At 37.6% G+C, this 60,948-nt stretch overlaps 1 protein-coding gene across 3 annotated transcripts; it reads left to right on the forward strand.

Annotated features, from left to right (window-relative positions):
- Positions 1-4,324: 4,324 nt before the first annotated feature.
- Positions 4,325-59,185, forward strand: LOC136835336 (uncharacterized). 3 transcript variants are annotated; one of them, XM_067098697.1, is made up of 6 exons: positions 4,326-4,448; positions 13,343-13,468; positions 18,280-18,435; positions 21,192-21,332; positions 30,478-30,618; positions 48,704-59,185. In XM_067098697.1, the coding sequence occupies exons 1-6, from the start codon at positions 4,375-4,377 to the stop codon at positions 48,918-48,920; spliced, it is 855 nt and encodes a 284-aa protein (XP_066954798.1). In that variant the 5' UTR covers positions 4,326-4,374; the 3' UTR covers positions 48,921-59,185. The 3 variants fall into 3 exon arrangements, with proteins under 3 accessions (XP_066954800.1, XP_066954798.1, XP_066954799.1); XM_067098699.1 differs by lacking the exon at positions 18,280-18,435 and having other exon boundaries at positions 4,325-4,448; XM_067098698.1 differs by lacking the exon at positions 13,343-13,468 and having other exon boundaries at positions 4,353-4,448.
- Positions 59,186-60,948: the final 1,763 nt, after the last annotated feature.

The raw sequence follows: 60,948 nt of genomic DNA on the forward strand, positions 1-60,948 counted from the left end.
TAGACTCATCCACTGATGGGCCGAGCAAGACGAAAGGACTAGAGACTTGTGGACCATCTGAAAGCTGGTGATTCTCTTGGCAGACGGAAAAACCCGAAAAGTTCGAGAGTCGAGATTTATCCCCGAATCGAGGAACTTTGTGACAGGGCCAACTGGGACTTCTGAAGGTAGATGATAATTCCCATTTCCTGAGAGAGGGGGGTGCAAAAAACCTTCATGTACTTTTCTTTGAAAGGGATCGAAGGGGCAAGTCGTCCAGATATAGACTGACATTAATGCCTACTAAATGAAGTCATTTGCTAGAGGAGCGAGAACTCAAGAAGACTGTTTCCTCAAAAGGAAGGTAGAAGCTGGAGAAGTTGGAGCAGCAGGAACGAAGAAATCCAGGAAACTATCCAGCAGAAATCTCAAAAGGGACGAGTAAGCTGAAGAGGGTACTGAACCCTGAACACCCTCCTCCTCTGAAGAAGAAACAGGGGGCACGGACTTGTCTTTGGTCTTGGGGACTGCCGAGGTTTTCTTTCAGAAACCCATACGTTCCGTCAACTGGCACTTGAGAAGAGCTAACAATTGATCCTTTTGAGCTGACGACAATGGCTGTGGAGGAGTGGGAGGCGCCGGGCGCTCGGAAGCTGGCGCCACACATTCGGAAGTGGAACCATGTCATAAGAAGGCAGGTGTCGGGGGCTCGGAAGAAGTCGGGCGCTTTTGGCGCTTGTGTGCCAAAACAGGGCGCTCAGGAATGCCTCCCAAAGAACGACGAGGGTGAGCTGAAGAAGTGGGCTGATCAATAAAGCTGCAGGCTAACCTCCCTGTACCTCTTAACTGCTAGAGGAGAGCAGTCCTCAACACCCGCATGCCTCTTAAGCGGCAGCGAGGAAGCATGGTAGTGGTGCGGACGCTCCTTGTCAGGGCTGGAAGCTTCTGACTCTGAAGAAAGCTGATGCACTGAAATGCCTTTCCAACAGCAATTAGTCACAGAGTGAGAACAAACAACAGGCTCGACAGGGGGGCGACTGCCCGTGGGCAAGCCCCACCAGCCTCCCTTGGACCTCTGGTATGTCTTCTCCCTGGTGCGGAGAGCGGGACAGTGACCTCTGTCTAGGAGCACTGGTGAGGTGGCCAGCCACCTCCTGAACATGCACAACACTGTCACTTTTCACTGCACTATCACTTTGTACATTCTTCTTCATCAGTGCTTTAATTGCGGACCCCAATTCCACAATAGTATTGGATAATAACTGAAACTTATGATCAGACCTTGATTCGAGGCTGGCAATGACATTGTGAGCAGAATCACAGGAACCTGGAGGGCTAAGGATGGGAGACACAGGAGGAATTGGAGGAGTAATAGCTCTATCATCCACTAGACTAGGAAAAGGAGTAGATTCTGAACTAGCCCTATTCTCAGCCCTAATGACTGCCTTCCTCTTTCTATCCCTCTCAAGTTTCTCTACATGGGATTTTAAAGTCTTCCACTTCTTATCCTCCCAATCCTGACACTCCAACCAAGCATCACCTTTGCTACATTCCTGCCCCTTCATTTAGTACACTTTGAGTGTGAATTTTATGAAAACTTTGTTAGTCAAATTTTACAACCTGAACAGAAGGAAATGCTAGAAGAGCTGGAAACTGACATGTTAACTAAAGAAAATCTAACTATTGAAGGCCACAACAACAGCAAATTCTGAATACTTCATCAAAAATCGGGCAAAAAAAAAATGACAATGAAGTAGCTGTGGAAAACTTCCAATGTTGGCGGGAGCCAGCAGGAAACAAATTGAGCTCTCTGCGAAATTGTTCCTCTCAGTCCCGGAAAGTGGGCAGGGCATTGTCACCTACACAAACAATAGAAGCACCGCCACAGGAATTCTGAATTTTTAGGCTGCCGTGGTTAGGGAACCAATCGTAATGTAATTACTTGGTAAGTTACTTATGTAAAAAACTGTTTTTTCCAACAGGAAAAATTATCAGAATTGTTCTCAACATCGGAAACCTTTGGACAAATAATTACGTCAAGCTACTTATGTAAAAGTAAAAAACTTTTTCCAACAGGACAAATCATCAGAATTGTCCTCAACATCGACAACATTTGAACACATATTCTGTGTATATCAGTTACTTTACAGATAACTTAGGAAATTTTACATTTTACTGGCAACTGTTATAAAACATATACAGTATCCAATTTTTCGATTCCTTTGGCAACGTATTACAAAATTTGTGTGACTCTCAGCATAATCCATCATAACCATATAATTTTCATGTAGGCACTGGTTGCAAGTGAATAATCTTCATTAAAAACCAGAGTATAACTGAAGAGTTCTACCATGCCAACCCCTGGTTTGGTAACTATCAGTTTATGTGTAAAATGGGGACTGTGTTTTGTACCAGGCCCTTTGGTATAAACGTAAAAAAATGAACAGAAGACTGTAAATATCATAAACACAAAGAAAACACATAAACAAACACACAGGCCTAAGCATAAGGCAGTATTATAGTCGCCAACTGGCAGAAACCAGGTGGCGGTAGTATTCTTCAGTTTATCAAAAACAGCACACATAGCCTAGGCTAAGGCAACACATACTGAATAAGAATCAGTACTAAACATAATACTGATATTTATGTGAATGAATGCCAATTATAACAGGTGTACCAGAGGCTATCTAGGACTAAACTATTTTTTGCTAACAATTCATTCAGCTATGTTGGAACAGGAAATGTACACAAGTTGTCAAATTGAAGAGATTTGAAATAACAACATTCAAATAATGCAAGAAGTCTAGGGTAAATAATTGTGAGAGTACCAATAAAACTTTTAGCTGTTTTTTCACAATCTGAAATCATAAAACTTAAGGATGGAACTGTTCACGAAAAACCGCTTACAATTCACTTCAGTTATAGTTTGCAAAGTGAACATACAGAGATTTTTGTTAAAAATAAAATCATGACTGGTTGAGTTAGCCTGGGGTATGCCTAGCCTAGTGGAGATACGCGCAAGGCGTGAACGTTCTCTGAAATCCTAAGAGCTATAGCCTAGGATAGTACGCCTAGAACTAGCCTACGCATAACCAGAGACCCCCCCTACAAGATTATTAGTTTTGAACAAAGACTATGTTAAAATGTTCTCGGATACTAGTTAACCTTCCCGTTTAGGCATTATGGAACACTGGCGAGCTTCTTGACAAAGTAGGCCACAATGACATCGGTGATCATACCCTCATGCAATTGGGAAAATGTAATTCGCACATAATTTCTCACCCGAGTTCTCACATTTACAGAGGTGCGTCACTACATGCCAAAACCTGCACACTCTAGGTAACTAAAACAATCAACTATCGGCTCAATAAATTCATATTCCCCCCGTCAAGGAAAACGTCGAAAGTCACCGGCAACCCTGTTTGCAACATAACTGACACAAAGACACGTTGAATACCATGTGAAATGAGTGTCAGAGAAAAGAATGAATAACATACCGAGCATGGACAAAAAAATCGTGCGAAACCATTTTTCAGTTCTTAAGCTCTTCTGATGGCGTAGAGTGCCCGTAACTGTGTGTAGTGTCACTACAGTAGTGATCATTTTAAATATTCACGCAGTTCGAAACATTGTGTAAGCAGTCAGGTAAATATGCTTTTATTTGAACACACAGCACCCAGATTATTAAAACAAATCAGAAGGTACCCTAGAAGAAACTAAGGGTATAGTGATTCAACCACACCAGTTGTAGAAGAAAATTGTTATTCAAGACTACTACAACCGATAAATAAAGATTAGGTACCCCTTATATATTAAACGACGTTCGATATGAGGGCCCCTGGAGTAAAAGTGAAACATGTAGATGAAGTAAAAGGGCCAACCCAACAACCCAAAAGAGGGCCTTCAGAATTAGACATTGATGGAAAGGTGGATGAAATATGCAACAATTCACATCGGTGAAATGGCTGCTGTAACAGACCTACTAGTACTAGTGTAATATTATATTTGGCATTGTTTTTAAATTACTTGCGCATTACTGTCGTCTTGCAAAGACTTTTTCTTTGCAATTCTAGCATATATTTCGGCCCGCATTTTTGGGGTCAAGGTTAGTTTACGTAGATTTCACTTTTTCGTTTCTAGTTTGCTCGAGCTCATTTACAAACAGTTTTAACTACTACCAATAAAGATTACTAAGCATCCAACTCTAATCTAGTGAATATTTTCATTCATTTTTTCCGAAGCATGGCAATTTTGCTTTTTATTTAAAAAAAAAAATCCATGAATACTTACTCCATGAGACGTCCTCATAAAGAAACATTACTTACATTATTGTAGAAAGGAGCAATACTAAAAATCTCTTGGACAAGCAACCATTCTTCTTGTCTTGTTTACATTATGGCCGAACTTGAAGGGTCCCGGAATACTGGACCGGGAGGATCTGTCTCTGGGCCAGAAAATGTTTTATGTCGGTAAGTATTTCAGAATTTTGCGTGGAAAGATTGAGAGAAAGGATAGGTGCAGTAGTTCATTGATTTGGAAGGCCTGTGACTTGTTTTCAGAGTAGGGGAAGGGAGATAGGCTGGTCCTTCTTGTGGGAAAGAAAATTTCTGGTTTCAACTAGCCATACAGAGCCCAAAATACCTTCTACGGCTTTTCAGAGGCCTTATTACTTAGTTTAAATGCTGTAGTTATGATGATGTGGGTTTGGCACCTGGACCTTGATAACCAATAGTATGTAGCCTAGCCTAAGCTTATGATATGTAGGCCAAAGAGTTTCTTTGGTACTGCAGAGTTCTGTTCTTCTCAAGAGACCAAATGCCTTTCGTATCAACTGCCAACCTAACCTGTTGTATGTGTTTTGGCTATTTTCTTGCCTATGGTTAGGCTAAGGAACGTGAGCAGTGCTCCTTTTGTGTAGAGTTGAGCAGATTTCTATAAGCTATTGGGCAAAGTTTAATGGTGATACCCTCATATAAAGCAATAGATATTTACCTTCATATAAAGCAATAGATATTGTTATGGTTTTGTATGGCAGTAGCATTAGGCTAAGTTATTAAGAGAGCATTGCTTTGTGTGGCTAGGTCTAGTACTGTAGTAAGTTAACCCTTTTGTTTTAACCCCTTGTGGTTGGGTGACTTATATGTATGTTTACTTATAGCTTTGGGGTGGATTCTGGGTCACATATATGTTCAAGATTTTGCACCATAGAGTTTGAACAAATTTTTTGGGAAAAATGTTCCACATGCTATAAATCACTTGTGTTCGTTGGCAGATGGAAATATACATATAAATCGGTACATGATACAGGGCTGACGTTAATATACATACGGCTGAGAATCTGACAGTGCAATGCATATGATGATGACAATATATTGAATATTACAATAACAATAAAGTAGATATCTGTACAAAAGGTGCGTGACGGGCTGTGTTTCTTTCGTCCATGCGTTGGTGCGCGGGGCGGTTGAGTCAGAGAGTACGCTAGGAGAGATTCAGTCTTTCTTGAGGTGGTATAGGGGAATGTTGTCCCAACTTCCCATCCAAGGATGACTCATAAATATTTTACAATAAGTGTTACTGATTGGACTTGTCTGTTATGGTAATGTGTGAGCTGTAATTATAATTTTACAAATTAAAATAAAAAATATTAGGAAAAAACACTTATAACATGGTAAAATTAGCATACTTTATGACTGTTTTTGGGAAAAGAGACCCTGCACAGGGTTGGAACTAATAACTTTCAGCTTCCCTTGAAGGTAAAGAAAATTTTTTATAGTTTTTTTTTTTTCCTATACCTTGTGCATATGCATATCTTCCTCTTTCCAGTAATTTTTTTTTTTTTATTTGGCCATCCTTCGGTTTAGCCCGGACTATGAGAGTTAAGCTTTCAACTTGTCAAGTTTGGAAACCCATTTTTTCAAGTTGAAAGTGTAGTAATAACATAACCTGTGAGACTGTACTTCTCAAAAGTGTGGCCAGTAGGCTAATGACACCTACCTTGCCCTACAAAAAGTTTTGGAATTCTTATTTGTTCTTGAAGGAATAGGCTATACCCATGCCTACAAAGCAGAGCCTTTTAGCCTGTGTAGGAGCATTTCTCAGCACAAGCGTAAATCAGTTGTTGAAACTTGTTAACAAGGTACAGTATTTTACTGGTGGTAGGTAGATGAGTGGTGGAAACTCCCACTCACTTGGGGTCATTAAGCACTTTTTCTGTGGCTGCTGTCAAGGATGGATATCATGCTACACTACTTCTGAATGCTTGACTGTTGAAACTTTTTTCATATGTCTTATGTGTATAGCACTTTGTTTGTATTGATGTTAAGGAAATGAAGAAAACAGAAAAATAGTATGAAAGATAGGGGCAGCAGATTGCTTTATGTTTTCTGTGTTGGTGGGTCACTACTGATTTGTTCCTACATGGTATACAAACCATCGGTCCTTTACATTAGGAATTATTTACTGCGAAGCTGGAAACGGCCGGTAAACTCTTGAACAAGGTGTTAGGCAGTAAATACCGTCCGGTAGGCATGAATACCTGCCTGCCCAGATGTAAACATTCCAGTTGTTCCGACACGATATACAAACCATACGTCCTTTACATTAGGAATTACAGATCATGTCAAGATTAGCGTACCCACTCGTAGCAGGGTTTGCTATTCTTTACAAGAAGATTATTGGGTTCGTTATTCTTTAAATGGGAATAATAGGGTTCGCCGTTGTAGACATGAACACTTCGGTATCAGACATTTGATCCGCCAGGGGCTAGTAATAAACAAGCGAAATACATTTGACTCACCAGGGGCTTGTACTAAACATGGCAAAACAGTGTAGATGAATCACTGTTTTGCCATTTTTAGTATTAGCCCTCATGTGGAATTGGAGTTCGGACCGGAAAGGGTTGGCCATTCTTTACATGGGGATCATTGGCTTTGCTGTTCTTGACGTGGAGATGTTGGGTTCGCTAATCTCAACATGATCCGGAATTACTTACGGCGCAGTTGGAAATGGCCATTGAACTTTCAAACCTGTATGCAAACATTGCAGTTTGCTTTCAGCCATCGTGCAGTGCAGAGGTGTTTCTTCCCTCTCTGCCCTGACAGTTGTTGAGCTTTTTTTCCCAGTGGGATCTTTCTCTTTTTCCTTGTATGGTTGTTTTTTGTGCTTGGAATGCAAGCTCACGAAGGTAGTAAGTCTCATAAGCTCACTTTCCCCCATCATGTGTGTCGTGGGGTTGGCGGGAAGAAGCGTAGTAGCTTCAGATCTGATGTTGAAATGGACCCACACACCCTTTGCTCCTCTTGCAGGGGACATGTGTGTTTTAGAGATTCTACTTGTGCTGAGTGTTGCTCCTGGTCAGCTGAGCAATGAGAAGTTTGAAGGGAGGAATCAGTACTGGGGGAAGCTTTCCAAGACGTCATCTGAGGGTTATATGCCTTGATGACGCCCTTGGTGGCTAACCCTTGGAGATCGTTTCTCTCTCCTGGCAAGCTTCCCCTTCTGGCTGCCTCTCCTTCGGGAGAAGACTCCCCTTCATCTTCTTTGCTTGCTTCGTTGGGCGTGGAATGACGGGGGGGTGATCAGGACGACATCTCGGGGGCCTTTCCTCGCCCCCAGGGGGGGAAACGTTCTCCCCGGAGTGAGAGGAGACTCTCTCCACTAACCCGACTTTTTCCACTTGAGGTTTGGTGGTAGAATCTTCCCTTGGGAAGCAGGCTAGTGATTTGACAGGAGCCTGGCTCCACCTGGGTCTTTCTGGTATCCCATCCCTGGAGGGCCTCTTGTCCCATGTGACTAATGCTCCAGTGGTAATCTACGCCGTGGCTACCTCTGCCACCAGTACTGTGACCGTGACAGCCTTCACTAAGATGCCTGTAACAGTCCCATCTTACCTGGGGACCCAGGTGACCGCCGTGCCGGCATCCCAGCACACAGTACCTCTGCCTCCTGGCTTCACTGTCCCAGACCGGATCCTCTATGATGGTGACCTCCACTGTGCCTCACATGATGGTTCCCGCTCCTGCTGTTCCTGTCTTCACTGGCTCCCAGGCTATCCTGGCTGCTCCAACTGCCCCGGCTATCCCGGTTGCACCAGACACAGCTCCTGGCACCTCCACCTGCCCAGGCTATTCCGGTCAACCCAGTCACTGCTCCTGGCTTTCCTGGCTCCTGAGCTGTACTGGCTGCCCCAGCCACCGCTCCCGTAGATGACGTAGCGGCTGCGCAGGTAGTTCCTGCTACCCTGGCCACCCTGGCTGCTCCCGTGACATCTGCTGCTCCCTCTTGGATTGAAGAAGATGAAGAAAAAGTTGAAGAAGAGGAGTAGGGAGGTGTCGTCGTCTTCGTTTTCATCATCTTCATCGTTGTTGTCATCTGCTACCACCTCCTCTTCTTCCAAGGTTCGTCGGTCGAAGAAGAAGGCTGTTCCCCCCCCCCGCCCGCCCGCCCCCGCCAAAGAAATTCTATCCCGGGACTTCTAAGGGACTGCCTTCTTCCACAGGGAAAGCAGTGGGATCTCTCGTCGGCTCTTCCCGACCTTTGGGTCAGGGAACAGAATCGCTAACCCCTGGGTCTAGCGTTTCAGGAGCCGCAGGCATGCAAACCTCGGTTTGCACACCCGTTGCCGTGCCGAAGAAGTCCGCTTCGAAGGCTGGCACTGTGTCGGGCACTCGTTGACAAGCCACTCCGAGTACCCAGGTCTCTAAGGAGACTCAGGTATCCCAACTAGTATCAGAAAGTCTACTCACCATACCGATTCAGGCACAGGACGGGAAAACAAGCCAAGACATGCAGGTGTCTCGGCTCTGCCTGTTGGCACTGCTTCTAGTGCTAAGCCAGGTTCTCAGGTTGGCGATTTGGTCTCTCGAGTCCGAGCATCTGGAGAGAGAGAGAGAGGAGGTCCCCTACTATACAGTCTTCTCGTGAGGTTCCTGCCTCGAAGAAAACTTGGGCCCGTCAAGAGGACAACGCAAGTTGTCGCCGGCCAGCTGCACATTTGACTCCGCCCAGTCCCCAGTCCCTGATCGCGATTGGCCTGGCTTGGTCGAGTTGAGCACTCAGCTTGGCTCACTTGAACCACTACACTTTCCTCGGGACAGCTGTCATCACCGTGGGTTGATGACCACTCTCAGCCCGCTCTTCCTGCTGGTTCCTCTTCACCTGTCCCCTCAACCTCCTGGGGTTTCCCCAGAGTTCAGCTACAAAGACATACGTTCTGGCTCGGTCCTCGGATTGACTAGGTCTTACGCCTGCATAGTGCAGGAAGGATCCAAGGGGTCTGCCGCGGTTCTCCCTCCTGCCAGGAGAGTAGATCAGGAGGACAGCACCCTGGAAGGACTCGGGGGTCCTCTTCCCTAGGATGCGAACACCCCCAAAATACAGAGGACTTTTGCAGAGGTCATTGCGCTGATCCATTAGCACAGCAACCTTGGGGAAGGGATCACAGCCTCATCTGTGGATTGTCCTTCGAGCCTTGAATCCTTCTGGGGTCTGAAAAAGGAAGCTAAGGTTTTGGTGGGGCTGCCGTGGCCCACGCTTGCCAAGGGAGACCTAGATCAAGTGAATAATCTTGTTTCTGGGCAAGAGAATTCACTTCGTTAGAACTGCTTGGACAAGCTGCTTCCTCCTCCTCTGCCTCGGCAGAAGTGCCAACCAAGCAGGTTGACCCGGACCTGGTGTGTCTAGGCCCAGGTCTCTTGCTGCAGCAGCTTACTGCAGAAGGAATCTCCCTTTCGCAGCAAGAAGCAGCGACCCAGGAAGCCACTGCTATGGTGGCTCTCCAGGCAGTCTCCTGGCTGGATCTGTGGTCATTCACAGCATCCAAAGTGGCTGCCTCCTCGGGTGCTATCATGCCTGGGGAAGACTCAGCTTTTGGGAGGCTGTGCCAGTCTGGAGGTAGAACCATCTCTTACCTTGCCCACCAGACAGAAAACATGTGGGCAAATCTGTTGTTAAAGAGAAGAGACGCTGTCCTTTCTCATTTCGCCAGGTCTGTAGGTTCCAAGTCGGCAGTGACTCTGCAGAACGGACCATTGCTGGGTTCTGCCTCTCTTTCGTAGAAAGCTGATAGATGCTGCGGTAGACAAGTGTCGGGCCAAAGACAGTGACCTCCTTGTCCACTAGGCATTGCCCAAGACCTCTGAGTCTCAGAGCAGCTGCTGCCAGTGATGGGGGATTGCCCATTGAGCCGTTGGGCAACATGGCAGCGATGTGGACCTGAGACCTGGGTAGTGGATGTCCTTCAGGAGGGATATCTACTCCCCTTTGAGTCTCGGCCACCCCTCACCAACTCTCTGGTCCGTCTCCTTATCTACATTCTTGGTTTGACGAAGGACCTCACACTCAGGCAAGAGGTGCAAGCCATGCTGAGCAAGGGTATTGTGGAAGTCGTGTCGGATCGGTCCCCAGGCTTTTACAGCCTTGTCTTTCTCATGGAGAAAGCTTCGGGGGGCTGGAGACCGGTCATAAACCTCTCTCCCCTGAAATGATTCATTCACCAGACTCGGTTCCGCGATGGAGGCCAGGTGGTTCCGTCTTTCGCTTCATCAGGGAGAACGACTTCATGCTCATGGTGGACCTGAAGGATGCGTATTTCCAAATACCCATCCAGCCTCCTGCAAGTACCTTTACTCTTTGTTTCATGCTCTCCACCGATCCCCAGGTGTTCACACAAGTGTTCACCCTAGTGTCAGCTTGGGCCCATTCACACAGGATACACCTGTTGAGGTATCTTGACAATTGGCTGGTCCTGGCGAGCTCTTGCTTGCAGTTGCTTCAGGTCAGGGATCAGCTCCTCAAGTTTGCCATGATCTAGGTATTGTAATAAATCTCAGGAAGTCAAATGTCACCCCCAAGCAGAGGATAAAGTACTTGGGCATGCTGATAGATACTTTAGCAGCAAGAGTCTTCCCCTCGGACTCTCGTATCAGCAGGTTCAAGAAGGCAGCACAGCTTTTCCTGTCTTGACAGGAGCAGCCAGCTCAGCAATGGCAAGTCATCATCGGTCACCTGTCGTCGTTGGAGAAGCTGGTCCCTCATGGGCGTCTGCACCTTTGGTCCCTGCAGTGATGACCTGAAGGTGGTCACAGTCTCGAGACTCCCAGTCCTTTCTCATGTCTCTTTTGGGGGAGGTGCGAGAGGACCTAGACTGTTGGATGGACGACAGGAACCTCTTAATAGGAGTATGCCTTCATACTCCTCCTCCGGATGTGCTTCTGTTCTCGGACGCATCGACCGAGGGATTGGGCGCACACCTGGAGGAGTTGCTGACTTCGGGAGTGTGGCACTGAGATGACAAACACCTTCACATCAACATCCTGGAACTCAAGACGGCCTTCCTGGCTCTCCAAGAGTTTCAGGATCAAGTGATGGGACACTCCATGGTGTTGATGAGTGACAAAACCACGGTAGTAGCATACGTCAACAAGCAAGGGGGCCTGGTGTCCTGCTTCATCAGTTGATGATGCAGGTGCACGACAGCCAGTTACATTCCAGGCAAGAGGAATGTAGTGGCAGACAAACTCAGCCACCAGAATCAGGTGATACGGACAGAGTGGTCCCTTCATCCAGACATTGTGATGAGGTTGTTTGATCTGTGGGGGCATCCAGTCATAGATCTGTTCACCACCCAGCACAACAGGAAACTTCAGGTCTTCTGTTCGGTCGTGCCAGACCCATGGGTTGATGCTGAGGACGCATTCCAACACCCATGGGACAACCTTGATGTCTTGTCTGATTCGTAGGGTGATCAGCCAAGTGATGATCACCCTGAATCTCAGGATGATTCTGGTGGCTCCCAAATGGCCCCAGGCTGTTTGGTATCCTGATCTACTAGCTCTTCTTTCTGAGGCACTGAGAGAGATTCCTCCCTGGCCCAACCTGCTGTGCCATCCCCACGTAGAGCGGTACCACCAGGCAGTGCAATCCCTGTGTCTTCATGGCTGGTGGTTGTCCAGCATCCCCTGCGAGCAAGAGGCTTTTTGCGTCGCGCAGCAACAGAAATGGCTGGACACCTCAGGCAGTCCTCTGCAGTGGTATACCAGGGAAAATGGGCTGTCTTCTTTGGTTGGTTGTCATGGAGCTACTGTTCAGCAGGTTGTGGACTTCCTCGTCTTTCTTCGCTGAGAGAAGCTTCTCTCCATTTCAGCCGTAAAGGCTACAGAGCTACACTCAGCCTAGTCTTGCGGCTGAAAGGGGTAGATATCTCCTCTTCTTTCGAGATTTCTCTACTGATGAGAAGTGTTGAGAGGTCTTGCCCACCCAGGGACCTCAGGCCCCCTGCATGGGATGTGACTCTCGTTTTAAGGAGCCTGACTCATGCACCATACAAGCTATTACGAGAGTTGTCAGACAGGGATCTGACCCTCAAGACCGTCTTCTTGCTTGCCCTGGTATTGGCGAAGAGAGTAGGAGAACTTCATGGACGTGGATAAGTCACACTCGATTTCGTCCTGGACTTCGTAGCGAAGACTCTGAACCCCATTGGTCACTGATGCTAGGTTCGAGTCCTTTATGATCCCCTCCCTAGAGGACTTCATAGGTAATGACCCAGACGAGATGCTACTGTGTCCTGTTAGAGTGCTGTGGCGCTATCTGAAGAGAACTTGCCACATCCGGCATGAGTGTCGATGACTCTAAGTTAGCACTGGCTCGACCAAGAAAGAGGTGTCCAAGAACATGATTTCTTTCTGGCTTCGTGAGACAATTAGGAGAGCGTTCGCTGCTGCTGGAGAAGACAACACCAGTACCTTCCATCCGAGAACTCACGAAGTCTGGAGCATTGGTCTGATCCTCGCATTCTGGAAGAACCTATTAAAAGCAGGGGTTTAGTCTCAACAGACCACCTTCTTCTTTCTATCTTCGGGATATTGCCCACAAGTCCTTGGACACCTTTTCCTTGGATCCTATGATGGCTACTCAAGTTGTGTAACTTACCCAGCTCCTCTAACAGGACAGGGTTGCATCTCACCTAAGATTTGAGGTTGTGGATGCAAGAATGAGTGTGTGAGTGACTGGCCTCTCCTTCTTCCCTTCATCCTGGCTCTCTTCCTGCGGGCAGAGAATGGATTCGAGCCATTGAGGTTTTGGCTATAGACCTATCTGGGAGTGCTGACCACAAACGTAGCTTCTCGTAAATGGACAGGTTTGTATTGAAAAAATAGATTTTATTGTAATGAAAAAGTAAATTAATATAAAAAACTTCCACACTGATGGAAGTAGCAATACAGTAACAGGTACAGTATTAGTTTCGGATATCTGAAAATGTGGAAAGGAAACCAAGACATAAAAGCATCAGTTGATAGTGTACTGCTATTTTGAACAAAAAGTGTTAATGTTAGTAAACAGATTATATCTTACCCTGCAGGTATTTCAAAAATGGTGTTTGTCGAAAAGGAGATAACTGTCGATTTTCACATGATCCCAATGACAAGCCTTCAATGATTTGTCGTTATTTTTTAAAAGGAGCTTGTAACTATGGTGAGAAATGCAGGTGGGTTATGGATCCATTTGTTTGTAGTCTGTTATAGAAGTAATAATGATAACTCTTTTTATTGAATTGTTTACGAAATTTAGCTTCTTAACAGGTGTGAAAATTAGTACTGTAAGTTTTGTTGTACAGATTTTGTAATTCAGGATAGATTTGTGAAGTACAACATAGTATGCTTGTTCATACATTTTACAATCCTTTTTTGTAATGCTTAAATTCTCAAAATATGAATGCTGAATTACTATAAAATGAGGGAAGCAGTAGGGAGAAGATAGGTTACACATGCAGCAATTACAGAAAAGTCTTTTAATATGCAAGTTAATGGAATGACTCCTCGTGATTTGTAGTTGTTCTTATGAAGAAATAAAACTTTGACTTATGTGTGGATATACAGTCAGTAAAGCTGGTTCATTTGTTGAAGCTTGGTAAAAAGATGGCTAACTAGCATCAAGTTAGTGAGAGGACGGGTTACTACGCATTCTGCTGACGGTCAACCCCATTTTTCTTTCTGCCGTTGTTAGATCAAGACAGCTTTTCATGCTATTTCATGGGCCTCATAATGGTTTGACAGCTAAAAGCTGTGATGGTCTTGAATAATGTATTTGGTGGATTAGCATTTCAATGGTACTTGAACACCGAATAACTTTTACGTTTATATTGCCTCAGCAACCTGTTTTCTATGAGCTTCTTGTATAGCCTTCAGGTTTTGCCACATTTCTAGTATATACAATACTACAATGGTTCACACAGTGTGAAGTTCTTCAGAGGAGCTCTTAGGGTATAGCCTGTTCATCATGCTTGCTCCATCTTCCTTGGTCTTCAGACTAAGGGATATCCTGCAAGTGATCTGTTTTTCTGTAGGTGAGATGCTAGTCTTTAAGCCCTTTCCAGGATGAAAGCATCAGGAGATGCTTTCAAAAAATGACCAGGAGGCCTTGGCAGGCTTCATCATATGACCAACAAGCCTATGCAGGCTTTAGTTCATGACCAAAAAGCCTTGACAGACATCACCACATGAATGTGCCTAGGCAGGCCTCAACAAACCAACAGGCATCACAAGCTTTAAAAAGGGCCAACAGACCTTGGAAGGCTTCACCACATGACCATCAAGCCTTAACAGGCTTCAAAACAAAAAATAAGCTTTGGCAGGCTTCAAACAAGGCAAACATACATTTGGACTTTAACATATAACTAAAAGGTTTTAAGAGGCTTCCACTTATTAACAAAAAGCTTTGCCACAACAAACAGGCTTTGATTGGATTTACCACATGACCTAGACAGACTTTAAAATATATGCAGCAGGCCTTGGATAACTTCAGCTCATGACAACAGGCTTCTTCTTGCTCAAATCCTTCATACTGGTTGTCATTCCCAAAGCTGATTAGCATTGCTATCAGTATTTGTGGCTGGAAAATAACAATGGCCAACTAAATGGAATGGCAATACCTATAGGTACCTTGTTTCTTTATTCCTTTGCCCTATGGTGGTACTGCTGAAGGGAAATACAGTTCCAGTGCAATGATTACCTCATTTATCCTTGCTTCCTATGTCCGCACTACTCCAGTGACTGCACCTTTAAAATGCAAACAGGTATATACACAACAGCACTGAATGGCAAAAGTACAACATATGTGCACATTGTTTGAATGGATGTAAGGAGTTGGAAATGAATGGTTAAGATGGGAGAAAAATTATCTCTGCTCAGCCAGGTGAATGAGCTGGTCACTGTACATAGAAAATGGGACCTGTAGAAAATGTAAATAGTAAGGGGAGTGTTAGTGTGGTCATTGTGTTTTATTCTCTTTTACTTGTACATGCATATTACTGTATTCATTAGGCCTATATGTACATCCATGCTTGCATTACATACCCTGTCCTTAGATTTCTTTAGTTTGATGAACATGTACAGTAGTTTGGATAGGTGTTGTTATTGTGACAAAGTTCGTGAAGTGAGCATCTTGCTGGTTAAAGTGGTGTGTTTTTGGTTGTTCTGTGCATAATATGCATTTATAAAATAACTACAGGAATAATATTGTTTTCTATGGAATCTTTACAGCTTGCTAGTGTTCATACTTCATAGGCTAGCCATGATCAGACTAGGATCTAAGGGTATCCTAGAGGTAGAATAGCCTAGGCTAGCCAAGTTACTACAATTGACCCCAGCCTAGTCACGGTTCAGGATTCGCGGCTTCACTTATTCACAGATTTTTCTGTGGAACTTATCACTGAATTATTCATGAAAAATTTGGTAATTCGTGGATTTTTTCATTGAAATATTCACTATATAATTGCTGCATTTTCATGTTATTTTCATGACTAAATACATTTTTTATAAAAAATTATTTACCAATTAAAACATGAATATTAATGTAAACAGCAAACTATCAATAAAATGTACTCCTTCTTCAATGCATATTAAATGTAAAGATACTGTATACAGTAATTAACTTCCCAGGGTCTCCACATGTACTGTACAAAGAAAACAGGACTGCTTTAATACTGCATGAAAGAAAATGGATGTACTTGAAAATAGGGGTCACTTGAATAGTTTTCACACTTACTGTAAGCCATATATTTTTAAGGGTAATGTTTTAAGATTACTTTGAAATTATATTAAAGTATTTTAGATATTTTAAGGTATATTCTGTGTAGGGTGATAGTTTAAGGTATGAGAGAAATTGGATATACATGAAAGTAGGGGTAACTTGAATAGTTTTCACACTTAGCTGTAAGCCATATATTTTTAAGGGTAATGTTGTAATATGACTTTGAAATTATATTAAAGTGTTTTAGATGATTTCTGTGTAGGATGATAGTTTGAGGTATGCATTTGGTGTTCGAACTATTAAAATAAGTAGTTATGAACATTTTTAGGGATGGTCTGGTTTTTGAACTATTTAAATAGCTAGTTTATTTATAAGCATTTTTAGAGGTGAATGTCAAATATCTTTTAGCTATTCACTGGTGTTTATAGTCCCAATCCCCTCGCCCTGAATACCAAACAACTAATCATTCCCATTGTGCACTTGAGACATACTCACAACCCCCTTGCACCTATTAGTGCAAATAATAGAAGGGTTACCGTGTATTATGTCCATAAAAGGACACTATAGGCATCTGCTAATGTGAGTAAATATATGATCATGAAGTTACATCATCAGATAAATGCATTAACATTCTAGCTAATAAAGTAGTAGAGTGTATTCCTGGAGTAAAATTCCATCGGTGCAGTATTAACAGAGGAAAATATAAATAAAGGTAGGGCAAAAGTTAGTATCATTAATGCAGTTGATCAAAAATGCTAACTAAAAGTCATTTCATTTATGCTACAGTTTGGCCTCACTGTGTCATTCTGTTGCATGGATAAATTAAGGTATTACAGTCACATTGCAGATCCTTGCCAATGGGATGCTGTTACAGTACTTAACAGTAATCCAACTACAGGCAGTCCTCGTTTATCGGCGGCATCGGTAACAGCATTTTGGTTTTACAGCGCCTGGTTAATGGCGTCATTACCAGATTTTCAACGATGGTAAGCCATTTTCGGCGTCGGTAAGCGGTTTATTGGCATCGTAAGCGGTTTATGGCACTGGTAAGTGGTTAACGGCATTATTAAGTGGTTTATTGGTGCTTATGACGGAAATGCCACTTATTACCATAATTATTGTGATGTTTCAGTCATTGACAATTTTCGGTTATCGGCACTAGGCCAGGAACGGAACCCCCGCCGTTAACCGGGGGGACTGCCTGTATCTCTTTCCTCTTCATCCATGCTGCTGTTATTCTTTTTCTAACTGACCTTGCAGTCGAGAGTGTTGCTGGTGATAGAAATGTTCTACCTGCTCTTCTACTATAATACAGTCATCCTTCCGCTCTTCATTGTTACTCTCTACACTGTTAGCTCTTATATCTCATTTCAGTTATTGAAAATGTAGTACTTCATCTACATTTTGCAATCCTGAAGATCCCCGGTGACATCATCTACTATATTTGATTCCTAGAGTTGGATTCATCTTTGCAACTCTCTTGCCGTATCTATGTACAGTAACCACTTTGTTTTTGCCTCCTTTCCAGTTTGTAATTGTACCTTTTTCATTCCACTCTTCCATGTTTTAAAACATTTCTAAATTTTTCATATGATTATGCTGCATTCTGTTTTTGGTTTCCACCAAAACTGTGATCAGGGTTCTTGTATCTGTGCTGTCAATTATCTTGTCTTGTGTGTGCTTTATTATAATTTCCTTGGGATGAGTGGAGGTTATGGTTGTAAACTAGTCAGCGTAATAATGCAAATTGGGATTGTATATGTTTATTAGCTCAAGAGGTTTGTAAATGAATTTTATTTCACAACAAGAAACCAAACCTTTTCTTTTGTGTAGTTTTCATATTCACAACACTCCTCATTGATATTTTAATGTCACAGTAACTTATGCATGGGAGTACCTTGCTTTCATGTACCTCCTGTGGGTGATTGAATTATTCTGTAATCTAACAGGTAAGGAATATCCAAATTTATCTTACGATCTGATTAAAATGTAACATTTATCTTGTGAAATACTTGTCATTTCAAGTTTTAAGAATTGTATCATTATTATCCTTCTGTCATTTATATAGATGTTTCCCGGCAATTTACTTGGGATTCTTAAAAAAGTATTATGAAAGGCAGATTGCCTCTGGTTCCTTAATAAATTGCCATCAATTTTATTGTTCTTAATAAAATAATCAAACCTAAGGAAGGACAGAAAGTTTTTTCATATTAGAAAATCAGAACTTTATCAAAGCAGTATGAAATATTGATATTGTTTGGTATACAGGTATGAGCACCAACAACCATCGTATCTTGTTCCGCAATATTTTGGTTCTGGGCCAGGTTCAGCCACGTCACAGGACGGATTAAATCTTACCACGTCCATTGGTAGCGGTATCGATGCTGTAACTAAATCTAGTCAACCCAGTGTCATTGGTACCAGGTACAGTAATGTGTACATTCTTCAGATATATATAGTTTTTAGGAGAATGATGTGTTGAAATTCTTCCATAGCTTCATGCAGGATATGTATTTTAATTTTATCACATATTGGTTGATTATGTTTGGGGCGAGTTAAACCGTGTTTGCACATGGTTACTTTTTAAGACTTGAATCTTCCTTTTTAAATTCTGGAACTACATAACAGATTTAGTAAAAAGTTCTTGAAGTGAGATAAAAATGATTTTGTCATCCCTCCCATTACAAAATGTTTGTTTAGTTCACTAAAAAAAAATGAATGGACTTCAGTTCTGTTGTGGTTATTGTAGTTGCTTTGTATTTTGTTAGTTAGTGTAAATTGTATGTACCGTAATTTGGACTTGAGGGTTTTGTTTGCTTTTTAGTCATTGTAAACTGTGTCACATTCTCTTGTTGTTGGTTTAACCTGAAAATGAGTTCTCTTCATGCTTGTCTGCCTTGTGCTGTTTCTGCCCTAACTGCTATCAGTTCTAGCAATTTTCTTCTGTATTTATTTTTTTCCATCATTTCCTGGGCCTTTCTACTAGTCTTAACCCTGGTTTTTCTGTTTCTACTGTGTTTTTTACCCAGCTGTTCCTTATCCTTTCTTATTGCATGTCACATCATCTGAAACTTTCAGGTCGTTTTTTGGGGGTGCCGGGGGACATTTTGACCCCACACCTCCACACCAGTTCATCTTTGTAATATGGTCTTCCCATCATACTCTTGCTGTGAATCTTAACCTTTTATTGTCACACTTTCAAAGTCTCTTCCATTTTTCCATGTCAGTTTAACTCTTGTGTGTCCATTGCAAGTGTTTGCTCTAACTACTAATGAGTTATTTTTATTTTAGTAACCTAGCTTTCTCCATTTCATCCATGTTACAGCTATTCTGTATTACAGTGCTGCTCTGTCAACTCTTGCCTCACAGTAGTGTGTCCCCAAGGTTCACTGAAATAATCTCCCTCTTCTGAGACCTAACCATCTGTCACAACAGGGTTCCCATCTCCTGTCTTCCCCATCTCTTGAAATATGCAATATATTTTTGGCATCTAAAGACTTCTTGCTCCTTATATAAGTATTATGTAATCCTGAGCACCTCCTGTGACACATTTGTTATACTTATTACATAGTGCAGAGTTATTCCACACCTTTCCCTTCAAAACCACATGGCTAGTTTCATGATTGTACTTTTTCAGTTGCTTTTTTTCCAGTTACCATAAGTTTGTTATGCTTACTCAGATTTTCACCCCTCTGACCGCCACTTCACTCAACTACCTTTTTCATGATTGTACTTTTTCAGTTGCTTTTTTTCCAGTTACAATGACTTTGTTGTGCTTACTCAGATTTTCACCCCTCTGACCTCCATTTCACTCAACCACCTTTTAAACGTTTCTACCACCTCTTCCTCATGTTATGCTATCAGTGCTAGGTCATTTTGAAAGCAACTCCCAGTGGCCCTTTTTCTGTTTGTTGCTGCTTCCGTCAATATGATAAACAGCAAAGGACTTAGCATTGATCCTAAATGGTCTGTAACATTTGACTTAGATTCTTTTCTTACAAGTGCCAGTACCTTCATTCTAGATATAGTTTTATGGTAGAGTAACATCACTAACTTCATGAGATTTTCTGATACCTTCTGCTTCCATAATGCCCATCTAATTATTTGTTTGATACTCTCTTATATGCATTTTTAAGTTCCACAGATATGTTGTGTAACTCTGTATTAGCATGGTACTTATCTTGTAGTAGCCTCCTTTAAAACTATGGACTTATTGATTTTAAGAGTTTTCTCAGTCCTTTCCTCTAGCACCTTCTCTTATACTATCGTGTCATACCCGTACTACTCTGTAATTTCCATATTGCAGTGCACCTGGGTTTCCTTTGCATACCATCATGTAGGCTCTTTTCCCACTCAATTGGCCTTGTCTCTTCCTTTATCAGGCTTTCATGTATTCTAGTAAGCTTGTGGATAACTGGCTCTCCTGCTGCATGTATTGTCATTTATTTTTCTGGATGTTCCTGACACTTTTTCCATTTTAATTTTTCCATTTTTCAGTATAGATATTTTATTGAAATCAGATTTCTTCTAACTGGATGAAAATCATATTATTTTCTAATCTACTTCCATTATAAATTGTGTTTAGCATAAAGCTTAAGTCTGTGATGTTTATGTGCCTCTGTTCACTACCTGTACATTCAAATTTCTTAAATCTTTGTTGCCTTTCTCCCTCTTTCTAACAACCTTTTTCATGGAATATGTGAGAAAACAGAGTTCTGATAAAGTTAGTTTAAGGAAAAAGCCATAATCTGTATTTAGCTAAGTGAAGTCATCTATTGTGGAATTCACAGCAGGCCAGGGTTATGGCTAGATGGCACCACCTTTAACCAAACCCTGGTCTCATTTTCATTATTACTGTTGTCATCACTTATATGTTCACATGTTTTAGTGTCAGTAATATCAGAAGCAGAATGGCATAAAATATTTGTTCAGACACTGCTCTGTTCCAAAGTATATAATACCTAGAGGAATGAGACCAAAGTCTGATCAAAGGTTTTGCCTTCTGGCTTCTACTCTGGCTGGTTGCCAAACCCATGCCTCCATCCCTCCTCCCCTTGATTCCCTTATGTTATCACAGTTTGTTTGTTAAGGTCTGAATGTTATATATAAATTTATTTGCTCTGTAAAATAATAGAAAGTGATGAGTGATCACTTTCAAAATGCAGTACTTTTTTTTACAGCATGGTAACGGGTAATGAACCCACCACTCAACCAGTACCAATTTTGTCTCCAAGTGCAATACCACATACGTCAAGTGCCAGTGGTGTGGCAAATGCACAAGAAATGATTCGACTTGTCGATCTACATATTACAAATTTCGTGTAAGTATTTGAATTACCATAACATTTGCTGGGACATGTGTATGTAAATTGTGAATGCTTATGAACTGGATGTAAAGTTATGAACTGGATGGAAAGTTTACCAGCAAACAAATGCCCATAAATGGCTCAGAAAATATATGCCATTATCAACAATAAACCAGAGGCATATAATGTGTACATATATCTTTGTTTGCTAAAGCTGGTTATGTCAAGAAATCTAGCTTTCATCTTGCCAAGTAACAAATATTTTCTTGAAAAAAGATGTGAAACTTGATGACATGTAGATAGGCCACTTATTTTGGTTATATATTGTTTGGATTTCCAGATGACTGAAAATACAAGCAGGACTGAGAAAAGATCCACTGCTACACAGTTTATTTGAGGAAGAACTCACCTTTGTTTAATAAAAAAAAAAAAAAAAGAGAGGGCACTACATTTGCCAGTCTGTTTAATAAAAAAAAAGAAAAAAAAAGAGGGCACCACATTTGCCAGTCTGTATGATGTGCTTTAGAAAAATATTAAATGAAACTCATGTTGCACCTTATAAGGTGAACTACAAGCAATTAGTTTTGGTGACATGTGACTAACTCCACCCTCAGACATAAATGCAAATTACTTTGGACTCTTATAACATAAACACTTCAGATATATGAGCCGTGCAACAAATAAATACTTTGTAATTTAGAATGTTCTATTTCCCATTACAAAGATAATACAAGTAATTCAGGATACTCTTTTTTTTCCCTTCAAAGGTAATATAAGGCATAAACAAATACACTCAGATTAGAAATCACATCAAATATGAGTTCCAGTTTGGCTGAAAACGTATCAGTTGTTAGTAACTACTGTGCTTTACATTACCAGTAACCTTACATGTTGTCATCTTTTAATCATATAAATATTTGAATGTAAGGACTTTTTGTGTACAGTTTGACCTACATGATAAACAGCTAGTGGCAACTGTTGTACTGGATAGTAATATGTCAGTTGTAATGTTTTTACTGAATGTTGTGTTGCATTGTGTTAGGTATTGTCAGATTTCCGTAAGTATTATGAATATCTTGTTAATTTCCATATGAATGTTTGAGCAGGAGGGTTTTATCTTATTTAATTGGCAACTACCTTCAGCAGTTGTAAAATGGAATCATAATGATTCAGTAATTATGGCTGCAGAATGTCATGTTTTGTCAGCTAAAATCATTGGTCCACTTTTGTCTCTGCTGACCTCTCAGCCTGCCTCCAACATAATTTCCAACAGTGTTGAAGGGAGCAGTTGTAATTTACAGTAAAGTGCACATACCTTGCTACTATATTTTTTACTTTGTTTTTATTAATGTTGTAAAATACAGTAGTCATAGTAAGCTTGAAATTTTATTTGATATACTTGTACTGTAAACTCAAGTAGCCCAATGCAGTTTGGATGTTGTAATAATATTCTAAGTTTTTGTACGGCATTCCATTGAAATAACAACATGGGTGCAAAATATCTGTAAGACATGTAATTACAGTATCTGTAATATGAGTGTGTGTGTGTGTGTAAGGTAAAAATTGCAAGCAAAAAAATATTTTTATGAATGAAAGTGCATTTTTAGGAATATTTTTATGTGTGCCATATTTTTCTGCTAAAACATAATCATTTTTTTCCTTACAAACTCATTACTTGTGCATAGCCTATTTGTATGTGTGCATGCTTTCTGACACTTCATCCCAAGAGGAGGAAAGCAGATATGCTTGTCTTGGTAAGTTGGCATTTACAAATATGGTTTCTCAGGTCCCTGGTGGCAAATTGGATCATTTATTGTGTCGTCTGAGCTTTAAGCAAAGAACAGAGGAGCCAGGAGATGGGCACTTTTAGTAAAAGCAATGGGTTCGCATAAAAAAAAAATTAATCTTTTAATAAAAAATGTATTACTTTCATGTAACTTACAATGGAGGGAGCTTAGTTGCTGCTAACAAAGTTTGACCACCTTGGGCTCGGCTGAGGAGACAACCTTGCTGGGCTGTCTTTGATTGCTGAAAGCTCTACAGATTCATATCAAGATCTTACTGAATAAGGCCTCATTCTGTTGATCTAGTGGGACCTTGGCACAGTGCATTTATGTTAAAAATGAACAGTTGTTGTTCCTACACGAATACAAACCTTCAGTCTTTACAGATGTATAACTTTCAGCAAAGCTGGAAAGTCCAGTCGTTAAACTTTTGCAAGGCGGGGATGGTAACAGTTACCTATGGTAGGGGCAGGAGTACTGCCCACCCAACCGTTATGCATTCAGTCTCTTCAGTTTACTTTTGGCCGCACTGTTGACAAGACGTGCTTTTCTTCTCTGTCCTGCCATTCGGCCTTTTGCCTCTTGTATATTTTACATTTTCTAATTTGAAATATTGTTTTGGATATATTGAAACATTTGTGTATTTTGATATATTAAGACATGTCAACATGTTCTGTTTCTATGTCTACAATGATATATTTTCTCATACTGCGTAGTGGGATTATGACTTTTTCATACTGCATAATAATATTAAGTTTGGAGTTTTTCTCCCTCTATATCATTATTGTTATTTTATTTTTAGATACATAGATTTTGATTCAAACTACACAATTTCTGGGAATGTGGTAATGTTTTAGTTTTCAGTCGTGTAGAACGAGACGGTCAAGACGTTACAGGTTTGTGTTGCAGCCGAGGGATTTGTGTAAGGACTCCACGGCCGCGCCAGTCATGTCCACGCCCGTCGGTGACAACCAGCCACCGTTTGAAGGCTGAGACACATCCTTTTGCCCTCGTACGTGCTCGTGACTTTATCAAGTCCGTCTGTGGACGTGATTTCGCGTCCGTGATTACAACTTAATGATTCGAGGATGACACACACACACACACACACACACACACACACACACACACACACACACGCACTGAATCTCCGTAGAGTGAAATGGAGGATTTGATGAATAAGTTTTTTTCCTCTTAGTAGGAAGTGGTTATTGATCTCATTCATGAGTTCAGTAATATTCATTTATAATTCTGAAGTTTAAATCTGCACCTGTGATGGCTCCTACTGCTCTTGAAGCTCTTCTAACCTTAAGAAAGGATTCAAAACACCTCTGGATTATCTTGGCTAAGGAGAGATGAGGAAATATCTCTTGTTCCTCAAGAACTTGGTGGGATTAGTAGCCCAGCCTACATGACATCAGAGGGATAAGTTCCTCTCTGGCATTTAAGAAGAACTTGTCTTTTCATAGGCTTTTGAATGCTGGTTCTTGTCTTTGTCAGACTGCTTTCACTTTCTTCTACCAGAAGGACTTTGCCCACAGGTCCTTGGACACTTTTTCCTCGGATCCGGTGATGGCTGCTCAACAGATGGTGTATCTCATCCTACAGATGGGGTATCTCATCCAGTGTCCCAGGCGGGACAGTTGGTATCTTGCCTAAGATGATAGTGTGGAAGAGGGAATGAGTGAGATGTCTGGTCTCTTTTTTTTTTCTTTCCCTTTTTCCTTTCTTCTCGACCTATGGATGGTTTTGAAGAGTGACACATCATACGCTGGAACTGGTTTGATGCTGGTGAGTTGCAGTCATGCTGTTATGGCATTTTTATGTTCCATACAACATACAAATATGCTTCTCAATAGCTTTTTCTTCTCTCTCCAGCAAGGGGAGTAAGGAGTGGTAATCCCATTGCATGTGGCTAACATGGTTTGTTCCTTGAACAGATATAGTTCTCTTTGATTCCATGTATAGCCTTTACTTCTCTCTCCAGCAAGGGGAGCGAGGAGTGGTGACAAACCCGTTGCATGGGTCTGACTTCAATATATGCAATGAATAAAGGGGTGAGTGTCCTATCATCACAGGACAACTCTATTGAGTAGCTTACTGTTGTCATCATAGGAGATCTCCTCGTAGGATGTCTCCTCTGTTGCTGATGCACATTCCATTGACATTGCTAGGACATCTCCTCTGTCGACAGGGTGTCCTATCATTGTAGGATAATTCTTGAGTAGTTTCTGATGTCATCATAGGGGCTCTTCCCCTCTGTTGTCGATGCACATCCCATTGACAGTACTGTATTAGGACATCTCTGACGACGGGGTGTCCTGTCAGTACAGGAGTTTCATGTTTTTGGCAATGTGAAGTGATTGAGCATGCCTACTTTCCCTTGTCAGTTTCTTCTATCAGATTGGTTTTCATACCAACAACGTTTATACAAGAACTTTTGTGTCCGTGGAATTTTGATCAGTGGTTCTTAGCTATGCTAAACCACTTAAGCTTCCGGTATCAGTGAGATCTGACATGTCAGGTCGGCAACAGTGGTAGTACTTGGACAGACAGAAGTACCTTCGGTACAATGACCAGCTAGGAATCTAAAGCGGGATGGCACTGTTTCGATGAAATCAGGGGATAGGACGGTTGATCTCGTCTTCCAGTTCTCGCTCAACCTCGAAAGGAGATTGATCATACTCTTTCTTCTCTCAATTTCCTATTGTTGGCTCTGCTCTGATCTGCTTATTCTACATATTCGAAGGTTACCAATTTGATTGATCATTTTCCCTTCGATGGTCCTGTGGCACCAAAGACAGCATGACTTCTGTGTTACCCACATAGTCTAGCCTTCAGCTCAAGGTTTGTTGGCTACGAGCTGCCCAAGAAACGATGGCAAAGGGATCCTTTCTCTAGCTAGTGATCTGATCATCCGAGCTTACTGTGAAACTTCCCACTGATCATCAGTACGTCTCGGGTAAGATCTCTGGAAGGCAAAGTCATCCGTAAGTCTGTCACATTCAGAAAGGACATGTTGTTCGAGCACCAGGATAGAGTGTATTTGTGAAATTCACATGCGTATCCTCTTACCATGGGGTGTTGACCATAGGCAAGAGATCATTTCTCTGCCTAGGGAAATGACCTTCCGAACATACCCTGCAATTTCATGGTGGTCATCAGTACGTGTGAAGCAACATCCCTAGGGCCCATAGTCATCCATCAATCTATGGCATTCAGGAAGAACCCGTCGATCTGGTACTTAGACACAGAATGTACTGTGCAGTTCACATTTTATCCTTACCTTGGGTTATTGCCTCTTGGGTCCTTTGGACTCCTTTTCCTTGATCCTTGGTGGGTGCCAGTAAGTCATGTAGTTTAATTCTGCTCCTTTAGGACAGGTTGCATCTCGCTAAGGTGTCCATCTACAAGTAGAAGGTATGGGCGGGACTGGCTTCCTACCTTCCTCCTGTTTTCCTTCTTCTTTCAGTGGACAGAGGAAGAGTGAACAAGCCATCATGAGCTGGACTGGCGTGCATGCAGGTGATCTGCATGACTGAGTATCCTGTCTATAATCCATTTTTTGGGGGGGCGGGATTAATAGATGCATTTCCTTCTTTCTCTCTAGCAAGGAGAGAGAAGGACTGACTATGGGCAAGCCAGTTGGTTTTTTAGCTGCATAGCCTTCAGCTTTGTGGGTTCGTCCGCACCTTTCGATTAAAGGGTTTTCATACTTCCCTTTGATTCAAAGTGCCCAGAAGTCTGGCAGTTGAACATCCCAAATGTCCAACAGATCAGAGGTGTGGTATTCTTCCTTTGCTTTTTCATGACCAGGAAGAGAATACTAGGTGAGCTGAACTACCGGTCAGAGAATACCAGGTGAGCCAAACTACCAGTTAGTTCAGAGAATTATTTGGAATCCTCCCTCCAGTAGTAAGTCTCCATATGTAAAGACCGAGGGTTTATATTTGTGTAGAAACAAATGACAAATTTTTAATTAATTTTTATTTTTCCTAACATACAAACCTGAGGTCTTTACATAAAAGGCCCACCTCTTACCACCCCTCATTCTTTAACCTGGGCCAAAAGGTAAACAGAAGAGGTTGAATGCATACTGGTTGGGTGGGCAGTACTTCCTCCCCTACCATAGGTAACTGTTACCATAACCGCCATGCAAAAGTTTAATGGCCAGACTCTCCAGCTTCGCCAAAAGTTATCCATGTGTTAAGACCTCAGGTTTGTATGTTAGGAAAAATAGAAATTAATTAAAAATTTGTCATTTATGGATACTGTGCTCACCAAAAATCCTAGTGGATATAAGCACAAAAGGACAGATGAACAGCTGTAGATAGCATCTGAGTGCACATCATATGCTCAGCTGATGAAGGGATGGGGGGGGGGGTGATGAACATTTCTAAGTTCTAAACTTGAAAAATAAATTGTTTTGACCAAGTAGTAACTACATTTTTTCTCATTATAAATTACTATATTTTTTGTAGAATATTCAACACCTATTTTCCAAAATAATAAAGAACTTGCCATTTAATTGCAAAGTTTGAGTCCAGATTTCTGAGCGCTCCAAAGTTAGGCTATGCTATATTATATATCTGAAGGTTGTGCTTTGCTTGTAAGTATTAACATAGAGAATACTATGTTAGGGCAAAGAGTGAAACATATATGCACATGAAAATTAATAACAAAAAGAGAAATATGTGTACTATAATGGTGAATAATAAACACAGAAGAAATGAGCATTTTATTATAGACAAATGAACATCATAACATTGGTCTGTGTTTCACACACTTAAAATTTAAAGATGCACTGTAATGATAATTTGTTTAACATGCAAGAAACAGGCATTCATTACCAACACACAAAACACATCAAAATTTTGGGTTTAAATTCATGCGCTTAAAGTGATAGTTAACATATACTTTTAACATGTAAGATTTATGATATATGCAATGTAAAGTCAGTAACATAAGAAATAAAGGACTAATTCATGAAAAAATAAAAGAATTAAGGGTACTTAAAGAAGTAGGAGTACATAATACCCCGAACTTGTGCGATTCGAGTTGCGCGAATTCACAGACACACAAACTTTTCATTGGCACCTAACTAATTGTCATACACAAGTTTTTCACAGACACGTAAACATTTGCGAATACTGAGAAACCCTGCAAAAGTGTTTGTTTAATTTTTTATGTAATATATAAGTTTTCAAGCTTAAATAATAAAAGTAATAATCTCTCTCTCTCTCTCTCTCTCTCTCTCTCTCTCTCTTTTTTACTGAGATGAGAGAATTTTTATGGTACATGTGTATGTTTATTTGTTTTGTATGATAAATATTTTACCTAATAATAAGTACTAATTTTCAAATATTAATAATAATAATAGTAATAATAATAATTTGGGTGCAGACCTCTTTAAACAGGTTCTATTGAATATTATTGCTGGGCTTAAGTTGCATTTAGTTTGTAGAAGACTTTTCTATTTTCCCATTATGACTTTCTTCATTGAGGCATGCTAAACAGCTTGCCTATATTTGTCATTGGCATAGCGGGGAAAAGTAAAAATCTGGATTCTACTTTTTTTTATATATTCTATACAATTAGAATATTATGACATATAGCTGTTAAACACTTGTTGCCGTGAGTTTTGACAGACCTTCGCCCAGCGGAGCTAGTAGAGGACTGGCAGATTGCATAGGTCCTTCTGAATTTATACACGGCTTCAGCGGGGTCATGACAGCAAATTTGATACGCTGCAGTCATAACTTCTGCCAAATTTCTAGGGCCGGGTTCGATCCTGACAGATCTTCGCAACCTGGGAATATCACTCATTCCAGCGTTCCCATTGGCCTGCTGTTGCATGATGTCATGCCGACTGACATCATCGGTAGTTTGGCTGCTATTGGGTGGAGGATGAATGATGTCATTATTTACTCTTGGGATATTTTTTGGGGGGGGATCAATAAAAAAGATATTAATACTCAAAATATTTTATTCCTGTAAACTTCTACAGAAAGTACACCCCTTCCCCTCCCTTTTGACCATAAAAAATCCTAAAATAAAATATTTCCTCTTACTGTAAAAATTAATTAAAGAAAAAAATTTCACCCATGTGTAATAATACAAACCTGGGGTGTTCTGGCCCCAAAACTAGAATAACAAAAAAACACAAAGAGTACCAAGCATGCACATGTACTATGAGTTTCAGCAACCTTCAGACTGAGCACACATGGAGGTGCTATTTGCTATTAGCACCTATAGCAGAGTTGCCACATTTTCTTTTTTTGCGGGGGTGGCCAGCACCCCACGTTTGTGTTCTCGGGTTAATGATCACACCTTACCTCTGCTCATTTCTCTTTCTTTCCGCTGCTAAGTGGCTTCTCTGTTCTGCAAAGTTGGGTATAGAGTCTCTCTTCCTTACTGCTGGCTATGTAATGGAAAACTTAGTAATTCTTGGTTTGCCTGGTTCATGACTGTGTCTTCCTCTATGGCAAAGCTTTAGAACTTGATTATGTCCTTGTTATCCTTGACTTACTCTGTCTGTTATATGAGGCCCACACATCACTTCTTTGATGTTAAGCCAATTGAATATTCATATTTCTCTCATTTTCTTATCTTCTTTAAGCCCTTGGACTAGGTAAAGCCATTATGTCACCCATCCTACTTGGCCTTATGTTTCAACAAATTAATAATCATTACCAAAGTGTTTGCAAGCTTACATAGCCCTCTGATTTGTTGTAAATGAGAATTGAAAATGAAACAAAGTAGAGAAATTAGATAACCAAGTGAGGAGAAACCAAAGAGAATGAATGAGAAGTAAAAGGCAGAAAGTGGTGCAATGGAGGGAGGAAGGGCACTGCTGAAAATACCTAGTAGAGTCTACATTGTGTTCAGGTGGTAACCCCCCTCCCCCCACTGGTTATCATAAATCAATTGATTTGTAATTTTAAGTGCATGAACTTCAATGGTATATGGTAATTAAATCTAAAGTGAACAAAGTCTTGAGATCAGCCGAGGTGTTGTATGCTGTTAAAGATAAATTGTTCTCCTAATGTCTACATTTGTTGATTTTCACCAAATGTAGACTCTTAGTAACAGTTACAGATAGGTTATTGAAATAAAGGATGAAACTTACAACTTTATGTTGGGTCATATTGATGATAAATTATATTACAGTAAAGTAATAGGTGTCATACTAGTCTGATTAATTTTTAATAATAATTATGATAACAATAGGGGAATTTGGGTTGTATTTGGGAAAAGTTTTTTTTATTTATTTACAGGTTATGATTTATAATAAAAGCTACTGATGCTATATGAATATCTTTGTTTTGCTTATTTTTACATCTTAATTGTGGTAACAGAAAATTCTTACTTTTCAGTGGAATGATTTTAGATGCCAATAATGTACCTCATGACCTACCTGTTGTTGCCAATGGAAAACGTTTAAGTATAGAAGACGCTAGAATGAGTGGTTTGAATCTTTATAAGGTCATTATGAATATCGGGAGCGCCATTTTCAGGTAAGGCTGATGTAAAATGTAAAAATTTACAATTTGAAGGTTATGTATTATTAAAACCTTTTAAATAAGGCATGGTCATTTGAATCTGTGGTTACTTAACGTGTATAGTCTTATGGATGTAAGAGCTTGAAAACCTGAAAATGGTCCAGTGTTATGAATTATGTAAGGTTAAACCCACAGATAATACGGTGCATATGATCATCACTAAATTTGTGTTTGTGTCCTTGAAAGTCTAATATATCTCTAAAATACTAGAAGAAATTTTACTGTTTGACAAAGTTTGGGTTGTTGTTGTAGACGACCTTAATTCTGTTGTGCTACAGATGATTGTTCATGCATACATATATTTTGCAAAAACTCACTCTTCCAGTGAGCAGAAAATGTCTATACAGTAACAGGAAGTTTATCACTGTTCTAGCATCACTAGGGCCAGTAGGGTGTCAGATTAGTGATTTTGCTGGATAACAGAGTGGTTAGGTTAGCATACACTTACTTGCCACTAAAGTGGCAATGAGTTAGATGAACTGAAGTTTATGTGGTTTTACATAAAAAAAATTATTAAAATTCTACATTTATATTAAATTGTATAAAGTATTCAACTAGTTTTCTGAATAGTTAAAGTATTTATCCAGTTCCATCACTAATTTCAGCTAGCTTAATTTTAAATGTCTTGAGTCATCACACCAGCCTGCCACTACTTGATCTATTTTGGAACTTTTTCCATGCTTCGTTGTTTTCATTTTACACATCTGTTTCTCTGAATCATTTTTAGCAAAGAAACTAGCAACAATTCATTTTCTTTCTTCAAGTTACAAACACTTGAAGAGCCAGTGTTGCATAATGCACATAAACATCACTGTCAAGGTATTTAGGAAGTTCCTTATTTTTTACAGACAGTACTGTGTTTGTTATTTATGCAAGAAGCATATCCTTTATTAACACATGAATTACTGTTTGTGGGAAACATACTAAAAATTGATAGTATTGCTTTTGTTAAAATAATTTAACTCCCAATATGCATACAGTAACCTAAGGTTGAGTAAAGCAGGTAAAAAAATGCATGTAAATAAGGACCTAGGACCAGGAAATGGATTGAAAACTTTTCCTGAACATTCAATGTTCTGTGCTACATGCAGCCACAACACATTTGACAACTTTTAATAGTGGTGAAATCAGGTAGGAGTGAACTACATTTAGGGAGAAAATGATGGACCACAAATGACCAGTGTACAGTGAACCCCAGCCTGTTCGCTGTTCAGGATTCACGGCTTAACCCATTCACGGATTTTGCTGTGGAACCTATCTTCAAGTTACTCGTGGAAAATTCGCCTATTCGTGGATTTTTTGATGGAGCAATAATCTGTGTTTTCATATTTTTGTGGCTAAATACTGCAGAGTACTGTACATAAACATTTTTTATGATAAACATGCAGTCACAAAACATTTGACAACTTTTGATAGTGATGAAATCAGGTAGGGAGAATGATGGACCACAGATGACCAGTGTATGGTGGACCCCACCTAGTCGTGGTTCAGGATTCAAGGCTTCACCTATTTTCTATGGAACCTGTCTTCATGGTATTAGTGGAAAATTCGCTTGTTCGTGGATTTTTTCATAGAGCAATATTCTGCATTTTCATATTACTTTTGTGACTAAATACTGTACTGTGCCATACGTAAACATTATGATAAAATAATGCTTAACAGTACTAATTTTCAAATATTTAGTTTAATAATACTAAATAATAAGATTAAATAGCAATAATAATAATAATGATAATACTGTATTGTACAATACTGTACCTGTAATACTACTGTAATACGTACAGGTAATAAATACTACATGTACTGTATTTTCATATATAATAATAATAATAATAATACATAAAATTAAATAATACAGGTACTCACCAGTGATGAATGTTACTTAACGATCATGATGATGAATTAGCTGTGCAGTCTGATGAATGGAGATGAAGATACGACTGCACACCAAAGCAGAGAAGTTACAACTCCTCCTGGGGTGCCTCTTCCCCTTCTTCAGGTGCTTGGGGAGGCTTTGGAGGGTCCTAGTTCATCCATTTGATAAACATGGTGATAGGCAGTTGCTGTCGCTGCTTCTTCATGCTGACGAGGGGGTGATTATAGGGCACCATTGCCGCATCAAGGGCATTTCAACACTTTATGGAGCGTTCCATATAAGGATCCCATGCCCAAATCGCCTCCTTCAGCTCCTTGTTCATATTGACAGGCCCTCATCCTTCTCATCTCCTGAACCTATTGAGAAGTTTTACCCTTTCCTCGAGCATCATGACCTCCTCCTGGCACTTAGGCTGTTTGCTAGAAGCCTTAGAAGGAGCAGGGCATTTAGGAAGGATCTTAGGACACAATAAAAGATACATGAATATTAAAATCGACACACAAAGTACAGATACTCAGCTATGTGGTCGCACAACATAGGCCTACGCAGTGAACTGCCAGAGTTGCAGGCTCCCACATCCCATCTCCGTGAGACAAAGTTTTGGAGGGGTACAGCCAATGAGCACCAAGTAAAATGAATGGCGCTCCTGGATTGGATGCTTTGCAAACGACAGCCAATACCGTGTTGAGTAACATTGTGCCTTGTGTATACAGCATCCCAAGATGCAATTTCTTTCACTACAATCTCTGCTGATTGCTTGGCTTGGGTAGAACATTAAAAAAAATACATGTTATTGAAATTAAGCTGTGTTTACATTAATATATTACAATACTGTAATATATGAAAATTAGTAAATCTTTTTATCATAAAAAATGTATTTAGTCATGAAAATATAATATGAAAATAGAATAGCTGACGGTTCTGTACCCAGACATAGTCTCGTCGTTCTACAAACTACCTAAGTATTTTAGATATGCTGCACTATCATCCTAAAGCACTTTATTATCATTTCAAAATCATCTTGCAACACAGCAAAATATCTAAAAAAACATACAGTGTGCGCAGAATATCAATGTTTTTATTTGTACTACCTGTATGTACATATGCACTGCACTGTGCAGTAAACCCCCCGTATTCACGGACTCACCTATTTGCGGATTTCTCTGTGGAACATATGTACGCATTATTCGCTGAAAATTCGCTCATTTGCGGTGTTTTTCAATGAGAAATGTTCACTAATTACTGTATTTTCACATAATTTTCATGACTAAATGCACTTTTTTGTGATAAAACTAGTAAACTACTCAGGTACCCAGGTAGTGCTGGAGTTATGGTAATTCGATTTTGGGATGGGGTAAGCAATTAATACCGATACGATAGTATTTAACCCTTAAACGCCTACCGACCGCATCACATCGACTAAAATTGTTCGTTGTTGAAGTGGACGCACTGCTCATTAACTACAAAAATTTCAACCTTCGTCATCAACTTTGACTCGACCGAAATGGTCGAAAATGAATTGTAAGTTAAAACTCTTACATTCTAGTAATATTCAATCATACCTTCATTTTGCAACAAATTGGAAGTCTCTGTGCACAATATTTCGATTTATGGTGAATTTTTGAAAAAACTTTTCTTACGCTCCGCGCAGTAACCTGCCAAAATTTTCAGAACTTTTTTGTCATTTTGTCGTAATTTTGCATTGTTTTATATTAGCTGTTACATAAAGTTTTATATATGAAAATGTGCACAATTTCATGTAAAATACAGCAAAATACAACCCATGGTTGTAGCTTTATCAGTGTGGAAATATTTTCACATAAATCACCATAACTCAAGCAAAATTTCAACCTTCGTCAACTTTGATTTGATTTAAATGGTAAAAACGCAATTGTAAGTTAAAAACTCTACATTCTAGTAATATTCAATCATTTACCTTCATTTGCAACCAATTGGAAGTCTCTAGCACAATATTTCGATTTATGGTGAATTTTGAAAAACTTTTTCTTACGTCCGGCGCCAGAAATTCTTTTCACACGCTGTCGTAATGTTTGCACCATTTTATATTAGTCGTTACATAAAGTTTTATATATGGAAATGTGCGCAATTTCATGTACAATACAACAGAAAATAACTCATGGTTGTAGTTTTTATCAGTTTTGAAATATTTTCATATAAATCACGATAACTGCCAAAATTTCAAGCTTCGTCAACTTTAACTCGATTTAAATGGTAAAAACGCAATTATAAGCTAAAACTTACATTCTAGTAATATTCAATCATGTACCTTCATTTTGCAACAAACTGGAAGTCTAGCACAATATTTCGATTTATGGTGAATTTCTGAAAAAAAAAACTTTTCTTACGCTCGCGGGTAATCGGCCGAACATCTCAGAAATTTTTCTTTCACATTGTCGTAATGTTTGCATCGTTTACATTAGTCGTTACATAAACTTTTATATATGAAAATGTGCACAATTTCATGTAGAATACAACAGAAAATAGCTCATGGTTGTAGCTTTTATCAGTTTTGAAATATTTTTACATAAATCACGATAACTGCCATAAAATTTCAACCTTTTGATCAACTTTAACTTGACTGAAATGGTCGAAAACACAATTGTAAGCTAAAACTCTTACATTCTAGTAATATTCAATCATTTACCTTCATTTTGCAATAAATTGGAAGTCTCTAGCACAATATTTCGATTTATGGTGAATTTTTGAAAAAACATTTTCCTTACGCCTGCTCGGTAACTCGGCCTTAACATCTCGAAATTCTTTCACACGTTGTCGTAATGTTTGCACCGTGTTATATTAGTTGTTACATAAAGTTTTATATATGAAATGTGCTAATTTCATGTAGAATAACAGAAAATAACTCATGGTTGTAGCTTTTATCAGTTTTGAAACATTTTCATATAAATCACATAAATAGAAAAATTCGACTTGGTCAATCCTTAACTCGACCGAAATGGTCGAAAACTGCAATTGTAAGCTAAAACACTTACAGTCTAGTAATATTCAATCAATTAGCTTCATTTTTCAACAAACGGGAAGTTCTAGCACAATATTTGATTTATGGTGAATTTTTTAAAAACATTTTTTTACGCCCCCATTACTTAATTCATGCATCATTCTGTGATAATATTTTCTGTGTTGCTTTTGATCGTTTTACAATTTGTTATATACCAAAAATCATCGCAATTTAGTACAATACAAAGAAAAAAATAACCTGTTAGCTTTAACTGCTTTGTCACAGCACGATTTCTATAAAATTATATATGAAAATTTTTTGGCGCTTGTCATATATTTCCAAATATGTATATATCACTCATGCTGGCTAAAAAGGGGTAAGTCCAAATGGAACTTTCTGAGAAATTGCATTTAAAGTTTTCAAATGCATTCAATAAATCACTGATAGAAGATAGTTATCTGAACTCTTTAATAAATTTAAAGGATTTATGTATTTTTCATGCAACTATGAAGACATTAATATATTCAAAGTTCTTATATACTTTTAAGGACTTACCCTCTTTGACCATTTTGTTATCAGTACATATCACTTTTGACCAAGACTTGCCTTTTTTAACCACTTTGTTATCATTACATATCATACATATCCCTTTTAACCTCATTGACCTACTTGTCACATAGCTCTTTTAGCTAATTAAATGCATTTTTATGATACTATAACTTTATTTTGTAAAGAAAAATACCGCTGATGATAATTTTCATTTCTCAAGAGGGCCTATTTATTTATAATAAACGGTTAAATGACAAGTTGTTGGCATTGCATAATCATACAAAAAACAAAAGGAATATTTTTTCAAAAATAAAACTTACAATTTTTCAAAGATCCATCTAGTATAATAAACTGTTAGCAGAAATACAGTTTTAGTACAGTCAATTCATTGAAGAAAATTAGGTTTCCATAAAAAAATCCTAGAGACTTACCTAGGTATGATAAAATGTTGAAAAAAATTCCCAGAGACTTATTTAGGTATAATAAAATGTTGAAAAAAAATTTCAGAGACTTATCTAGGCATATGAAATGTCAAAAATTATATCCTCAGAGATTCATCTAGTTAAAGAAATACAACTTAGTTAGCATTGCATAGGTGTAAAATATAAATTGCTTTATTCAACAAATTTCAAGTCAGGATCACAACTTGAACATTACTCATATCTGGTAGTGCCTTATAAAAATCGTGGAAACATAGGATCAACCAAAGGCAATAGATCAATCAAGTCCTTCTTTTTTTCTTTACTGATAGACAGTAATGAATGATATCTCTTTTGACATCTATCAAATTTGGATTATCCTGTCCTTTCTTTTTCATATCTACTTGTTCAAACGCCTCGCTTGAAAGAGATCCTTTATACAAACAAAAATCTCCAATGGGGCGCTTTGATACCTGAACCACTGGCACTGTGACCAGTTAAATTTGTCATTATTGCTGTTCTTTGATCTTTTACCAGAGGGCCTTTAAATAACTGTGCGTAATCATAAAAGTCCTCCTGAGTCATTGCATGAACCTGAAATCTTCTTCCTGCCAATCTTACCAGCTGGTACCAGTCACGTGGATGGTGGATTGCAGTGGCTCTCCTTTTCTGAGTCTTTCAATGACAGAGTGGTCGGAGTCACACTCCATGTGTGAATGACCGGAAATGAGAAATTTGTGATCTATTGTCAGTATATTAGGAATTTGGACAATGCATGCATAAACATAGCAGCTATATGGGAATTTCTATTCTGTCCAAGCGCAAGCATCAGAATAAAAATTACGCTGAACATCACTGGGCAAATTCTGCAAGATATTCATTAGACAAGATGCTATTTGATTGGCACCTCTAGCAGCAATGGTTTCATACACATAAAACAGTCCACTTTTTTTATTGACATTATTGTGAACAGTGAGATTGTATGTCCAACAAGCGCTTTATAAAAGCTACGGAAGACTGTGGGCATGGAGTGGGGAGACACTGTTGTAAGTCAAATGTGTATGTTGCAAATGAGGGATTTTCGCAAGCTAACTTTGTATCATCTCTTTACGACTATAGGCATTTTCAGCCTTAACAGATGACTTTCTTTTCGGCTTGTAGACGTTCTTTCTTTCTTCAGGGTATTGGTGATATCTAATTGCATCTTTAACACATCGCAAGTATGACATGTATCTATTTTAGGCTGTTTGAAACTCTGTTATGACAATGAAATCTTTTCATATGTAAAGTTGTTACTGAGGACTCTAGCGTTTTTTAAAATGTCGCATTACATTTTTGCTAATGTAAGTGTTGATGACAAATACTTTTTGGAGGAGTGTGCCCTAGAATAATGACTCGATGCTGGAAATGATTTGATATGATCATCAATTCTTAGAAAGTTCTCTTTTTTAATACTGACGTGGATTTGAGTTGTTCCTCTCCTATCCCCTCGGCTCACCCAGAGGCAGTTTTTCTTTTCTGTATTACTTCCAAGAACTTTTGGTTTCACCAAACACCCTCAAAAAGCATTTTTTGACAATAGGATGTCTTTTCATTTGAATTTCTAAGGGCATACCAGAGGTTACATCTCGCACTTGTCGTTTTCGCCGCCTCCATCTCTTAGGGCGTGGCACGTAATGGGTTCTTTGGTAATAAGAGTTGGCAGGTAGTTTCTCTTGAATCTACTGAGCCCAAATTCCAATATTCAATGAATAATATTTATCTTCATCATTGAAACGCTCGAGCATTTCAATCTACATTGCTTTAGTGGACTTTTGTTTTCTAGCTGAACTAATTTACCTGACGCAGTCGTGATACTTTATCACCGTCTGTCGACACTCTTTCTCTTCGTGCTCTTCTTGAGTACCTTTTCATTGAGTTTGGCAAGGTTGTTCATCTCTTTGATTTTCAGCTTCTTGACTGCCCCCTTCCTCTCTTGATGTTCTGCTTCTTGATTGCCCTTAAGTCTAATCTCATGCTTACTGTTATTTTCACGAGAAATTGTGGACGCAAGACGATATACTGCAGGTTTCATCAGTAACTTCAAAATTTGGATCTTTACACTATCATCATCATCATAGAAATTATCAATGCCTCATCATAATCTGTTATAAAAGTATTCAGACTGTGTTAATATCAACAATAATCTTGAACATTATACTTGATTTTAAAATTAATTTTATATTTTTGTTTTGTTATACTGAACAACCGTGTTCTGCCATCCACACAATTACATTGAAAAATCATGAAAATGACAAATGACAACATACATTGCAAAAATATAATTTTCTACAAAGTTCGTGGTTTGTCAGTACCATAAAATAGTTAAAACTCATTTTTAACTAAAAATCTAACCATTTTCTGACAAACGATTGTGATTTTCAAAATTTATGAGCAAAAACATAGAAAATTCTAGTTACAATGAAATTTAGTGTCAATTTCACCAAACACGAAAAGATCCGTTTCATATAAAAATTTGGCTCTTCACAATACAGCTGCCGTCGGAAGGCAGAAGCTCATTTTGTATGAATTTTAAGCCTAACTAAAATTGTTAGGCTCTATAAACAAAGTTCCTACTATTGTTTACCACTGGTTAATAAACAAAGTTGATGCTATTTATACAAAAACTAAGAAAATGACATATGCCTTTTTGTCTGAATAATGAACATCTCAAACCACAAACACTAACAAATATGACGTGTTACCATACTTTCATGTGAATAAGTCATAAAACAATCAAAAGTACAGTATCCCTTCACGCTGTGATGTACGCTTAACAAATAGATTGTATTACATCTATAGTAAATCGTATTAAAAATTACTTTATAATATGAACAAATTTTTACCTTTAACTATAAAAGGAAACATGGGTTAACTGCAGTTTAGTGGGACAACCAATATCTACTATATAGGCTTAGAGCCATTATTTTGTAAAAATGCATAGAAGAAAAGTTAATCAGCTATTCGAGGTAGTGTTAAGATCGACGCGCAAGTCGTTAATATTCATTATATCGAAAAATTTTATAGAAGAAAAGTTGTTCAGCATCCCTTAAAAACCCTGAAAACATACTTATACTTGATTTATGACAATTTTCAGTTTACGAAATAGCACTTATATTCCCCTTACGGGGTCCCTCCCAGCTAGGTAACACGGGTTAGGGTACTGTGAAACTGCCTACTAAAGTTGAGGTTAGATTTGGTGGTTTGGTGAGGTTAATGGCCTGTTTTTCTAATTTTTTGGGAATAGGCTCAGGTTAAGGTTGCATGTCCATCTTAACAAGCTCCAACTGTTTGATTCATACTTGAAATGGCTCATTTCCGATAGAAATAACTATTAAAATAATTTTTTTAAAACATAAAAAAATGGCACTACAAGTAGATTTCCGTCAAAAGGAAATCACTGCTCGGAATTAGAGGTGTCCTACTAAACTGCAGGCATCCCAGGAACATCAATAACATACCTTCATTTCTTTTCCTCTCCAAAGTTATTAGCAATAAGCCAGTGTTTGACATTACTTTGGCGGTTTTCCAGGTCCATTTTTCTTCTTTCTCTGCATTTTCGTGTAATGCTTTGTCAAGAATTCGACGAAAGCACGTGATTTTAGATGCATCCATCACCAAAACCGTTTTAATTTACATCTATACACAAGTTCGAATATTAGAATCTTATAAATTACTACACTCCTGCAATCAAAGGCGAAGTTGTAATCAACACTGAAGGCGCAGTTAGCTGCTAGGCCTAGTGGGATTAATACTGGCATATTAAATGAAGAAGAAGAGTAAGAGTTTTATGACTAGATTAGAACTAAAATTGCAGAGTTATAGATAAAAGTGAATAACTACTCAAATATTAATAAGTTTGTTTACTTAACCTTTTGACCTATATTGAAAATGTAGTTAAAAAGGGGTATGTATCACTTTACCTCTTTGTTCGCCAATATAATGCTATGAATTTTAATGAAAATGTGGTTAAAAAGGGTATGTTCTACTTTACCCCTTTTCGCCTAACATATGATGCTGCATGTAGTTATCCCATAAAAGACATTTTGACGCACTGGGACTAACATATTCACAGTGCACTTACCCCCTTTTTTCCAGCATAGTAGCCGCTTTTAGCAACATTTTGGCAGTCATAACTCATTTAGGCTATTTTGGATTCTACCCCTTTTTCGGCTAGCATTAGTGATATGATAATGATATTTTTTTCATTTCTGATGGTTGCATACTTAAAACTTCAGGCAATGACAAAAAAATGAGCCAAAAATGAACTCTTAATCTTAAAACTAAGTTGCTTGTGATTTTTTTAAGAAAAACTTTTTTCCGCTTGGCGCTTAACTCCCGAACAACGCCCGCCGCATACGAGACGTTTTGCAAATAGAGGCTCGGCATTTAAGGGTTAATAAAATATTTTTAATATTTGCGCGGGCGCAGGCAGCGAGAGAGACCAAATTACAATAAACCAGCTTCTTTTCCTCCATCTCTTTATCCCATCTTCTAGTTAAAAAAGTAAAAGAGAATGATCAAATTATTGTTAGTAACGTTAAACTCTTGTGTAAATGCGTACAGCCATAAACAACCGAACAAGGAACTGTTGTTCTGCTTATAACCGAATCGGATAACAACAGCCTTTTTGCTTGTATTTTAACCATCGTAGGGTAGTTAACAATTACCGTAGTTATAGTACAAATGACGTTAAATAGAATAACACTGATATATTTTTATATTATACCCTTATTCGGTATGGATTAAAGATCAGCAAGGAAATATACTGCTAAATTTAAGCTGCAAGTTGTAGCTGAAGTTGAGAAAACAATGTTGAGGCTGCTAATGACTATAAATTATTGTGCATCAGCAGCATGGATGAAACTCGTAATTAAAATTGGAGAGAAAGTATTTTAATCAAAACTACTGGGCATGAAAAAACACATATTACTGTACTTGTTTGTTCTTTCCATGCTTTTTCTCTGGCTATCAGCAAAATATCTTGCTTCTGCCTCAATTAATTTTTCTGTTTCCAATCCTACCATGGTTACAGTATCTTATGTTGTTCCCAAACTAGATATCATTCTAGCTACTTTGCTTTCTCAGGATGTCATAAGAGATTGCTTTCAAGTCTGCTGAGTCACTTTCTGACAAGGCAGGAGATCGTCGTAACTCCTCTTCCCCCCCCTCCCCCCAACATTTCCTTTCTATGAAGCTTTGTTTTCTCTTGCTCAGCTAACTTGTATCAACTCGTATTTTTCTTTTTACCTTTTGGGGATTCATTCAGCCCTCAGGTTCCAGTAGTAGTGGAGGTACTGAAGGAGAGTTATGATTCCTTTTGGGTTCCCGTCCATTTGTTTAGCTTTCTATCGCTGTTCCTTTGCATCTTCTCTAGCAAAAGTATCTCGTTCTTCAGTAGGAGGTAGTAATTAGAGAGACTGCAATGGAGCAGGTGTCGGTAATTCACTGGGATTTTATCTCTGACTTTTTCCTAACGTCATAAGCAACCGGAGATTGGTGCCCAGTGTTGGACATATCAAGACTGAACAACTTTCAGCGTTAGTCCTTGTGCTTTTTGGGTTTTTCCAGCATGGTTTTAGCAACTTTCCAAAAGGACAATTGGATGTTTCAGTGGACATGCAGGAGACATTTTTCTCATAACAGTACATCCTCAGTCACGCAAGTTCCTTTGACGTGTATTTGCAGAGAAAGTATTGCTGTTCAAGGCATTTTGTTTAGGCTCGTGTACAGCACCTCTTGTAAGTATTCACAAGGACTTTGTAGCCCTTAGGCGGATGTTGTCGTCTTTTAAGAGCAAGAATTCTTTTCTACTGAGTCAGCTGGTTCAAGTCTCCCTGCATTATGATTTTCAGTCTTCTTCCCAAACTCCTCCTCAGTACATTCTTATCTGGTGATGGGGGGTATACTTTTGCAACTCACAGGCTTGTCTGTTGGAAGACGAATAGGCACTTCTTGCTTCTCAAAGAATTTCAGCCCTTAAGGAAGCTTCCTACATGGTAATGGCTTTTTGTTAGGAAACATGGCTTCACTGGACAATTTGTCAGGTAATCAGGCAAAATTACAATACAGTCTTGGCATAACATATTACAACTTACAGCAAACATTCATTCAACTTGTAAGTAATGTAGGACCATCATTGTCACCAGGTTCTGTAGGAGGGACGCCAGAACTAAGAGTTGACTATTTTATTCTTAAATCTACATCCAGGTTTTGTTTTTTCCTCTGTCTGGTAACACGAACAAAGAGTTATGACAAATATCGTTACACTGACTTACAATATGGTCAACACTTCACCTGGTAAACCTTCCGAGACATCAGGGTGTTGGAAAGGCCATCGAAGATTCCAAGTAGTTTTTCCTTTAGCAGAAAGACTCCTTCTTGAGTGAAATGAACAATATGATATTGATTAGCTAGTTCATTCTGCTGAAGGACAATGTTTTTGGCAATTAAGGATGCAGGAAGGACAAACCCACTTACAGAGTGGTCAGTCTCTGACAGTCGCTGTAGATTTATAGGAGGGATTCAAATGTAGACTTTTAGATTGTGGATGAACAGGAACGACCAGTCTACCACTAATCCTTTGAGCTCCCTCAGGCTTGAGTGATGGATGCATTTCTTCAAGTTTGGCCTGATTCAGACTCTCATGCCTTCCCTCTTTCTTCAAAGAAAGTATTGAAAAATTTTGAGTGCAAGGATTGCTCAATCTCAGATAGAGGAAAAACTGAACACAATAATAGGAAATATTTTAATATGGAATAACATTGTATTGCACAGTTACACCTTGTAAAAACTCCACACAAGCATGACGTCCCAAAACAATATGGAACAAAATAAAGAGGGAATAAAGATTAAAATTAACACATTATAAACATTGCAAATAAGAAAAAACATTTTAATCTTCAAAACCAGAAAATGTTTTTCACATTGTTACCATTTTTGAAAGTAACACATGAACATGTTTGATTATACATTGCTACCATTGTGAAAGTAACACACGAATATGTTTGATTATACATTGGTACCATTTATGAAAGTAACACATGGACATGTTTGATTAGAACAGTCTTGCTGTAGTAAGTAGATTTTCTGTTTACTATTTTATTTAAGTATAATTGACACTATTCTGAGTCATATTCAGGAATTCTGATTACTGTCTAGCAGAGATTACATTCCTCTGAGGTAAGGATAGGCATATGAAAAACATAACCTTCGGCCTCTAGGACACATGATAAATTTCTTAGTCTTATTCCAGGAAAAAAATAACATCTTTGATGCTGGCAAACATATACGCTAATCATCTTTTGTCAGTCATTAAAGATCTAAATAAAGGAGTTCTGACTACTAGAGAAGTCGCATGTTGCGATGTACAGTGAACCCCCTCTTATTCGCGGGGGATGCGTCCCACACACCCCCGCAAATAGCTAAAATCCGCGAATACTTAAAGCCCCTCTAAAAACACTTAGAACTGCCCATTTTGATAGGTTAAACACAAAAACCCTGTAAACATGCATATACCTGAGTTTTTTTAATAGTTTTATCACAAAAAGTGCATTTATTCATGAAAATTATATGAAAATACAGTAATTAGTGAATATTTCTCAGTGAAAAACACCGCGAATGGGCGAATTTTTGCGAATAATGCCTAGATATGTTCCACAGAGAAACCCGCGAATGAGTGAGTCCGCGAATCATGAGAACGCGAATACGGGGGGTTTACTGTACATGTGGGTACCTTATCTGCTTTAGATATAAATATATGCAGTGAAGACACACCCCTTGACTTCAAAGACTTCTGAAGGGAGGTGGTGGATGACAGATATACTAAAGATCACTTTCCAACCATTGCTAATAGTAAAATCCACCAGTCCTGTAGCAACCAAAGTAGAACAAAAATAAATCTAAGTAGAGTATTCTTACAGAGAAAAGATCTGCTGATGCACTGGCGGAAGAATTTCCCTCTAAAGGTGTTGCCATAAAAGTCCTTAGCACCAGCCTTTTCTATGGTGGTCCTCAGTCCATTCTTAGAATAACTGGAACATTTGTGTGCTGACCTGTGCCATGGTGGAATAGGAAATGTCATGTGTCCCACAGAAGAATGAGAACAGCAGAGACATAGTATAAAGATGCTAATGTAGTCACTATAGAGTGGAATATCAGAAGGCAAGACCTCAGCTCAGATTGAAAATCAAGGTCATGCAAAAGAACAGTGGATGGTGTTTTTGTGTGCCATAAATGCAAAAACCCACTGACTGAATATTCTGAGGAACTTTAATTAGTAGGGACCACAGGTACCACCCTTTTTTCAATTATTTTTTATAATGATTCTTTTTCATGGAAAAAGCTGTTAAGTATGTTCTGGTAAACCACCAGTATTGAAAAACAGTAATGAAAATGTTTATAGTACCCAGATAGTGGCAGATACTCTAGCCAGTCACTTTTCAGGTGTTCAAGGAAAGCAAAATGAAACATTATTGAAGGCGAGATAAGCACAGGTCATTGATTTTGCACCATATATGTAAGAATCATAAATGCTTTTTTCCATAAAAGAATTTCAATCAGCTATACCAGATACTACAGAATTGGCTCCAGGCTCAGGTAGCATAACAAATGATATAATTAATACTCAGAATGCACAAAGTGTTTATTCATATTATTAACATAATCTATAAGTAACATCTTTTCTATTTTCTTGGCACTTTTGGAAAGCCTTGTAAAAACAGTTTTTTTAATAGCTAACTAGCTACCAATAGGACTAACTTCCTGGATTTGTCAAATATTGTAATGGAGAAAATTGTTAATGTTTGTTTAATGTGGTATGTAGAGTGTAACTTCCATATGTCCAGACAGGCATGGTTTCAGGACCAAGTGATATACCTAAAACTTGTTAGTTTATGTTGAATCCTCTATTTATAAGTAGGTCTTTCTCCTCCAGATCAAGAACAGGATAAGCTGCATATCATGTCCACAATAATATTCAGTGGTGAATTATGTTGATTTTATAAAAACATTACAAAAGCTTTTGAACCCTGTCCTGGGTTCATCTTCAGTCTAACTGAAATCATCAATACAAAAAGTAAATATGTAAGCTCCAGTTTTAAGGATGGAACCATTGGGCGACCTCGACGATGTATTTCTCTAACAGACGATGCGACAAGCAGGACAGTCAACTATCCAACTAGGTGATTGCTTCTCCTCTACTTTTATTTCGCGTGGCTATCCTTCTTGATCTCCTCATTTCCTCCTATTCTTATGTATGTAATTCATCGTTAGCGGTGGCATTCTCGGAATCCCGGCTGTTATATGGTGTTTGCGGGGTGATGTGAGAGATAATGGCAGCATCAGACGAAGGAAAGACAGAGCCTGTCCTAACATTAAAACCTTTAATAAATGTTTTGGTTATATAAAAGTTAGCTAGTGGGCCCTCGTTAACGAACGACTTGTTCCCCTTAAATGATTCTCCTATATTTATGGCAGTGCCTTTTTCAAGATCTTTCTATTTTATCAACTTTCTATAGTACCTTATTATAAAACTGCGGAACAGTAATTTATAGTAATAAGGCAAAAAAGCTTGGCAATGATATTTAAGCAGAACTAGGCTACAGATAGGTTTTGCAACTACATTTTTGATGTGCATCACAAATAATGTACAATATTATTGAAAATATATCATGTAATTACAGTCTTGATTTGCATCTTATAATATTTTATAATTTACAGTATTATTGATTGTATATCGATTTTAAAATTGGACACATTATGTGAGACCATACAAAGTAAGAATAAACAGTATTGGAGCATTACTAATACAAAGCTATTTATGACAGCTAATGCATTGAAACAAAATGTTCTTTCATTGCTTTTGGCTGTACTAGCTTTATCCATGCATATGTACATACTGTTGCTTTTACTACTGTACAGTGAAATGCAGTACAGCATAGTATATTTACATTATTTTTTATTTTATATTTCATTGGGTATTATCTTACAAACTGAGCCTTCGCATGTGTTGGCATCAGCCACTGTCACTCAAAGAATATCATGGGGACTGCTGCTTGCATTTTGAAGTGGTTCTTCTAAGATTTACACTTTGACAATTGTTGTTTGGCAATTTTTGCAGTGAAAAATGTCTGGCTAAATACAGTATTTCCACTTTGTATCAAAACTGCATTTTTCAAATGTGTATACCATAATGGATACCATATTACATGAGCCAAACGAGATATTTATAGCATCTGCAGTTGTATAATCCTTTTACATCTTCATTATATCTTCTTTATTGGAGTAATTTTCTGTAGCCTAGACAATTTTTATAGAATACTGAATGCACTGGTATTAAACATCCTTTCTACCCCTTGATGTAGATTCTGGATTAGAGACATTTTGGGGAGAAATTGCATGCCTTTGAATGCTTCAGTGTTGAACTCCTGGGTTGCAGGTAGCCATGGCCTCAGTCCACTGTCAGCAAAACACTAAAAGACTATCTATCTCTGGCAAAGCGTTTCCTTACTTTTTGCTTGAGCACTGGTGAAACCACTCAAGAAAAGTGTGTGCCTTTTTGTTATTCATCCAAAACATTATCTTAGGGCATACAGACAGTCTGCCATACATGTAGCATAGTGGTAGAGTGGCAGAATTGCAAAGAGGATAGTGAAGAAGAATCCTGTTGGCTTCCAGTCCTTGGTGAGGTAAATTACTTGGGAATTTGCATTGCACAGACGAGCATCCAAGTACAAAAGCATGGCTATAGGCTTGTGAGGGGTCTTAGAAAGACACATGAGAACTAAAGAAAGGTCCCTTCTAAGGTACTTCAAGATCTCTGAGCAAACCTCCGCAAAGTCTGACATACTGCCTTGGTTATATGGAAGAGCCTCAGACAGGTCCACACAATTCAAGATCATAAAAACTACAAATCTCAAACTTCATAAGGCTGACTGACAACTTGTGTGCTCTCAGAAACAAAAGAAAGTTGCCTTCTGTGTAATTGCATTATATATTGAGTCAGTTATCCTTTCACCTCACCCTCCAAGATCTGCATGACTTAGTAATAGCCTTGGCTGTCTCCTTTGAGAAGCATCTTCCTCTTTTATCTGACACATGGTTTAATAGGAGAATTTAGTTCCCCTCTGCTACTTCAGTATCTGTTTCCTTCAGTGCAATTTTTGAGTTGTTGGAAGGGCACATCCATGAAGTCTTTGTGTTCATTAATACTTCAGACCAGGACAGGAGTCCCACCACATGGCTCTTCAAGTAAAGAGACTGTGGTTGCCCCAGGAATGGTGGAGGTATATCAGCTTTAAAAAGTTAATGTCCTTCCTTGCTGTTGAAGCAGCACAGCCGCCATTGTACGGAATTGGCTTCATGTACTCGAGTCTGTTTGTCCCCTGGAAGTGAAGGCCCACACTAGGGCAGAGGAATACAGCATCAGTATCATGAGAAAATTCATACTGGGAGTTCGCAGTGTGGTCGCCAATGCCATCTTTTTGTAATGAAACAGCTGCTCTATGATAACTTTACTTACACAAATGCAAGTCTCAGTTTAACTGAAATTGCCTGTCCTCTGAGTACCCCTGCTTCACATTCCTTTCTGACATTTTTGATGTTAGTTCAAGAATGTGTCTATGTAGTATACTTATCTCTTGACTAAATACTTGACTCTTGACTTAAGTGTTCTGTACTTTGTCTTAGTATGAGTGAAATACAAGTTTTGTGTTTTTAGAACAAAAATCATTCTAAGCCTTGTATATTTTATCACAACTTGTATAACCTTTCCATCCTCTTGGTTTTTTCCCCCCAGAGGCAGAGTGGCAAGTGTTAACAATATGTTGAGTTTCAGTACTCATACACAAAGCATCAGCAGACATCATGTCAGAGTCAGAGTCTGCACATCTATCCAGCCTCATTATCATTGTCATCATCAAGTCTCTCCACTCTTATAGTTCACATGATGTGTTTTGTTTTAATGTACAAGTGCTCAGATGTTTTTAGCAAACTGATTAACTTTTCATTGATTTTATATACAGCATAATGTACAAATTGCTTTCTCCCTGGAAGCCAACTTTAAATCTATTTTTCCTTGGAAGTTGGAATTTCTTACTTTTAGAGTAGTGATTGAGATTAAAATGAAGATGCTTCTTAATCCCTGTATTGAAATTAAAAGAGTTGCCGTACTTATTTCAGATGTGGAAATCAACCCACACATCAAGCCCTGCAGGAATTAGGCCAAATAATCGTAAACTTCTGGGCTGAAGCAAAGCAGCCGTGTCCAAATTTGGTTTTTACTGTTGATGATTTAGCCCAGGTATTTTTAACTCCCAATGGACGACAGTTTCTTGACTTAACTTCACGTCAGCTACAGCATTTACTCGTTATGCTTAAGGCTGTTTTACAGATATAGGGCACTATAAACTAGTGTCAAACTAAGCTTTTTATTGTGGAGGGTAAAAATTATAGGACCCGAATTATTAAATTGATGTATGTTCCTGAAGTCATTGTAATTTTGCCTTTTTTTCTGTAAACAAAATCACTTCATTATTGTATCGATCATGTAAAAAAGTTGTCTACAGTAGTAGCAGTTATTTGTAATAATTTCTTAGTCAGTCCAGGTAGTAATTTAATCAGTTATTTATTGGAACAGCTTCCAACTCAGTCCTTATTTTATCTTGTCATTACTATGAAATAGAAGTGGATTAGAGAAAAAATTGACCATAGCAGCAAATTTCCTTCTCTTGGACTTGTCTTTTTTGAAAAAGTACATTACTTGTCATTTATTCCTACAAGTAGGACTTCTGAAATCTGGTTTTAATAGATGACTAGGTGGTCATTTATGTGGTTGTTATATCTTTGCATTCAATAATTGAATTTCACTTGGAGCAGCATTAGGTGTCTCAGTTTTTTAAAAGATTATCTTCCTATTTAAGACCAACATATGCTGTGTTTATTGAAGGGTAGTCTTGCAGATTTTGACAGCAGTATGGTTATTTGTTAGGTTCATTCCATTATTTGTCATTACATTGGATTTAACTAGAATTTTTGGAATGGAATTAGATAATTACATAAAAATTGGGAAAAGCTCGATATTTAACATTTTTGTTCATTTATATTCCTGTGAATTTTTTTTCTTTCATCACTGTTATGGTACCATAGTTCACAAGAGAAATATTGAAGAAAGATTAAAGAAATAAATATCTCTGCAAGATCTTATCCCAAGTTAATTGTTATACTTGCCTTATTGACTTCAGGAAATTTGTAACCTCTAAAACGTTGTTTCTTTTACATAAAGTTCTTAGTTGTTGTTTTTTTTTGAGAAATGGGTGTTTTGCATTTTTTTTGTTTTATCAGATTTTTATTTACTTCCAGCACAAATTGAGTCAGCTTTTCCTGATAAGTACTTGGTCTCAGAAACACTCTTTGAAGGCCAGAACAATAAAACAATTATGTACCTTAGGTCCCTGACGTGAACTCCTTAACAAAGTATACAGTATAACATCATGAGGATTGAACAGTGTAGATTGTCCCAAATAATAGCACCCAGACACAGTTATTATTCAATTTTGAAATAATATACCAAATTTTAAGTTTGGAATTAAAAAGATGTTCATTATAAATGAAGCCATAAAGTACTTAAGAGCAATGAAATTTAGTATGTGAAGATATTCATAAAAGGTAGGGAACTAGTTGCAGATGATAAAGTCAATTCACAAGTAAGAGGAGTGATATCAGTCTTATAGTAACATTAATGGAATTCAAAGCAAACTTTTCAACAGATATATGCTCGAAGCTAGATAAAAAGTTCCAGTAAAATGCTTAAATGAAGTTAAAATAACATAATATAGCAGTAAAGTATTATACTGTAGCCTTTAATGGGTTGGAAAGTTGGAATGAGATGTAGCAAGTCTTAGACCTACACTAGAAAAGTTTATGGAATTCATAATGGCTACTTTACCTTTGTTAACTAGAAATAAACACGAGATATACACAAGCAAGAAATTAAGTGGTATGTATCATTAACATTTCCACAGCCAGCATCTCTTTATAGGGTTAGACATGCAATGTTTCTTTGCACCTTTTGCCTGAATTTTCATCTTGTTCAAGTCTTCCTCTCGGCCCTTTCTCCCTGAGTTTCTGGATCATCTTACTGGTCCTCACTTTTCTACCTTCTTATACAGCAATAAATTTTCCAATTAAAGAGCAAAGTCACTAATATATATAGTATGGAAAGATTTTACACGTGCACACAAACACGTTAGACTAATTATATCATGCAGTATCCTTGAAAATAGGCAGTCTAAATAGAATGTTCATTCATTATTCTTAGGCTGATCCAAAGATTTAATTGTATTACCACTCAGATTAAGAAATAAATGTATTGTCCAATAGGTTTATAAGTACTGTAGGTTGTATGAGTTGTTAATGATGAACCAAAATGTGAAGATGCAGTTATATAGTTGAAACAAATGTAGAATTTAATAGTATTGGTTATCATAGTTGCACTCAAACCTTGCATCATCACCACTTGCACTGGCCATACCAAGAATCACTTGAAAATAAGTTTCTCGTCCTCTCCTTCATACATCGAACAAAACCCTAATCTCCTAAGAAAGCATAAATATGTATCAAGCAGTGTTCCTGCACATGGAAGTGATGGGCTGAGAATAGTTTCTGGAAGCTGGGCATGGGTATAATCATGACATAGTTTGTTGTGGACAGGCTTGTATTACATTATGAGCTTAACTTACATTAGTAGGATCAAATCCATTAGTAAAATAAAGAGGCTTGGCCAGCAGTATTGCCCCTAGCAAGTGTGAGTTCATTGCTTAAAAGCAGTGGAGTTAGATTGGTGTCTATAAGTTGTAAAGAATTAGGATTTATTTTGATATAGTTGCCTAAATATCAGATTCATAAAAGCATTACAGTACTAGAAGCTTGTTTCAAGTAAACTACTGTACAAATAAAAAAAACTGACATTTATTTATCAGTTAGTAGGTTCTTATTACCATGTACAAGTCAGCCTGGCATCATTCCTTGTTTAAACCCACTCTTGTCTAATAGAGATATATCTATTAGGAACTTTAAAATGAGAGTAGGGTGCAGATATTTTTGAAATTAGAACTCAAATGAAAAGTTGAAATCCAATAGCAGAGAAAAATAATTGTTGCTGCAGAACTTACCATTTACTGTAGGGTGATTATGCAGCAACAACAGTGTTTTAACACCAGTTATGGTGGACCTCCAGTTTAATTTTAACTAAGCAGATCAACAATGCTTTTATTGACATTGTAGTAAACCATTTTTACATCACAGATTGATGGTGAATGGTGAATTCAGTTTGTTGCAAATTTTACAATCATCTCATAATTAATTATGTATTTTCCATAATGTTTTCCTTTTTATACATTACTTATATGAACTTTGTTAGCCATGCTCAGTATGTGGTACCCTAAATATTATTTAACATGGGTTGCAGCGATCTCTTCTGAGGTTCATCAAATTTTTGTTTTTATTACATCCTCATTCCCAAGGTTCACTCAGGTACTAAGACTTGAACCCTCCACATGTTTCTCAAGTACTCAAGTAGGCTCCTTATGCCACTGGTACTATTATTGACAGTATGGTACATCTTGAGATGTAACATTTTGTTGATATTTTATAAACACCCTTCTGCTATCTTGGTATTGAGTAGGTTGAAATAACTTTTGAATATAAATTATGTCTACAGAGAGGGAAAACTTTTGTTGTGGTCATTTTAATGAATTTTTCACGAATATTTTGATATAAGATGCTAATAAAGCTACATAAGTGAATTATGCTCAATTATTACTCTGTATAAATCACAAGAAAATTTGTGACTCATGGTGAATTAATTCAAAAGGGTTCAGCAGTTGTAAGGTTAGTAGTATCAGGATACTTTTGTGACAAAACTTTTCAAACTAAAATCTTGTTCCGGGTGCTAGAGTATCAAAATTTTTCCTTGCTTTCATGACTATGCTGTACTCTGATCCCAGTACGTGAGAGTTTTGTTTTCTTTGCTGGATTTTTATTTAGATACTTTGTTATATTTATGAATTAGCGAGTGCCTTGCAGTCCGTTTGTAGGCTATTTATTTAGTGTTGTAGTCTTGCTGTCACAGTTCATTCATCACAGAAACCCACAGAATTCATTTCATGTATATTCATGAGAAGTAACACTTGAGTCAACTTTGTAAGTAAAAAATTAGAAAAATGGAAAAATATTGCTTCTTATTCTTAGCTCATGATTTGTACTATGTGACTCATGGTTGGTTTGTAACAACATTTTCTTTGTTAGTTGTAGGCTTGCATGCTCAGGATTGCATGTTTAGTAATGAAATAGCTTTCTTTTATATGATGTAATATGAAACACTTATGTAGGCATTGATAGCTTTTGTCTCAAGCAGAGTTCCATCATGTTCTTCCGTATTTGAGTGGAAGTATAAGCAAACTTTTTCATTGCTGGTTTTATGAAAAAGTTGATGCATTAGCCATATTTTTGTATGCCATGGAATAGATATCAAATGACCTGTCCAGCACTCTGATATAATCTATATATCCATTTGGTTGGCTTAGACATTTTATGAAGATTATGGTTATGTGTTTTGTTATGGTGGTCTCACTATGATAATATTTTTTATTTGTTAAATGGGAAGCTTTATGTAGTCATGTTAGATGAATTTAGTTTTATTTGCATTTCATTGTCATATTTAGTGTTGACCAAGTTAAGAAATACTTATTTGAAGTAATTTTAAACACGTGTATTGAAATTTCAAAGTGGGTAATATGGGAATGTCTGGTAAGTGAAGCACTTTTGATTACTGCAGAATGTTGTTGGGCTTTTTACATATCATAACTTCTTAAACAGTATATCTCAGCCATCAAAATATACCATATAAAGCCACATTAAAGATGCAATTATTTTGAGTAATCATTAATGGTCCCACTTGATATTTCTTGAAGGTAATCCACAGTCTGACTTGAGATTGTTTCAGCCAACCTTCCTGTTTATGGGTTTCTTGCTTCATTCAGTAAGCTCGCTTCTACATGTCTCTCTAGTTACTTTACTGTGTATGTTTGGTGGTGCTGCATCATCTGCTTCATTCCCCATCCTTAGAGGTGTTCTCAATTATTTTATCTCGTCATGATATTTTTATTTTCAGACCTAATCTGTTTCTTGATCTGTCACCACCTGAATAGTATACACTTTACAGATATCTTCATTCATATGTCAACTCAGTCATGTGAGCATTTTTAAATCCTTGTCTCCTTGCCTTATAAATATTTTGAAAGTCTTGAATGAAACTAGTAATTATTTTTTCATATTACAATATCTTTTCATTGTTCTGATTATAAGCTTGAAAAATGGCCTCTATTTTTATAGGTAATGTTTCTATAAGTACAGTAATAGAGTTACTGTTACATTGAGCTAATGGAGAAAAGGTTCCATTATAGATGGCCACTGCTTTTCACAGGAACCCTGATCTTGGTAACATTCATTTTCTCTACTGATAAGCTGTGGCATTTTCTTCTTACTTCTGTTTTATATCATATTCCTCCAAAAAGGGCAGTCTGCCACTTTCTTCAGGGCCAAGTCTTGCTCATTATCCTATTCTCTTATTTATTTAAGTCCTGGACTAAACGAGGAGATTGATTTGCCTATCTTGTTTTGAAGATGCTATCTGAGGGTTCTATTTTGGCAAATATCATCATATGAAAATAGATCATTTTAAAAATGTTTGTAACTGTAGTATATATAAAAGTTTAAAATATTTACAATTTTAAATATCTTTCATAGGAATTTTTTCTGAAAATATCAGCCTGGATTAATTATTGTGGACAGTTTTAAAGTGCTTACTAAATCAATTTATAAAACATAGACCCAGAATGCAAACTGCTTAGTGTTTTTAGAAATATCAAGATTTAAATTCAGCACCTTTTAGATGATAAAAACCACTGTGTAAATTAATTTCCTTCTGAGGTGTTTTCAGCATTCTGTAATGTCCAAACTTGTACTGTATGGTTTGGCCGAAAGCTGTGCATGTACTCATAAACAACACGGAACATGAACGTGCAAAGGTCCACACTGGAATTTGTAGGGATGATTCCAAATCTGTATCAGGTGTAGATTTGCAATACTATCCTTTGACTTAGTAAAACAAATTAAATCTCCTTAATAGTCATTACCTCAGTTTTCATAGCAAAATATGGTTCAGTAAAGTCAGCACTTGGGGTTATAAAGATATGCTACCACAGAAATATGTTATTTTCAGTAGCTAGGGAAGTCCTGCAGAAGAGGCACAAAACTTCTTGAAAATTCTATTGTACAATAAATAATGTTTTAATTCCACAAACTGTATAAGGTTTGTTTAAATATGTTGGATCCCAGCCCATGTGAATAGAAAGAGAAATGAAGGTGATGACAGAGCAACCAAACTTGCAGCTACTATGGCCAGATCAAAACTAGCCAGTCCTATCCTCTGAAACCCATTATCTTCAGTAAAAGGATGATTTTATTAAACAATCTGATAACAAATGAAAACAAATCAGACCCATCATTGGATATGGCATACTGCACACCAAAGAGATTGCTACATTGAAGTAATTTTATTGCATCATTTTATTTGTCACATTTGTTTGACCCATGGATACATAATATAGATGATTATGTTTTGAATTACCTTGCCTCAGTCTGTGGTCTTTTGGACCACGAAATTCTTTGGGTGTGTTTGTGAAGTTGGAATGTTAGTTTCTTCTTTAATATATGGGACAGTGATATCCTGAGGTGAGATAGATTGGATTTCTTAAATATAATGGTGAATCATCTTTGTTTGACATTTAACAGAGTGGAATTAGCTAATTAGTAAGTTGATATTTCTGCTTAAATTATTTCACTTCAGTGACATCTCATCATAAATGTGTCCAAATCTAGTATTTCCTTTGTCAGATGTACCCTACTTTTGTTTACCGTTTGCATATTCTGCTTGAATCCCTATCTGGTCCGAGTGTTCATCTTTTGTCATCCATAAACTTCTAGGCCTTCCCATTGGTGGCTTAATCCTTTTGGCAAAGAATTGGACTCTGCTTGATGGTGGAGGCTTTCAAAGCCTTGTTTTGTAATAACTTTTCAACTTTTCCTTTGTATGATGCTTGTAAACCATGAGTGAAATAGCAATTGATTGAATGTAGAATAGTAAAACAACCAATTTCATGTTCATGGAACTAGCAATATACTGTATTTCTATCCATGTTTTTCATTTATATAGCCATGTTTAGTTTAGAACGTTGTTATCATTTCCTTTTATCATGTTTGCTTGATAGAAATAAAATGTTATTGTTTTGCTTGAAGAGCTGGGCTCATGGATTTCTTAAAATCCTTTGTTATTACTTTTTGGGCTACTTGGTCACTCAGAATATTCTTTTTTATTGTATATTATGTGAAGCTTGTTTTACTCCACAGTAGAAGTTGTAAACAAGTCAAATTGAATATTCATACATTGTATTTTGTAGTTTTCATGCTTAAAATTTCATAGGATTAGTAGCCATGTCTTAGGTTATTTCTGGTTTTTTAGTGTCTCAACATTATTCTTTCATGTCTTTTGCAACATTTCCAGGTAGATTTAGAGTTAATTAGGAAAGCCATATAATTTTATTAATTTATATATTAAAGCATAATGTGAGTAAACAAAATAAAGTAAAAGTAAAACAAGTGTAGTTGAGAAACTTGTATATTGGGATATTCATAACTTACATATAGTATTGAAACCTTTGTAAAGCTTTGTACACAAAAAAACAGCTATTATTCTGGCCAGTGTGACAGTGGAAATAAAACAGAAGGAATGTCACTTATTAGAATTTTTTTTTGGTGCTTTCATGATCACTTAATTTGTAATATAATGACTAATTGGTTACAAATAAAATGACTTTCGATATGATATAATGGAAATTATTTATTCATCAGTGGTTAGATGAACAGCAATTTAATGCTATTTATATGTTTTCCTTTAAGAAAAAAAATCCCTACCATAATGTTTAGAAGTACACAAGAACCACCATAATGAAGTTTTTTCAGAGATTTACGAGTATGCCATCAGCAGTCCTGGTCCTTATTCATTAAAAAATACCCAAAATTTTCATGTCTTAATCTTGATAGCGATCACCCTCACATTTCTTGTTTTTTCTTCATTTAGCTGTCTATGTTCTTATCCACATGTAACTGGATAGTAATTTTACCCGTCTCTTTTTTGTTTTAGTTGTCCTCTTGTTTTAGGTTGTAGGTTTAACTGAAATAAAAGGATGCACATTTAGGTACAAACGAACTTATCTTTTTCCAAAGAATTTGTGGAAGAATTTGAAGTAACTGATAATTACTTTTTAATGCTAACTACAATGAAAATTTCAGAATATATCTCATCGAGTCATTTTTTAGGTAACCACTGCAGTCAAATACAAACAGGAAGTGAATGCTTAGAGTTTTATGTTGATAGTTTGTGAATAGTTTAGGTGTAGATTGAAAATTTGTATGTTATAATTGAGGAATTGTGTCATTTTCCATTTGGGATGGGATACATGTAATTAATTAATTGTAGACAGCGTTACTTCGTGTTGGGTTATGTAGTATAACTTGAATACTTTCTATTTCTTGTGACTTTTTGACGATACATTAAAACAGTTGACATCAAGAACTTTTTAAATAAGTGAAGGATTATTTGAGGTAGATGAGTGTCGTTAGTGCAGGTATTAGATTTTCTTCTGTTGTTTTCAAAACTTGGTAAGGTGAATGATGAAGTTTATTTAACAATTAAAAAAATAAGATTTATTTCTCTTAATGATTTTTCATGTCAGCTTTAATCTGTAGGTTTTTGTGATTTTTTTCATAATTTGCTCAATCCTTTATAGATAATTAGGCTCCTGTTGATTATCATATGTGAAATTGAACTGATATTAAAATTCAGTTTTTCATTTGTCTTCAGGCCAAGAAACAATTTTTATAATTATGTGAAAGTTTGTTTATAGAAGCACCTAATATGAAGTTACATCTGAGAGCTTCTACAGATTGTTCCAGCTGTAGTATTAACTTTGTTTTATATTCTCTGGATACCCTGTCATATAAAGTTATTTTAAAACAGTTATTGAGTTATCCTCAGGAGTTTGCTTTCATAAACTTTCATTTGTGAATTGGCTTATTCAAGTTTTTCAATTTTGATAGAAGATGCCTGCAGGCTTCCAAGAAGGTAATTATGATTGCTGCATATTTTATTGATTGCATGCAAGAAACCTTAATTTGAAAGTCTTGCTTGATTTTTGAAAAGATGTATAAAGTCTTGATTAGGATTTTCATAGAACAATACCAAGAGATTGTAATGTTTAGTTTTCCCTCTTGTATTTTTCATTTTTCACAGCTTTAGCAGGATCTTGTTTGAGTTGACTCTTATGGATGTAACCACCAAAATAATTTGAACTGAAGTCCCTTGTGGTTATGGTAGAATATATTTTGAAACTTATTCAATGTACAGTTGCAATAATCATCAAGACATTGACATTCTTATTTTTTATTATAGATTTAGCCCAAGATCAGGTGTTAATGTTAAGAAAAAGGTCAATGAAATGTAGGTTTCAATGAGGAATGAATAATTGGTTTGATGGTAATGGTACTGTATTAAGTTAAACACTTTGCCTACAAGAGTTTCAGTACCAGTAGTTTTAAGGTTTTGAGTGTATTCCTGAAGGAAAGTTTTCTTTTGATTTTATGCTATATTTACTTGGTCATTCATTGTTGTACATTCTAAATGTCGTCTTGGTAGTTTTAGATTAAAAATTTTTCTCATCAGCGCTTCATTGCAGTGCATCATTTTGTTAGTGTTAATAACACCAGTTTACCTCATAATGCAGTCATGGGTCTGTTCATGGAGGCTGACTTTTAAAGTTAGATTTTCCATTTAGCATTTTAGTTTATTGTAGTTTACACATTTGGTTGTTTGCTTTTGCTGTTTCACATAATCCTATATTGGTGCAAGAAAACCTTGAACTGTAGTCCCATGCAGTGTCAGTAGAATTTGTAACTTCTGTACAGTTGGAGGGAAACATTAACTAATGTTATACCTGATAAGAATTTAAGGGTTCTCAAGTTTTGTTGTAGAACAATTTTTAGACCTACAGTTTACTGTAGTATATACCCTTTTAATCTTGGAAGGTATCAATAATGTCATTGTTGTGGTTTTACAGATCGACCAATGATAATCACCAGTAATGCCCCATGAATATTATACATTGATAGCCACCCACAGTATTTCAGCTTGAAGTGTTTATGTCTATCTATGCTGTTTAAATATATATATATATATATATAAATAGATACATATATATATAAAGTATATTGATTAATAATGATAGGTTAATATTTATTTATGTTAGTGGTATTTCCATAAGATCAATACAGAAAGAAATCTTAGTATACTGATACTTGAATAATGTATTGGATAAGACAACCCTATTGATTAAGACAAGATACTGTATTTATACTGTACTAATTTAATTGAGAATTTTCATACATAATCCCTGTGAGTCTTGTACAAAGGTAAATTAAACGTCTGGATAACCTTCGATCGTAATTGACTTAATATAAAAGAAAAATATATATATATTTTTTACTTTTTGTAGTTGTTTTACTAACCCCCATAAGAATGGCAGAGTAATGTCCTTAGTGAGGTGCTTCCTATTTTTGCTTTGAATAATTATTAATTACTGTATGTTCATGGTGAATGGAAGGATAATTGGAAATCATTTAAGATTTTTTAAAAAGATTGAAGAGGAGTGTCTAAACCAGGAAGGAGAATATGGATGTTACTATTTACATTTGTAAAAAATAATGTAGGAATACTGTATATAATTTTGAAAATGCAAAAGAAACCAAGGTTTAGGTAGCTCAGCTTTAGTTGTTTCCCTTTCGTATTCATAAAAATAATTTTTTTTTAGTGTGCAATACAGTTATATCTCTATACTCGAAATGCCCTCAGACACTTTGTCTTGGCAAAAAAAATGGCTGTGTTCATACATTTAGCTCTGACAAAGATGACTGGCTAGAACATGTATGGAATTGGGCACATTTTGTGTGTGATTCCTAAATGAAACACGGGGAAAGCCCTCAGTTTACCCTTGGCTGGCTGTTTTTCAGTGCACAAGTCCCTTAAGCTTTCTTGTGCTTCTTGGTGATACTTTTGGTGATTTGCAGTACAAATAAGTTATCATGAGACCTAAATAGGTTAGAGATGACAGCAAGAAGTAGATAGGAAAATTATCAAGGTTGTTCCTTGTTCAATAGTGAAAGAGGAGAGGAAATGCAAAGTTTCCTTGAAAAAATATCAGGCTTACAAAGGCGTGGTAAATGATGATATCAACACGGTGAATGATGATGATGGTATGTCTCATCTTGGGAACATTTAAAAATGCAGGTAAAAACAAAAATCACTGGACGGGCCTTCAGTGAGGCACAGTCTCAAGATGAAAAGGTAGAAAGAGATGTCAAACTCTCGTAAGTATGGGTAAAGTGAGAATAAGTTTGCATTATCTATGTATTTTATTTAAGTATGTATGATTTCTGCATGCAAGGATTTTACGTTAAGGTTAAAATGCTTTATTTCTTGTTGTGGGGGGGGGGTTGAACAAAAAAATCCAATTCACATGATTCTTGATGGGAAAAATTAGTTCAGGACTCAGACAATTTCAGCATTCGGACAGCCTTCTGGAATGGATTAAGACCGAGCACTAGATTTCCATTACTAGAAGGAAGGGGAAATGACTGAACTGAAGACCTAGTTATATGAACACTTGACCTTAGTAGGGTGAAATGCAAACTGAAATATGCAAGGTTATTAGTGTACTGTACTGTGAACATTTTTTATAAAGTTAGTTGTATTGTAAGAAACCCATCAATCATTTACTGCTTTCATATTGGTCTGCTATATCCCTAGACATGTATTCCTTTGTCTTGGTGGAGGAGGCAGAGTAGCTAAGAGCAACTGTTCTCACATTTGCACCGTGGCGCTTCAGTAGGTAGTAACAATCCTCATTGTTTTACAGGTCTTGGACCATACACAGGGGTGTAAGTCTCCTCAGCTTGCTCCAGCAGATTAGAAAAATCTGCCCACTAAACTACTAGCACATCTCTCTTGGTTAGTGACCTACTGAGAACAAGTACTGTACTCAGAACAACTCATAACTTAGCCCTAAAATGTTGTTCGGCTGGATTAGCTAGGCATTTGTAATGTTTTTCACTCGTCCCATCAGGATTGATCTGCACGCAGGCTTGAATACAATTTTGATTACTATTAAGACAGTTGGGATGGGTTGTTGCCTGTTGGCCCATAGGATTTGAGTAAATGATGCGGCCGAACAAGGTAAAAGTCTGATTTCTAGCTT

This window comes from Macrobrachium rosenbergii, chromosome 55 (assembly GCF_040412425.1).
Source record: "Macrobrachium rosenbergii isolate ZJJX-2024 chromosome 55, ASM4041242v1, whole genome shotgun sequence".
Lineage (NCBI taxonomy): Eukaryota > Metazoa > Arthropoda > Malacostraca > Decapoda > Palaemonidae > Macrobrachium > Macrobrachium rosenbergii.

Bases quoted from the DNA above. Each gene is read 5' to 3' on its own strand.
- LOC136835336 (XM_067098697.1), top strand. From the start codon at position 4,375: ATGGCCGAACTTGAAGGGTCCCGGAATACTGGACCGGGAGGATCTGTC. The intron at 4,449-13,342 runs GTAAGTATTTCA...CTTACCCTGCAG, and splicing joins CCAGAAAATGTTTTATGTCG to GTATTTCAAAAATGGTGTTT. The intron at 21,333-30,477 runs GTAAGTATTTGA...CTTACTTTTCAG, and splicing joins CTACATATTACAAATTTCGT to TGGAATGATTTTAGATGCCA.